At 43.7% G+C, this 55,000-nt stretch overlaps 1 protein-coding gene across 1 annotated transcript; it reads right to left on the bottom strand.

The window, feature by feature from the left end:
- Positions 1-13,945: 13,945 nt before the first annotated feature.
- LOC308148128 (mothers against decapentaplegic homolog 3-like) lies at positions 13,946-45,916 on the bottom strand. Its single transcript, XM_080521562.1, is given in 9 exon segments — positions 13,946-16,730; positions 18,039-18,183; positions 18,577-18,714; positions 18,909-18,999; positions 19,001-19,122; positions 21,900-22,025; positions 22,117-22,251; positions 23,024-23,217; positions 45,443-45,916. Coding segments are annotated over 9 exon segments (1,278 nt in total). The 5' UTR covers positions 45,646-45,916; the 3' UTR covers positions 13,946-16,606.
- Between the last annotated feature and the right edge of the window lie 9,084 nt (positions 45,917-55,000).

Raw genomic sequence — 55,000 nt, 5'->3', positions numbered from 1 at the left:
AGACTTTGCATTTGTCCATATCTGCAGTTTAATATGTCCCGTTTGACTTGTTCAGGCCCTCCAGAGGTCAGATCAGGTTGGATGTGGCCCCTCAGCTGAAATCAGTTTGACGCCCCTGCTGTAGCGCCTTCCTGAGGGCAGCAGGTCAAACAGGTCAGAGCCAGGGTGGGAGCTGTCCTTCATGATGTTCGTAGCTCTGCTGAGGCAGCGGGAGGTCAATCAGAAGCTCTTTTCACTTCTTACAATGTAAATCCAGAGTCCAGAGGAGTCGGTGCCTCGCCAGCCATGAAAACAGAGATACTGTTGACGTCATGGTGAAGCTTGTAACGAAGGCCGATAACGTCCAGGTGGGAAAAGGGTCAGGGTTCTAAAACAGGCCCCGGGACTGAACACCCCTGGCAATGAGCAGCTTTTACACCGTTAATCAGTTTCACCCGTTCACACACGGAGCCATGCGAGGCACTCGGTCCCCCCAACTGGGAGCAGTTCGGGCTTCAGCGTCTCGCTCAAGGACATTTCTACACGCGAACAGGTGGAGATGGGAAATCGAACTGGCGCTCGTCCAACTGGGAGACGTCCGCCCAACCAAACGAGCCGCGGCGGTTTAATCACCGCCAAACTGCCGTCGGGCCCGGGTTCACGCCACAATCTTTCCCAATTTTACTTCAGTGAGGTTTTCCTGAGCTGCACTCTCAGGGACCCTGAGCACCGTTGTCATAGAAACGGTCCAACAAAAGGCCCCGGAAGTTTTTTCCGTTTTGACATGAAAGCGTGTAAACGGGGCCTTATGAGTCTCCAGCCTGAAGGAGGAAAATTAATACATTAAACTACCGATTATTCAATGATTTTGACTGAAATGCACTGATCCCAGTATCAGGTCCGATACTGCACCCAGTACTCGTGGAAAAGTTGGTCGATACGACCCAGTGAGTATCACGGGACGTCGTATGTCAGCAACGTTGCCCGCAGCTACGCAAGAGAACACGAGCAATGTTCGCGATTTGGAGATCGCGAGAGAAAGACAAAAGTAAGACAGACTGTAAATTATGTTCCGGTAAAATATCAAGCGGAGCAGAAAGAAAGTTCGTACAACAGGAGCAGCAGATTTTAGCCTGATGTCACTCAGTAGGTTAACTCATTACTCTGGATTGTGCTGCATGCTAAACACACCAGCAATGCTGCATGCTAAACACATCAGCGATGCTATGTGCTAAACACACCAGCAATGCTACAGACTAAAAACATTAGTGATGCTCCATGCTAAATACATTAGTGATGCTACATGCAAAACACACCAGTAATGCTACATGCTAAACACATCAGCAATGCTATGTGCTAAACACACCAGCAATGCTACATGCTAAACACACTAGCGATGCTATGTGCTAAACACACCAGCAATGCTACAGACTAAAAACATTAGTGATGCTCCATGCTAAATACATTAGTGATGCTACATGCAAAACACACCAGTAATGCTACATGCTAAACACATCAGCAATGCTATGTGCTAAACACACCAGCAATGCTACATGCTAAACACACTAGCGATGCTACATGCTAAGCACACCAGCAATGCTACATGCTAAAGATGACTTTTCAGGTGACGACACCGCGCCTGTTAAAGAAAAGTGTTTCCAATGCGTTAATAGACACATCGACAGCGATGTAGTTACTATGTTGGGCCACAGGGGGGCGCTGTTGCTGTTTTTCTTCATGAAACCACACAGACAACTGTGCAGAGAATAATGACCTCTAAACGTGAACAAAAGTCGAGAAAACCTGTTATTCGTATCAATATATAATAGAAAACCAGAAGACAGACTGGGAATCACGCCACTATGAAGGCCGCCATGTTTTTTTTAATCATGCATGCGAAGAAGAGCTATTTGAGGTGCTGAATAAAAGAAAAGTTGCACCTTTTGTGCAGGTATGGAAAACGGACGTTTGCAGTATCGCTTGACAAGTCTTTGTTTTTTTTTTTACTCCAAAGTTTTGTCTCGAGCTTTGATTAGAAGATTAAACTATAGATTTGAAGCAGATTGATGAAGGAGACGCGTTTTCCTGAACGGCCGCATTCGATAAAACCGCAGAAATAAACCCGGCTTTGATCTCCAGACAAAGGGACTCCACCTTCCTCCTATTATCCCTCCATTACCATCAGCACTACCACTTCCCCGTGAAACTGAAACCCACTTTTTATTTATTTTTCTCATCCTTGCAATTATCGTCCCCTTCAGGAGGAGGAGGAGGAGGGGAGGGAGGAGGAGGATGGAGATGGGGGGGGGGTATTTATGTCCAGCAGTTAGCAATGCATTGATTTAATACGTTTGTAATCAGGACGTACAGCTTCGGGCCCTGAAATGTTAATTTTTCCTGCTGCTTACAAAGTAGCCTTTGATTTTCTGTCACGGCAGTAATTACAGTGTTTTGCCACTAGACAGGCAGCGAGCTTTGTCTCCTCTAATTATGAGGTGATCATCGCCGTGGATCCGGCGCGTCGGTCTCGGCCTTTTGTTCACACTACTTTCATTTTAGCATCACTGCTTATGGCTGTTGCCATAGTGTGTGTGTGTGTGTGTGTGTGTGTTAATTACTGGAGTAAACAGTTGAATCCTGTCCAGGCCTCTTTGTGGCTGCAAAGGAGAGAGAGACTGTTGGGGGGAGGGGGGGGGAGGGGGGGGGGTGTTGTTTTGGGTGGCGGGGGGTAAAATTGTTTTTACCATCTGGGGAGGGAGAAAGGGGGGGAGGAGAAGGGAGGTGTGGGGGGTTTGAGCTCACAGAAAGGCCCGGTTGGTGTCCAGAGCAGCCTCGGGGTTGGAGGGTCCATATGGAAGCAAACGCTTCACCGTGCGCTTTATTGCAAACCTCGCTGTTTTAATCAATGGAGAGACTGTTCACAGAGCCTGGAGCTCCTCTCTCTCTCTCTCTCTCTCTCTCTCTCTTTCGCTCTCTCTCCTCTCTCCTTAAATTGATAAAAGCTGCTCGTGGGACGTCCGTCTGATCCCCAGCATCTTTAACTTGTCCTCAATCGACTCCCTGGGAAAACCTCTGATAAGCAAACATCTGGATTTGTCGCCTCCACCTGGAATTCTGCTTCTGTCGGCCGAACCGAGGAGGAGGAGGAGGAGGAGGAAAGAGGCAGGCTGGAGAAGAGGAGGAAGAAGAGAGTCGAGGAGCTGGAAATTAAAGCTAAAAGACTTGAGTCTAGCCAGAAACGGACAGTCTTTTAATCGAGGCAGAAGGAATTAAAAAACACCTGCAACAGGTGCTGAGACAGCGACCAGCCAGAGGACTGGAAGAAACCCAAACATGCAAACCACACGCTGAAGCTCCAGCCGGGATTCGAACCCGCACTTCTTGCTGTGCGGCGAAAAAGGGGGCAAACCACTGCTCGTCGACGTGAGAAACAACCACCAGAATCAACCTGCCCTTGTTCAGCCTGTAAGAGGCGTCCCTGCTCACGCGACCCACAACAGCAGCGTCCAACGCCCTCTGCTGGCCGCAGACCGGAACTGCGCACACATTATTTGTTTCCTTCCACATTTCCTCATATTTTTGCTCCAAACCTGCACGAGTGCCAAGAAACACGATGAAACTGACGGATTTGCGTATGAATTAAATCCTTTTACATTAAAAACATGAAGTATTAGAGCCCGTAAAGATCATTTAGGATGTTTATTTCTTTCCCTCTCAGGTCTCGGTCCCTTAAAGTCTTGGTCTCAGGTTAGTCCGTCTTCACTACAAACACGACTGTAAACCAGTTTTCAAAGCAGTTTTGACTTCATATATGAGGTGAGCTCTCGTCTGTTTCAGGTCGTGGTGGATCAGGGAGTTGTTTTTTTGTTATTTTATTATAATAATTGTTCAACTTGAAGCTGTTTTTCCGTTAAATAATTTAAAAATAATTCTAAATATACAATATTTTATCGTCAGAAATGAGTCAATACACTCATTCGTCTGTTATATTGAATTATTTGGGATACATGTTGCATCAACCGTGTGTTAATCATCTTTTCCTCTTTGATTCTCGCCGTGTTTCACGTTTTGCTGCACTTTGTGAAACTTTATCAACAAACTTTCTCACTTTTTCACTGATCTGCGATGAAACATAAAGTGAAACGCTAGAAAAGCCAAAGACGCACCAATAACCAGCATTATTTATACACAACTATATTAAAGTGAAATGATAGAAACAAGCAAATTAAAAGAGAAAATCAAACATGTGGTCTGTATCGTCGCTCTTTAGTTTCCATCACATTTGTTTGTTTTTTAAATATTGTGGTTAAAATGATTGAGCTTCATCTCAAAAGAAAGAAAATATCAAAATCTGAGTTTGTTTGTCACACAATAAAACTTTTATAGCCACTCAGGTGATTTTTTTAAATACTGGGAAGCTGCGACGAGGATCTGTATGAACTTAATACAAAATATTTACTTTAAAAACGGGAACAATTGGAGATTGTATATTGTTTCAAGTTACAAGAGTGGAAAATCCATTTTATCAGGTCCTGTTTTGATGCACTTCTGGTTCTTCCTCAGCAGAGATAATTTAAAATGAGCTTATAAATAATCCACAGACATGTAAGGATGATAAATAAAAACAATAAACAAACAATAATTACTGGTTTCATTGATGAAATATGAGAAGGACAATCTGTCCTCTCCTTTTCTCTCCCTTTTCCCTCTGAACTCCAACCAGAACAGCGCAACGTCTCCACTTCCGGTTCAGCAAAGCCCCGCCCACCGTACGTTGTTAGACAAAACCATGCGCCCTGCTTTTGCTACCAAATAAGTTCAAGAGAAAGAAAAGTGAATTGAATCGGGACATAAAGCCTTTTGTGAAGCAAATATCTTTATCACACTTTCATCCACCGTTTAATAATCTACAAACAAAAACGCACTCACCTTTGTCTTTACTCTTGTTTTAACAGCCAGACACCAGGTGAGAGAGGTGGGCGGCCATCTTTCCTCTCACCTGTCAGCAGGTGTTGAAGCTCCGCCCACATCTGAGTTGGGCTTCCTGTTGGCCTGCCCTCCCCCCCGTGGCTGGTAAAAAATCTATAATTAAATGCAATTTCTTAACAATGCTTATGTGTTGTTCTTAATTTTATTAATTGGCTGATTTAAAATAAAAAAACGTCTCATAGAAACGGTTGTTTTACAAGAAAACAAGCATTTCATTTCATATTTTATCTTTGCACCGTTTCTAAATCTTGTTAAAGCACTTTGTATTACTCCATTGTATAAAAAGTGCTCTATAAATAAAGTTGATTGAGTGACTGATTGATTTCCTCCAGTGGGAAGAGTGAAATATGGAAAATATGAAGTGGTGAAGGAGATGCAGACATCAGGTCTTCAGATAAAACCAGTGTTAGAAATAAGTTCAACCTCTTTGATTTCACAATGTGGAACTGTGTCATGCAGCACAAATATAATTTTTTTTCACTCTCAGCTACGATCACACTTATAAAAACTACAAAGTTTTCAGCATGTTAAAACAACCTCATCTTACTAACTAACATTTGGATTTTGTTGAATTACCAGCTAAACGTCTCATGGAAAGAACAACACAGACTTTAAATAAATTGAATTTGTGTGTCATGAATCTAAAATAAATCACGCTTAAAATACAGTGGAAAGTTTATTTCTTTTAACCGAAACAACAACAACAACAACAAAACATCCAACCAAATAACACACAGACCATCCATCCATCCATCCATCCAAACAACAAACTAACAAACCATATATATAGTTAATTTAAAACAAATGTACATCATAGTGTTGATTATTTAAACACAATACGTGTGTATGTGTGTGTGTGTGTGTGTGGGGGGGGGGGGCGAGGAAAAAAAAAACAGGACTTTAACTTCTTAATTATTCTTGTTCACACTGCATTTAGCGCACACAGTCGCCTTAAGTGCAGATAAAAGCTCCCATCTGTTTGTAATTACAACCACATAATTTGAGTCATTGTGGAGAATCTTTTTGACTGCACATTCGATTAAAAGCCCAAAACTTCCATCTTCTGTCCCGCACCTTTCGTGCAGATGTTATTCTGTTATACTGGAAATGTGTCGTGTGTGTGTGTGTGTGTGTGTGTGTGTGTGTGTGTGTGTGTGTGTGTGTGTGTGGCTCAGGATCAAATCCTTCACGAGCCAGAAAACGACTGTAACACACTTTTTCAATTCACCAAATCGCCCAAATTAAATGACGTTTGACGCGGGGGGGGGGGGTGTTGGATGTGTGATTTCCCGTGTGCGAGGGCTCCGAGCAGGCGGCCCGCGGGCTGCTCCAATAAAAAGCCATCGTGGAGCCGCACTTTACTGCCTCGCCATGGCGGCGTTATGAGGCCCGGGGCCGCGGTGTAAGCTAATGACGGGGGGTGGAGGGAGGATGGCGAACGCCGCGTTGCCATAGAAGCCGGGTTTCCAGTGGCTCGCCAGATGTTGAGCACCCCTGCTGTGCATTGATTGGTGACGGTGATGGTCCCCGGCGAGGCTTGTTCATCCGCGCCGAAACTAGAATCCGGTTCCACTTCCGGCCGTCCAACAGGAAGAGATCCCATTTCCATTCATTACAAAAAAAACCAAAACACATCAGCTAGTCTGCAACGCGACGAACGAACGAACAATCGGAGCATGTGATTAACAGGAACCTCATTAAAACGCTGCAGCTCCGGACTGGGACCAGCGTGGACTCGCCGTTGCCACCCGGTGCACAGAGGCGGTACTACGACCACGCCTCACACGGGGGGCACCTTTAAGATTCAGCCAAAGAAAAGTGATCACTGTCAGCTTGAGTTCTGCTGAATCTTCTCTGCGAAACGAGCCGACTCGGCAGTTTGCGATCTGCGCCGTGTCTCACACACACACGCACACACACACACACTCAAATTGACGTGGAGGACAATCTGAGCTGTCGTCCTGCTTCGGGGACTCAAAACAAGTCGTCTCTGTGTCATTTTGTTTCACCACCGAGAGACGGATCAGTGACATCACGTCCGTCTTCTCCAGTCCAGTGCAGAACTGCAGCTCCTGTCTCACTCACACACACCAACACACACACACACACACACACACACACACACACACACACACACACACACACACACACACGCACACACACACACACTCAAATTGACGTGGAGGACAATCTGAGCTGTCGTCCTGCTTCGGGGACTCAAAACAAGTCGTCTCTGTGTCATTTTGTTTCACCACCGAGAGACGGATCAGTGACATCACGTCCGTCTTCTCCAGTCCAGTGCAGAACTGCAGCTCCTGTCTCACTCACACACACCAACACACACACACACACACACACACACACACACACACACACACACACACACACACACACACACACACACACACACACACACACACAGAACAATTAACCCAGCTATCAGCCTCCAATCAGAGTGAAGCTCTCCAGCTTTTTGGAGGGGAAACAGGGAACATCTGGCGGAGGCAGACCGGGGCCGGCGCTACACGAGGGGAGAACAAGAGCCTGAAAGCTTCATTATGTCCCAGCTGTTGGGGTTCCTGTTGCCCTCAGCGAAAAACAGCCCCGGCAGGATGATGTTTCCTGGCAGAGAACGCTGCACACCATTTCGAGCAAGACCTCTTCATTTCATTCCGCTGGCTTTGTGGGAAAGTGGGAGCCGGGGGCGGACCGGGACGAGGGAATAAAAACTCTTTATTTAAAAAAAAAAAAAAAAAATCGATTTGGGCCAAATTCTGATTTGACGGGGATCCGGGGAGGTTTCAGGTGCCAGAAACATTTGTTCCGGTATCGGGTTTCACATGAGCTCGCTCGATTCCACCGACGCAGGAATCGAACCGTGGTTCTTTCCATGTGACGGGTGTGAGGGGGGGGCGGCGGGTCACACTGGGGGGGAAATGAATATTTCGTCTTATCTTGGTTTTAATTTAGTGAAATCAAGACAATCTTCATTAAAACTTTATTTATAAACACGTGCAACATAAATCTAATAAATTCATCAGTTTTGGTTCAGTGTCACAGGAAGAGATCGTTTTGAAAACGACGTCCGAAACACACTGAAGAAAGCAAAACGCTATGAACATCAACAACAGGAGGAGAATTCCAGTGGACAGACGATCAGCTTGGATTGTTATCACAGTGACTGTCAAAATAAAATTTCATTTCATTTTTCAAAATGTTACAACTCTGGGGCCGTTTTCAAAAAGCAGCATTTTCACTGTTTTAAGTTCTGTGTTGTTGTATAATCGCGGCTTTCCTCCAGGTTTTCGGGAGTCGCTCTGTGACGTCTCCAGGTCTCGCAAGTCAGTCTGGAATCGAGAAGATTTTTTTTTTTTGAATTTCCGATTCCACTTTTAATTCTCGGTAACGACTTGATTCCGCAGGTGATTCTGAATCAGGGGCGACTCGTTTCCCCAATGGGTGATAAATTAGCAATAAAAGACAAAAGTTGACTTGAGTATCCGTCAATAAGAATCATCTTTTAGTAAAAAGCTTTTTTTTTGTCCTTTTCTTTTTCAGTCTGGAAATCCTGATTATAGTTTTCTGCATTTCAAGTTCAGTCAATGATTAAATGACGACTCTATCTTTTAATTGATCCTCTTCTTTTTTTTCACTGTAAAACATTTTGTGAGGTAAAGTTCGTCCGTCGCGCCCGGTGATGTCATCACGTCCAAAAAGATGTGAAGAACGTGACCCCCCCCCAAAAAAACACAGCAAATTTCATTTGATTCAGGATTTTTTCTAGAAAAGACAATAATCGGACTCGAACTCGATTCCCTCTCGACGTGAGGCGACGGAACGAAGCGGTTCTGCGGGCGAAAAAGGGAGCGCCGGTGTTCGGTGTGGCGTCAGGCCCAGAGGCCGAGAGGTCAGAGGTCACGGTGTGAAGCCGCAGACTTTCTTAACTTCCCTGGTTCGGCGGCGCGGCGGTATGGCGGTATGGCGGCGGCAGGTTGGACAGCTTGTTGGAGTCCGAGGCCATTAGTCGTGGGTCGGCGCCTCTGCAGCCTCCATTAATCAGAGCGCTGACAGCCTGTTGACGTCAGTAAATACGTTTCCCTTCCTCCTCTTCTCTCTCCATTATTCTTTTCTTCTGCTCTTTTGTTTTTCTATTTTTTTTTTTTTTTTACCTCCAGTATAGATTTCCTATATAAACTCCTCTGGGGGGCGCCAGAGAGCTCTACAGGACTCGTTCAATGCCTTTGAGTTATTTTATTAAAACACACGTTTTAAAGCTGAATTAACCTTAATGATAAGAGTCACAGGCTGCAAAGATTTAGCAGCTTTCCTTTAACTAACGTAACGTCGACGGCACTTTAAGGGTTAGCGTCTCATCGTGAAAACAAAATCCTTTGTCGGGCGCACAGCGATTGGCTGATTGTCAAGACGAGTCTTGCAATCACTCTGCACCTTTTCAAGTGAAAATGCACCATTAATGCTTTTTAGTTTCAGAATAATTTGCGTGGAAATTTCCCCGAGGGGATTAATAAAGTATGATGATACCATTTTGAAAAGGATGCGTGTTTACGTGGCAACGGGGCCGCCGTCAATTAGCGTTTGCATCACTTAGCAACGTTAGAAGATAGTACGTAATGAGGGAAGTGAAATCTGGGCTGTGGACTTTTATTTTGACAGTCACCGTAATAACAATCCAATCCGGTCGTGTGTCCATACTTATGTCCTCGTTCTCCTGTCGTTAATCTTCATAGCAGGTTGTCCTCTGTGTGTGTGTGTGTGTGTGTGTGTATGTGTGTATGGTTTCAGTACAGAAATGACCAACAGCACCAACTAGTGGCCCGGCATGCCAACTACATCATTTTCAAAACGTTGCCACGTCAACGTGGAACTTCTCTGAAGTGAAACTACAAAAGCAGCCTTAGCCTGGTAGCATTAGCATCGGTTAGCGGTGAGACTCAGCTAGAGACACGTGGACACGAAAAAAATAGAGTGAATTATGACATGAGACGAAAGTCAGAGGAGCAACCGGACGTGGAGTCGGACAACGGGGTTATTGTGACGGTGTCAGGACGACGATGTATAAAGATAATCGCAAAAAACAAAAAAATTAAAACAAACAAACCAGAAGCTCATATGTTCAGGTTTAACCTGCATCCTTCTTTTATCTGGACAGACGAGTCGTCCTGAGCCAAGTCTCAACACAAGCTGTCCTCGGTGTGACAGGTGTGTGTGTGTGTGTGTGTGTGTGTGTGTGTGTGTGTGTGTGTGTGTGTGGGCACGGGGCCAGCAGGTCCCGGCTGGCAGGTGGGCCGGTACCTGCTGCCGTCCAGCAGGTGAAGCTCGCCTCTCCTCCGCCTCTCCTCAGCCTCTCCTCCACCTCTCCTCCTCTCCTCCTCCTCTCCTCTGCCTCTCCTCCTCCTCTCCTCCTCCTCTCTTCCACCTCTCCTCCTCCTCTCCTCCTCCTCTCCACCTCTCCTCCTCCTCTCCTCCACCTCTCCTCAGCCTCTCCTCTGCCTCTCCACCTCTCCTCAGCCTCTCCTCCTCCTCTCTTCCTCCTCTCCTCCTCCTCTCCACCTCTCCTCCTCCTCTCCTCCACCTCTCCTCAGCCTCTCCTCTGCCCCTCCACCTCTCCTCAGCCTCTCCTCCGCCTCTCGTCCTCCTCTCCTCTGCTGCTCCTCAGCCTCTCTTCCGCCGCTCCTCCGCATCTCCTCTGCCTCTCCTCCGCCTCTCCTCCTCCTCTCCACCTCTCCTCCTCCTCTCCCCAGTCTCTCCTCCACCTCTCCTCATCCTCCTCCTCCTCCTCTCCTCCACCTCTCCTCCTCCTCTCCTCTGCCTCTCCTCATCCTCCTCCTCCTCTCCTCTGCCTCTCCTCCACCTCTCCTCAGCCTCCCCTCAGTCTCTCCTCCACCTCTCCTCCGCCTCTCCTCATCCTCCTCCTCCTCCTCCTCTCTCCTCTGCCTCTCCTCCGCCCCTCCTCCACCTCTCCTCCTCCTCTGCCTCTCCTCTGCCTCTCCTCCACCTCTCCTCAGCCTCTCCTCAGTCTCTCCTCCACCTCTCCTCATCCTCTCCTCCTCTTCTCCTCCACCTCTCCTCAGCCTCTCATGTCGCACAAGCAAACTGCAATACTTGCACTGACCACTAGGAGGCCGGGAATCGCTGTTTTAAAGAGGAAGAGGTTGGAGGAAATAAAGCCGCTCCTCTTCTAGAATACTTGATTTTAAAGACAGAATGTTTTATTAAACCAGGACAGAAATCTCATACTCAAATAACTACAAATATCTAATTTACTCCCTATTGACAATGGAATTTATAAGTACTATTTATTTGAAGTAAATTAGGACAAACAAAAAATATCTCAGACCACTTAATTCAAATCACGTATTTTTCATGTGTAACAGTGAATTTAAAAAGTGTGGTAAACCTGAAATATCATCATAAATTCCACTATTTATGATTTTGAAAGCTGGCAAAGTAGATTACATCACAGTCATTTTGACTTGAGTCATAAACTAAAAAAATATCCAGTGTTGATATTCCAGGTCCATCAGCTGCTGCTCCAGAACCTTCTGACAATCGGTTCTCCAACTTTCACCAATTAGAACTTCTTTGTTTTCTTAATTTTTTTCTCCGGTCAATCACATGTTTCTTAATATATATTTCATATATTTATATTCTTTAAAGTGCACCGTGGACATTTTCCTTCTCCGTCAGTCAGATACAGTCATAAGAGAGGATTTTCTGTAGCAGCTTTCTGTTGTCACACAGTGACATCTAGTGGTCACAGATGTTATGTGCTGGTTTATCTTGATTGTATAAATCACATGAGCAGCAAAAAAAACAACAAATAAAATGTGTGATTTATAATTCGAAGAACTATGGTGATTGTGATCTAAAACTCTCATTTCTTGTGAAGTTACTTAAATAGTAACTGACAGCCGGTGACTTGAGGAGGAGGAGGAGGAGGAAGAGGAGGAAGAAGAGGAGGAGGAAGATGAAGAGATGAAGGGGAGGATGCGCCAAACAAATGGTGACCTTTTATACGGAGTGATTTGTTTACCTACAAATGTGTCTGTCAGCGTGACCTTCACACAGAGACCACCCTCATCTGTTCATCTTAGCTCCACCCATCAACACACACACACACACACACAGACACACACACACACACACACACACACACACACACACACACACACACACACACACGCACACACTGATCGTCGCTGAACGATCACAGACGACTCAAGATATAAGCTCGTCCTCAGCGTATCAGTTGGCGCTGAACACGTTGTTGCTGTGTCCCACTGTCAGCTTGTTGCCGTGACGACGCAGGGCGGCACTGAACCCACACTGAGAAGTTCCGGTCCGTCAGCCTGTAGTTTGGTTGATGGTTTGTGTTCTACGTACCTGGTCGTTCGTTTGTTCTCTTCCTGTGGAGAATCTCCCTCTTCCTGTCACCTTTGACCTCTACATTCATAACCTGGGTCTCATTACTGCCACCATGTGGCCAAATAAGGAAAAAAACAAATCTAAACAAACTAAATAACCTGAAAAAAAAAGAAAAGAAACAGAAAGAGTTAAAATATCTAAATAAAATGGCTTTGAATAACGGAAAGGAAAACTAGTGGAACAAGTAAAGAACAACAATAAACAGCCACAATAGATAGAATTGATTAATCGAATAATCGGGTTGGAACTGAAGTTAAAAAAAACTTTTAAAATGCAATTTAAGGTTTTGTTTCTATCGCAAAACTACTCGTACAAGTTATGTCTTTTTTCAAAATCTCTTTTGAAAATCTCTTTTCAATGAAAATCAGGTTAAAAATATTGTTTAACAAAACATGTTTTTCACACAATAGTTTTTTTGTTTTTTTTAAGTTATTTCTTTTAAAGGTTTAACACGCAGATTTCTTCACGTTAAAATGTAGGTTTATTTTTCTTCCCACCATGTGGAAGTGTTGGTTTTCATCTGTAAAAGTACCAGGACATGACGGTGTGGTAGTTAGTCCTTTACAAATAAAATGTAATTGAACGTTGTGTTGACTTCACCTGAAGGTTGTAGTTCTCTGTGCAGCCAGCAGGTGGTGCTGTGCATCCTGTTGTTGTTTTTTTAAACCCACACCAGAGTGACAGAAGTTCAACTCTCGTTCATTACATCCATGAACTGATTCGTCCGGAAATATAATTGAACTGTAACTCAAAGCTTCATGACTTTTAAAAAACAACAATTGATGTATAAGTAATAATCACCATATTGAAAAATCTACAAATAAAAAGCAAAACTTTGTGATGTTTAGTGTTTTTCATTGAGCTTGTGGTGCTGAAATGACGATTTTCCCTCGGATTTTTAATCTCCCTCATTAGTGTTTGGAATTAAAATCCACAGATTTAAAGCAAATTGATTAAAAGGTTCAAATAAATTAAGTCAAGATGCAAAGTCCACACAGAAACCGCCAAAGTAATAAGTGATGTAATCATTTGTCTGTCGTGGTGGTAAAACTATTAAAGTAGATTACATCATGTAAAGTGATACTGAGTGTAAGATTACACTACTGAAATGCTGTAATCTGAGTATTTTTAGTCTTTTATTTACAACCAATATTATTTTGAAAGTAGGGCTGTAGATTACATAAAGTAAATTGTTTTATTTTGAAAGTATTTTTAAGTATTTAATTCATGTTGTGCAACAAAACTGTATGAAAAGTGCTGTAAAAATAAAGTTTGAATTGATTTGGTGTTTAAAAAAAATACTAAACTAGCAGTAATCCATCACACAGACTGTGTTTGTAACTGAGTGTTCTACTCCTAAAATACAGTAATCTATTTGTAATCTGTTACTTATAATTTTTAAAAGTAGTGGAGTAGATTGCACCGAGTGAATTGTACTTAAGAGTTTAGTTACCTGAGAAATAGAAACTCAAAACCACTTAAAAAATACAAATGACCTAATTAATTAGTATTTGTAATAATCGAGCAATCATGAGGTTGATATTCATATATTTTTATTTTAAATGTAGATCGACAATAATACAGAAAACGTATAAAGCGTCACATCAACTTTTTTATAGGCAGAGAAAAATAAAGGTTATAATTTTATACAAGAAACCAAAAAAAAAAAAAAAAAAAAAAAGCCGATTGGAGGACAAAAGGTAAAACACAACTAACAAAGACGATTAAAACAAGGAGAAGGCAGAAGCACCGTAACTGTAAAAGTGTATAAAAATGGGGGGTAAATACATGGAGTGGTGGGGTTTATTAAACCCCCCCCCCCACCCCCCCCACCCCCAGTCAGGGCTGCTGAGCTGACGGCTGGTCTCAGATCAGTAGATGCTACCGTCTGAAACCAAATCAGCAGGTTTTAGAAAAAAAAAGACTTCAATACAGATCAAACTCTACAGAGTGAACGGTGAGAGCCACCGGGCCGCTGACGCTGAGAACCCAGGAACCAGTAGGAACCATCGGGAAGTAGGAGGAACCATTAGGAACCAAGAGGAACCAGTAGGAAGCATTAGGAACCAGTAGGAACCATTAGGAACCAGGAGGAAGCATTAGGAACCACGAGGAACCAGTAGGAACCATCAGGAGCTAGGAGGAACCAGTAGGAACCAGCAGGAAGTAGGAGGAAGCATTAGGAACCACGAGGAACCAGTAGGAACCAGCAGGAAGTAGGAGGAAGCATTAGGAACCACGAGGAACCAGTAGGAACCAGCAGGAACCATCAGGAAGTAGGAGGAACCATTAGGAACCAGGAGGAACCAGTAGGAGCCAGTAGGAACCAGATCCACCTGGATCTCAGTCACTAAAAGAAGCAAAGCCGCGACTCTTTTTAACCTCCAACAGGTTTCCAATAATAATAATAATAATAATAATAATACACAATTCACATGGAGCACCGTGTGTGTGTGTGTGCGTGTGTGTGTGATTAGCTCTGTTTGAAATGTGTGTTCACAGATTTTCATGTTTGCTCAGCTTTGTGTGTGTATTTACAAATCTTACAACAAACACAGAAATCTGCACACACACACGCACACAGTTTTCAGCTCCATAAATACGTCTCTTCCTCACGCGTCTCCTCCTGACTTCATAAAGGTCAAAGGTCACACGTGGGTTCGATATGTACAGGAATAAAAAAGAAAATAGGCAGCCTCTCTTATTTACACGCCTCTGTTCGTCCGCCTCAACGTTTCCCTTTGCAAAGCGCCGTGCTTCCATGTGAACCAGCTGGAGAACCGTGGAACCGACCGACGTTCTGATCCTGAGAGAGAAAAATCACTTCTGAAGTGGTTCTGATTCTGACGGGTTCTGAGACTCAGTCTGGGGTTTGTTGTTTTTTTTTGTTTGTTTGTTTTTTCTTCTTTTCTTTCTAAACCTGAGTGTGAATCATTCATCATCGGAATAGTGCCGATAACAACCTTTCAACATAAAGGCGGAAGATCAAAGTGTTTTTCCATCAAAGAAGCTCGACCGAGGCCCCCGTTGACACGACGACGTTTCACAGTTGCGACACCGAACCCGTTTAAAAAAAACAAACAAAGTGTTTTACACTGCAGCATGCGGACACATTGACAACGCAATGAGTCTGCCGGGCCACTCGGGGGCGCTGTTGCTTGATTTTGTAATGGAACGTGGGAACAGGCCTCGTGTTTGACGACTGGATTAATGGATGAAAGTGAACTGAAATAATCTGTGGATTCAAAATGAGTTGGAAACAAACCCGGGGACACGTTTAGTTTTAGAATATTGAACATCTTTTTAAAAGTTCATAATAATAGTGATGCATCAATACCACTTTTCTCTTTTTTTCTTTTTTTAAAAGTACGAGTACAAAGCTTTGGCTACTCGCCGATACCGAGTGCTTATTAAACGTCATTGAGTTTCGTTTATACTCAAAACGATACGTGAACCACTGCGCAGTGCGTACTGACATCAATCAATCCTTTTAGCATGTAGCATGTAGCATGTAGCATGGTTCAGAGTTAAGTGCTGAGCAGTTCGACGGTGATGAAGTTGCTGGTGTTGTACGGAGCATTTCTCTCCTCCTCCCGATGTTTTAAACAAAACCTAAGTTACAGTCTGTCCCACTTGTGTTTTTATCAATAATATCACAGAATCTCCAAACCGCTGACGTCGCCGGTTTGTGTCGGGGGACGCGTTATCGGACCCGAACTGGGAACTGGGAACTGGTATCGGCATCGGTGAATCGGTGATAAACGTCTTCATCGCCTGCTGAAAGTTGAAATATCCAGAAAACAAAGTCACGTAAAAAAAAACAAAAACAACAAAACTTTACAAAAAGTGAGAATAACGTTGAAATAAGCGCCATGTTGACCCCCTGTACAAAAAAAAAAAAAAAGTCGATTTTTTTTTTTTTTTTTCCTAAAACAGGAGGAAAGAAAGACATTTTTAAAAAAATATGAAGCTCCTGTGGCATGAAAAACATTTACAAAAATAAGATTTTGAAGACTTGTGGACACGACGTGGAGATCCTGACGTCTCATTCAGCCACCGAGAATCAAAGTGCTACAGCTGGAGGAGAGGAAGAGGAAGAGGAGGAAGAGGAGGAGGGTGTCTCTCAGTCTGTGTTGTCATGGGTGGGTGGGTGTGGGGTGGGGTGGGGGGGGGGGGGGGTGGGGGGGCTCCTCTAGGACACGCTGGAGCAGCGGATGCTGGGCGAGCCCATCTGGGTCAGCACCTTGTCCAGCCACTGCAGCGGACCGTTGAGGTGCAGCTCGATCCAGCAGGGGGTGCTGGTCACCGTCTGGCGCCTGGGGGACAAAGAGCAGGAGACGGAGGGTCAACTCATAAGATCTCCAAACCCCCCCACCCTCCACCCCTCCACCACCCCCCCCCTCCCTCCTCGAGAACCAGCGAGTGTGAAACACTTCAGACGCTCAGTGGAGGCAGAAAACACAGCAGGGGGGCAAAATATCTGAGCAGGGCCGGCCCGGGATTTGAACCCGCGACCTTCTCGCCATGAGGCGAAGAGCTGCGATGTCTCAGAGACACGTGAGAGTCGAGGAGAAACGAAGGCACACGAGCTAGAGCTTGGTGGATTTTGTGAATTAAAAAATTTTAAGTTTAAATTAGACGACACAGAGAGAGTGAAGGAGGAGGAAGAGGAAGAAGAGGAGGAGGAGGTAGAGGAGGAGGAGGAGGAGAAGGAGAGGAGGGGGAAGAGGAGAAGGAGGAGGGGGGAGGAAGAGGAGGAAGAGGAGGGGGAAGAGGAGAAGGAGGAGGGGGGAAGAGGAAGAGGAGAGGAGGAGGAGGGGAAGATGAGGAGGCAGAGGAGGAGAAGGAGAAGGAGGAAGAGGAGAAGGAGGAGGAAGAGGAAGAAGATGAAGAAGAGGAGGAGGTAGAGGAAGAGGAGGAAGAGGTAGAGGAAGAGGAGGAAGAGGTGGAGGAGGAGGAGGAAGAAGAGGAGGAGGAGGAGGAGGAGGAGGAGGAGGAGGAGGAGGAGGAGGAGGAGGAGGAGGAGGAGCTGCTCCAGTAACCTGAGCCCTGTTTCTAAAGTGTCTCCACATGTCAGTGTTGTTCCTGCTGGAGTTTCTTCTCTGTGCAAACCCTCCAGCCAACCATCTCCCCTCTTCCTCCTCCTCCTCCTCCTCTTCATCCTCCTCCCTCCTCCTCCTCCTCCTCCTCTTCCTCTCCCTCCTCCTCCTCCTCTCTTACTATCAGTGAGTCAGACGGTGGAAAACAGGGCGGGACAGAAGAGGGAAAGTCTGACATCTCTTTCTGACACAGCACATGTGTGTTTGCTTAAAAATAGTCTGCAGCGCCAGAAACACACACACACACACACACACACACACACACACACACACACACACACACACACACACACACACACACACACACACACACACACCCCCCCCCCGGCGGTTCTATTGTCTCAGACCTGATATCTGCTTTTTAAAAGCTGCTCTTCGTCACAGAAAGTCGCCACGACACTCGTTTTTTTCCCACAAGATAATCACAGAACTGCTTCCGTGTGTGTGTGTGTGTGTGTGTGTGTGTGTGTGTGTGTGCGTGTGTGTGTGTGTGTGTGTGTGTGTGTGTGTGTCTGCTCCCCCCACCTGTACTCGGCCCCCCAGCCCTTGACGAAGCTCATGCGGATGGTGCACATCCTGGTGAGCTGGTAAACGGCCTCGAAGCCCTGGTTGACGGACTGAGCCAGCAGGGCGGCGAACTCCTGGTTGTTGAAGATCTTCAGGTTGCAGCCTGGAGAACGTGAGGAACCGGAACCTTCCGTCAGAGAACCAACCTCACCTGGTCGCTGGAGCGACCTCTCTCTCTCTCTCTCTCTCTCTACAGACACGCACGCTCACTCACTCACAGACACACACACAGACTCACCGACACACAGACACACACACAGAGTCACCGACACACACACACGCACGCACGCACGCACGCACGCACGCACACACACACACACACACACACACACACACACACACACACACACACACACACACACACACACACACACACACACACACACACACACAGACTCACACCCACGCAGGCACGCACACACACACACACAGAGAGACTCACACACAGACTCACACACACACACACACACACACACACACACACACACACACACACCTGGGGGGATCTTGCAGACGGTGGCTGGGTGCCAGCCGTACCGCTGGTTGCAGTTCGGACTCTGGACAAAGATGGCGCTGTCGCTGAGACACTCGGCGAACACCTCGCCGCCGATGTAGTACAGCCGCACGCCACGGCCTGGAGGGACACCAGCCACAACATTAGGATTACTAGTTACTCCTTTAAAAGGTACATTAGTTACTTTACCGATTACTTGTTAGTAACCCCCTCCCCCACCGCCTCAACTTAAAAAGCGTTTTTTCCCCCTAAAAACTCTGAAAAAAGGGGGCGGAGCTTCCCGCCCATACACATGTTTGTTAACACGGCCGTACCGATGTGTCGGCGCGTCAGCTCCACGGCGGCGTTGCGGTTGACGTTGGACAGCAGGCCCAGGCAGAAGCGCTCGGAGTTGGACGGGTCGGTGGAAGCCGTCCACGGTGAGCGAGGGCTGCGAGGCGTGGAACGTCTCGCCGACGCGCTGGTTCAGCTCGTAGTACGAGATGGAGCACCAGAAGGCCGGCTCGCAGTACGTCACCGGCTGGAGGTCTGGACCAGGAGGAGTCAAACGGTAAGATGTGTGTATTTATGTTTTTAAACATAAAAAATTTACGATCTTTGTTTATTGAAAACACAACTTTTTTTTTTTTGGGGAAATCGGCTCTAAAGGAGGAACTTAAAAAAAAAAAAAAAAAAACGACTCCGACTCCATGGAAACGGAGGAATAGGCAGTTTTTAATGAAACGATGTGGTTTTTATTACAAATCCAACCAAAGGTGCCAACTTGTGGACTGGCATGTATTTTGTTTTTGATGTTTCTGCTGTCGGAATCAGACGTTTTCAAAAACATCCGCGGTGTGAATGCAAATCTCGTCAGAAATTAAAGTCAAAAAACGATGCATGTGTAAACAGGGCCTTTGTCTCACTGCTCTTTCAGATTTTTTTTGTCATTTTAAATTTGCGGAGTGTAAATACAACCGGTGGGGAAATAATAATAAGAATTATTATTAATAATAACAATAATAATAATAATAAAAAATAAAATAAAATAATATAATATAATAGTATAACAATAATAATAAAATATAATAATAAAAATAATAAAATATAAAATAATAAAAACAAACCTAAACAAAATGTAATTTAATTTAATAAAATTAAATACAATTAAATAAAATTAAATAAAATGACCTGCCTATTTTTAGGATGTCCTGACTGGTACACGGATTGTACCTTTGGAATACTCAGAATACGTGGACAGAGCACTTAGAGCGATCTTTTTTGACATAATAAAATAAATCCTCGTCACTGAGCCTCTGAAGGATGTTATTTTCTTCTTGTTCTCTCGGAGCAGAACACACACTACACTACATGTTCATCATTTACTGTACGATCTCTCTTTCCGAGCCGATCGGACCACAGGAAAATCAGACACGATATTTTTTTTGCAGAGCGTCCCGACCTTCAGTCACATTGATTTATCAGATGGTTTTCCACATGAGTCACACGACCAACCAAACCATGAAGTAAGTGTAACATGCAGTCCTGGGCATACGGTGAAAGAAAATTCAGTAAATAATTGATTCGCCGTCCACTTATTTCTCTTTTTTTCAGGATTTAAAGTGAAAAAGAGCCTGGATGTGAAGCTCAGGTCCGTCTCGCACTTTAAAAACCATCCATCCATCTTCCACACTGCTTGGTTTAAAAACCACCGCTATGAATTATGAAACATGTCTCACATGTTAAATCTACTTTTAAGTGGACAAAAGTGAAAATACTACAACTAGTTGAGCTTTTAACAGATCGTAGGGAAATAATGTTTTTTTTTTGTTTTTTATTTTATTAATGAAAAAGGACATAATAGATGAGAAAAGGGTGTAATTGCAAAACCATGAGAGACGATGACAGAGGCGGCTGAAATGATGACATGTGGGGGAGAAAAGAGGGGGGTGAGGGGAAGGAAAACATTCGGGAGGAGCTGACGTCACAAAATGTCAAAGCCATGCGCCGTTTCCCAGAAACTTTTACCAGAGGAAATGTGGAAACTCGATCCTCGGTGGAGGCTCAACGCACACACACACACACACACACACACACACACACACACACACACACACACACACACACACACACACACACACACACACACACACACACACACACACACACACACTCCTGACCCACTAAACACGCTCAAATGCTCAAAATCAGCATTTTCACAGCAAAGAATATTTGATTTTCTTTATATTTTATTATTTATGCAAACGTGTGTCAACATTTTGGAAATTAAATAATTGGATGGATCACAGGTCCATAGCATTAGTCCCACCTTAGGATTCTTCAACATCAGCGTTTGAACGTGTCGACACGAGTCGGAGAATCACGGACCAATCAGAGGCCGCCTTTCAAAACGTATCGACCACATGGTATCGATTGACCAATCACGTTGCTCCTCACTGGGCGTAATACAAACTGGAAGTCAGTTGCGAGTCGTGTTGTTGAGACCATCATTTCTTTTTTAGCAAACTTCTTTTGCCCAATTGATCTCGTTTTTGGGGTTACGCTACTAAAATAAAAACATTTTTTAAAAACCTTTCCCTGAACATACTCTTGAAGTCAGCCCGACCTAAAAAGCGCAATTTATAATAAAAATGACAATAACATTTCTGATGGAAACTCAAATTTTCAGGGAAAGCTTTCTTTAACCACTACTTCCTTAACACCAACCTTAGTATAACCGAAAAAGCTCAAAATGAGCCTTTTGTTTTTCAAATATACCTCAATATGTGTCTCAACCATGACCAGTTCTTTATCGTTTATTTTCAAAGTAGATATTAAATTCCTTGGGGAGATAAATATTCATAAATATGCCAGATTTGATCCCTCCAGGGGTAAATGCAAAATATTTAAATGTGTTTAAATAACCTACAATGCATTTTTTCACCCTAATCATATTGTTTAGTTTTTTTCTGGTGTGCATATATATATAAATATGTTTTTCTAACAATGAATTTTCAAAAACAACCCCAAAAAACATATTCCATTAATAAAATTTAGATAATTCACAAACTGCTGTACCAGGGCTGGCCTCCAGGGGCGCTGTGTGACCCACACAAAGTCTTAAATTATTGTTGCTGCATAAAGAATTGTGCACCAGAGACACCAGGACGACGTTCTCCGTCGATTTTGACGCCACTTTTTCCTGTGCGGGCCCACGTTCAAGTCCCCACGAGAGAATTTGTCCCCGGAGCATTGAGGCACGTCTGAGGTCGTTGGTCGCCATGACGACGGGCGAACAGCAAAAACACACAAGCAGCACTTCTTACCGAGGTTACTGTGGGTGGGCGAGACGGGGTTTGGGGACAGGTTAGGGGAGCTGGTGTCCATGCTGTGTGTCATCTGGTGGTCGCTGGTCTCGCCATCCTCGCTGAGGTAGCCCGGCGGCGGCGTTTCTGAGCGGCACACACACACCACAGGTTATCATCCATTCATCACACACACACACACACACACACACACAGTAAAGTGCGTCTCAGCTGGTACCTGGTATGTAGTTGCTCTGAGGCTCGATGCCAGCGGGGAAGTTGGTGTTTTCGGGGATTGAATGGCTGTAGTCATCCAGGGGAGGGAACTCACTGGGGATTTCTATGTGTCTGGGCACCAGCACTGGTGGGAGCACTGTGGGGGGGGGGGGCAAGAAAAGACATAAACACACCGAGCAAACGATTCCTAAGAACAGCTAAAAGTACATCTAACCAGTGAAACGAAAGAAATGTAACCTACAAAGTTAGGCAACTGTTGGGTGAAGCAGATCTCAGGTCTGTGTCGCGTTTCAGGATCGTTTCATGTAAAAAGGCATTTTTTTGGTGCATTTTCGCTCCAGAAAAGTTTTGTACTTACACAACAGCGTTTTTTTAAAAAAATTTTGTTTTTACACGTAAAAACGATGTTTTTACAGACGCCCAAAACATAAGCAAAGTTTTCCACTTTCGCTTGAAATTGTCACGTTAAATGAGGCCTAAAACGCAACATTTCTCATTTTATTAAACTAAAATTAGAATTTTTTTTTGTGGCTCCATAAAGTCATTCCTCGGGCCCCTTTGGGTCTGCAAGCCGTGAGTTTGACTCTCCCGACGAACAATCTCGCCTCAGAAATCCACTTCACACGTGAAGGAAATAAACACATGTGGTGCAGCTCTTTCATAATAAGGAAGTAATTAGAAATTCGACAATAAAATGAAAATAAGCCATGTGCAATGACTTGTGAGGAAAAATATGCTGTAAAAAAAAACAAGGCTATAAAAAATGTACCTTGGAAAAAACCCTGAATTGAAATGGTTCATAATACATCTTTTAAACCTGTTCATCAAGTTAAAAAGATCAATTTCCATTAATCACAGAGTTAAACGTCCGGTTTGACCGGCTGGAGGTCGGGGGGTCGGTTCCATACCGGGGGTCTCCACTCTCTGGTAGTGGTACGGGTTGACGCACACCTCATCCTTCTTGGTGTGGAAGGCGTACTCGCACAGGTCCAGCGCTCGCAGCTCGTGGTGGGACTGGAGGTCCGGCCAGCGCCACAGGCGGCAGTAGATGACGTGCGGCAGCCCTTTTCTGTGGGAAACCTGCAGGCGGCCATCCAGAGACCTGAGGACGGGGGAGGGAGGGGGCGAGAAGCGCAAAGCAATCAGCATCGATCTGCAACTTTCTGCCTTAAAATCTCATGGATTTTAATCATTTTGAGCCTAAAAAATACACAAAATCCTCCTTTTATGCCTTCAGTTTATACATCACAATTCTTTTTTGTTGTTTTTATTTTATTTTGATAGCGAGAACTTCCACAGATTCGCTGCGTTTCCATCACGATTCCCTGAAGCCAAGATCCCGTTTCCATGGCAACGCTTGAAGTGGGGGAAAAAAAATCATGAATTTTGCGTTTTCGTTTCAGGAAAGTTTTGAGTTTAATCTGCAGAAACGTTGAAAAATCAATGTAGACAGCTTGCCAGGCCACAAGTTGGCGCTGTTGGTTGTTCGGTTAATTAAAACCACACGCGCACACAACAACAATACGCGAAATACATTAACAGTGAGAGAACGCTGACATTCGTATGGCGAGACGACCCAAGTTGGATTGTTATCACGGTGACTGTCAAAATAAAAGTACCAAGTCCGAGAGAAACATAGTTACTTGTTCATCGACTGAGCATGTGCAGGACAGCGTTTCAAAAAAATGGTTTCTTCTGTTTCCACAGAGTCGGTGCATTTTCAACGAGAGAAACTTTGAAAGTTTAAATTTGAAGGTTATTACAGGACTATTTTACCGACTCAGAACAACACTGAGGTGTTTTGGGGCCCTGAACTGAAATGAGCTTGACAGCTTTTCATCTAATGCTTTTAATTTCATAATAGAAATTTTGATTAAAAAATAAATAAAATACACGAGTCATTAACTAATTCAGAGAAATAACAATTTCCAGGATTAAAAAAAGTTTATTTTCTTTACACTTGAGCTTCTTTTGTCCATTTCACAGCGAAGAGTTCTGTCCGATATATATGGTTTGTGGAGCCTAAAGACTCTTTGTAATATCTGATCATGTGCAGAACATCATGAAGCCTGGCATTCTTTAAGAATAGTTTGAGAGATGTGGGTGACGATGGAGCACACACACACACACACACACACACACACACACACACACACACACACACACACACACACACACACACACACACACACACACACACACACTCTACACAAAGCCGTGACCTGAAAACCCTCCGTGTGGTGTTTACTCCTGGCGAGGGTCCCAGCTGTTCGACTATGAGCTCCCGTCTAATAATAGCTAAGCGGCAGTGGGATTAGCGTACGTGTAACAGCAGTTCATTGTGTTGTGTAACATCTGCACTCATCTGCCACACAATGCTGCCGGCGGGATGCTGCCGGAGGCCGTTGCCTGTAATCTGAGGGGACGATGACCCATGAAAAAAACAAACAAACAAACAAACCAAAAAAACACAAAGTCGTCATTTTCCACAAGTCGCAACGGCAGCCTCTGTATGCGCCTCCCTCCCACATTCACAGTGAGGGTCAGAGGCTTAAACGAAAGCCCCCCCCCCCCCCAGAAGGGCAAACTTCTATGTCTGAATTAAAAACAAGGTCGACCACGCCGCCGCATCTGGGTCGGCCATTATACGTCCATCAAGGAAAGGAGGCTGCTTCAATTTTTCATGGCGAAGCTTTCAATTCTCCGTCTCTGCGCTGTAAAAGCAGTCGGGGGTGGGGGGGGGTGGTGGTGGGGGGGGTATCAAACGGTACATAATGTACCAGCAACATTTCAGAGCCATCGGAGGACCAAAGACGGCGGCGGAGAGATGAAGGACGTCGTCCCAAGATTGCTCTGTTAAAGCAACTGCGCCGGTTTTTGGGGGTTTCTTTAGATTGGGTCATAAACGTGGTGACTCCGCCTCCTCCGACCGGATCGGGCCAATCGGACGCAGCAGAAATATTTACACGAGGTCGTCGTGATCAGTTTAATGTGATTCAGTTACGACGCACAACGGTTTCAACCGAATCATTACCAAGCAACTTCTGGAAACATCTGAATTACTGCAACTATTTACAATAAGACTTTTGTTTTTTGTTTATTTTAATGTATTTGCATATGCTCACACTTGGCTGAGTGTGTTCATGAAATTCAAATTATATGCAAAAAAATGTTAAAAGATATATAGATATATATATATGGAATAATCTGTCACTTTGTTGCTATGCAGCCGACTTTCAGCCTTTGATGTTCTCACAGTGCAGATACACAGTTTGTGTATCTTTGATCTTGAGAAGACAAAGCAAGGAGACAAAAGAATCACAGGTTTTTTTTAATCTCTACGTTAATGAATGTGTTTGAAAGAGAGGAATAAGATTTTCATTCATCCATATGAAGCAGGAGCGAGATAAATATTTGTTAGCCATTTGTTGCTTGTGACTGATTTAATTGATGAAAACTTAAAAGTTTAAGCTAATTTTGTCATCTCTTAAAAAAAAAAAATCTATGTTGTTTTGAATTTTGGACTTGGCAGGAAGAGTTTTATCAGGAAAAAAAATCCACTATGCACCTCATTTATGGTAAAATACTGGATTCTTATGAGTTCCTCATTGAATAAAGCAGCAGTTTTTCACGATGAGGACGGGACTCAGTGAAACGATGCGATGAAACGTCTTCAACGTGGACGTTTCCTCCCCGGCGGGGGCCGGAGCGCCTCCATCCAGCCACTAAAAGGCAGTTTCCATCCATGTTTCGGAGGTTAGTCATGGAAAAAGAGAAGCGTGTGAAAGTCTCCCTCAGCACGACGCTACATGTTCTGCAGAGGTGGAAAAAAAAAAAAAATGCACATTCGCAGTTTATGAGGAAACGTGATGAGTATCTGTGTAACGCGCATGATGTCAAACGGTGAAAAATTCCAAAGAAAGCAATTTTTTTTTTTTTATTCCTTAAGAGCAGTGGAAACAACACAACACCAAGACCACCAAGACGTCTTTGGAACATTTTACTGCACTTTTTTTTGCACCAGAAAGTTTCATTAAAATTGGCTTTATGTTGAGATTGTAGTCGATTCTGGTCGCAATTGTTTGGTTTTACAAACTAGGAATGAAGCCGACGGCTAAAATAAATAAATAAAAAAAAGAGTTGGCTCACGATGAACGATAACTTCAGAGAAACACATGGAAAGCAGATTTTTTTTTTAAACTGTGCACGAACATCTCCGGAGTGGAATGACTCACGCGCGGCGACGGGACAGAAGACGGTCATAGAGGACCGATGGGACGTCCCCGGTAGGAATGTGTGGGCAAGGACAGACTTCCACACACTGCAAGCGGCTTTTTCAGAGGTTTTCCAGACACAAACATGGCAAAATAAGACTTTCAGTAACTGTGAGTCACTAATAAGTTCAATATCTGACCGGCACATGTGCAACATGTGAAGGTCGACACGCAGAAAAACCAGAACTACGACGTCATTGAGCTGAAATCAGATTCAACCCCTGGGCTGAAACTGTAAATGTGTGCAGGTCGGTTGGTGTTGTAATAAAGCAAAGGAGGGGGGAGTACAAGATTAGCTCAGCATCATTTATGCGGAGATTTGTGCTGAAATCCTGCTTTGTTTCAAGGCTTCGTCTCCAAGATGATGTTTCCAGTGAAAACGCAGCGTTTTATATCGACATGCATTACAAATCGCCAAATACCAACTTGACGACACTGCGGATTCATACAAAATCAAAAGGAAAGGGCTTAGAATCATTCATTCAATTATTCAATATTAAATCCACTGGTACAGACTCAACTATTAATCATTAATTATTCATCTTTTTGGATATCTTAGGTCGTCGTTACTTTTTTTTGCGTAGTTTGCTTTGCTCTGTTATGTTTGTTGTTTGTTTCTGATAGTTTATCTTTGTTTTGTTTTGTTATGTACCCACATGCCCAAAATAAACTAAAATAAACAAAATTTCATACTATTTGGCCACATGTCGGGACGTTTTGTACACAAAAAATAAAGAAAAATCCCACAAACTGTCCAAAAACTGCTCAAGTTATCGAAACTGTGTAGGAATAATTATATGTTATAATATAATTATATGTTATAACATATTTATCTCGCTCATTGACAAAACAGGAACTGACAGATTAAACAGTTAACCTGGAAAAAGTCTGGGAATACTCAACAGTCACCAGAAAATCAATGAGAGTGTGTGTGCGTGTGTGTGTGTGTGTGTGTGTGTGTGTGTGTGTGTGTGTGTGTGTGTGTGTGTGTGTGTGTGTGTGTGTGTGTGTGTGTGTGTGTGTGTGTGTGTGTGTGTGTGTGCGTGTGTGTGTATAAAGGTTTCAGTTTCGGGTCATTGAGCACAATCGTTCTGACACAGATTCACTGGAAGAGAAAATCCATCCCAATCTGTCTCTTCTCACTTCAGACCATCACTTCCTGAACGACAGACGACGACAGGATGGAGAATCTTGACCTCCTCCATCCTGAGACGATCCGACCAACGAGACAACAGCACTGACGTCCAGTCTGGAGATTTGTGAGGTGGAATAAAGTTCTTTAAGTGATCAATAAAAAAAAAAAAATCCATTATTGTGTTTATAATAATAATATTACCATCATCATCATCACTATTATTAATATAATTAATAATAGTGTGAAGAAGAAGAAGAAGAAGAAACTTAATTGCTCTGACCCCTTAACTGAAAATACAAGAAGTAAAAATGATATTAATACTGATGTCGGTAGAGACAATATTGTGATCAATTTAAAAATCTATTATGTTTATAATCATAATTATAATAATATTATCATCACTATTATTAATATAATTAATAATAATAGTGTGAAGAAGAAGAAAAGGAAGAAGAAGAAGAGGAAGAAGAAGAAGAATTGGAAGAGCAAGAAGAGGAGGAAGAAGAAGAAGAAGAAGAAGAAGAAGAAGAAGAAGAAGAAGAAGAAGAAGAAGAAGAAGAGTAACCCTAACCCTGATGTTGGTACAGAAAATATTGCTAATCTATATTATAACACTGATGCTAATAATGATCTTGTACGTAGATGACATTGTTATTTATATTTAATACTTTAAAAACCAGATTTAGATCTTTTTGACAAAGATATAAGATCCAATAGGATTCCTGTGGAGCTTTTTATTCTCAGCCAGAGTGACGACGTCAAGATGAACTAACGGACACTCTGTGCTGAGGTGAGTGATTGTGCAGATTATTGTAGATTTGTGTGTTTTGGGCTGACTCACTGAACACACTCAGACAGCAGATTGAGCTACGCTAAGCCGGGGGTGGAGGAGGTGGGGGGGTGGAGGAGGTGGAGGGGGGGCAAAACAAACACTGTGGGGCATGTCCTGCTACGCTCACAGACACAAACATACACACTGTGCGTGTTTGTGTGTTAAGGCTGGAAGCACACACACACACACACACACACACACACACACACACACACACACACACACACACACACACACACACACACACACACACACACACACACACACACACACACACACACACACACACACACGGAGCTCCAGAAACTGACCTCCTTACATTTTTATTTCTTCCAAACTATTTCAGTTTAAAGTTCTGAGCAGTGACGGAACGAAGCGTCATGAACTCACACCACGACTACGATCTCCTACTAACTAGTAACTAGTCAGTATTATAAGGTCGCACACAGGAGTTTTCGTTGGTTTTTGTTACGTCTGTGGTTGCAGAGCCGCCGTCTCGCTCTGAGCTCGCCGTTAGCTTCCGGTTAAATAGAAGATGAAAGCCTCAGTATTTTTTTAAACTAAATTCTCACCCATGAAAGTTGCTACGTTGCAAGTTGCATTAGCCTGCATCCAGAGTAGCCGCGATTAGCATTAGCATGGTTAAAACAGCAGTGCGCTTCTCTCTCTGAGAGCGGTGGGTGTCGGTGGTTCATCTCGGTTGTTTCAGCTTATAGAGCATCTTCCTCCCGTTAACTGATGCAACTTTATTTACACGACAGCGTTTCGAGTGACAACACCTCGTTCATTAACGATAAAACTACCAATACTGACTATAAAAATACCAATATTGACTATAAAAATACCTATATAGACTATATAAAACTACCAATATTGACTATAAAACTACCAATATTAACTATAAAACTACCAATATTGACTATTAAACTACCAATATTAACAATAAAACTACCAATATTGACTATAAAACTACCAATATTACCTATAAAACTACCAATATTGACTATAAAACTACCAATATTGACTATAAAACTACCAATATTAACAATAAAACTACCAATATTGACTATAAAACTACCAATATTAACTATAAACCTACCAATATTGACTATAAAACTACCAATATTGACTATAAAACTACCAATATTAACTATAAAACTACCAATATTGACTATAAAACTATCAATATTGATGATAAAAATAACAATATTGACCATAAAACTACCAAAATTTACCATAAAACTACCAATATTAACTATAAAACTACCAAAATTGACTATAAAAATACCAATATTGACTATAAAACTACCAATATTGACTATAAAACTACAATACAGGCCTCCATTATGGAGGCCGCCATGTTTGTTACGCATTAGCAGAAATTTAGCACGGTGGTGGCGTGCATGCGCAGCCGGCGGAGGAATCGCAAGCGTCAAAGAAAAGTTCCACTTTGGGAGCTGGTATGAAAAACCGAGTGTCTCCGAGCAACGCTGTTGTGTAAACGGACCAACGAAATGCAACAACAGTTTTGCTGCTACGTTCCCTTTTTGTTGTCGCGTCGCTGGGGCGTTAATTATTAAATCGTTATACTTAATTCGCACACTGCTAACAGCCCAGCTAACGCTACTATAGCACAGTTATGTGACCGTAATTAACAAATCCCAGCAAGACAATGAGAACTGAAAGGCACCGGCAAGAAACAGGTTTTTCCAGTTACCAGTAACTGCGATCAAGCGCTAACATCTAATTTCTAAAACAGGTTTAACCACATATCGGAACGATTTTGATGCCGTAGCTTCTCGTTTTAACAAAACTACATTATTTATCAATTAATCAAGAACAAATTTTACAAGTGTTAATTGTCTTATTTCCTGAACAAGTGCCCGTTGCCATGGCAACCATTTGAAAAAAAAAAGCTAAACTTGAATCACTTCAACGTGAATTGCAATGTGAGCATAATAATGAAAAGAGTTTACAGGTTTAACCACATATTGGAACGATTTTGATGCCGCAGCTTCTCGTTTTAACAAAACTACATTATTTATCAATTAATCAAGAACAAATTTTACAAGCGGTAATTGTCTTATTTCCTGAATAAGTGCCCGTTGCCAGGGCAACCATTTGGAAAAAAGAAAAAAAAAAAGCTAAACTTGAATCACTTCAATGTGAATTGCAATCGGAGCCTAATAATGAAAAGAGTTTTTTTCTGTGTGGTATTTTGCAAATAAGTTAAAAAGCACCAAATTTGTCAGTTTTGATTGGGGGGGGTGTGTTGATAAAACAGAAGGCCGTCCCTGTGAAAGCATGTAAACAGGAGACGCTCCCCGCAGCAATCTGTCCTCCGAGGGCACAGCAGGCGAGGACAAAGTGGCTGACGGATAAAGAAAGGAGGGTGCCGCTGGACAAAAGGACCGGCAGCCTGTCTGCACAGCTCAGAGCGGCTCACAGTGTCTGTGACCGACCGAGCCCCTCCTCCGTCTGCCCCACAATCCCCACACCACACCGAGTGGGGGGGGGGGGGGCGTAGGGACGGTAGGGAGGGCCTTTGGCTGAAATGGCCTTTGTGCCTTTCATAAAGTCTGCGGAGGCCTGACCCACAGGCCGGCTGCAGTGTGTGACACTCCAACAACAACAACACCGCAAGAGACAGGTCGTTCCAGAGGATCTGCAGGAAACTCACAGGAAACTCTTTCAATATTCAAGTTCTGTTGGGGAATTAATTTACTCTTGCCAGTAGTTTGCACTGAGCAACACGTTGGGAAAAAAATTGAATAACTTCTCTAAAATGATAGTAAACTACATTTTGGAGTTTCGCCACAGCAGAGCAAACAAGAGCGACATAATTCAAACCGCTTTAACACGTCTCAAGTGAAAATGCATCGTTTTTGCATTTTTGTTTCGGGAAAGCGTCGCCTTGGCACGCAACGTTTTGAAAAACGATGTCCATTTACACCACAATGTGTGGATGGGTGACTGTCAACTATAAGTCTACCAATATAAACTATAGAGCTAGAATGTAGACTGGGAGAGATGCCACTCTGGAGGCCGCCATGTTTGTTATTGTCCCATTAATTTACACATGAGCAGAACAACTATTTGCCACGGCGGCGTTGAACATGCGCGACTGCAGCGCTTCCGCCGTCTGTCTTCGTCCAGCAATATTCCAAAAGCTCCCCCCCGGGAGACATTTTGAAAAAAAGTTGCCTTTTTCAGTGGCTCCGAGCACCGTTCTCATTTTAAACACAGACGCTCAAAAACGTGACAAAACTTTTGCGTTTTCCTTTGAAAAAGTTGTATAAACGGGGCTTCAGGGTAATTCGGGATGGGATCATCTAAACACACACCCGTCTGGTTGCAGTAAATAGTTTTTGTGCTCGTGAGCGAGTAGAAAATGTCGGATTCAGTTTTTGTCGGAGAAACGTTGTAGGATTCAAAATAACGCAAACATTTACTACACCATCATCTGCATACGGGGAGAACGTCGCTTACGTTACTGAGATAACATGATGGGGGTTTTTTTACTACCACGGGAGTATGTAAGAGTACTCACTCAAGATACTTTATAAATAGATAGCTACTTAATAGACTCAATCACTGTTTGTGTAAATTTGAGGCTAAAGCTAGGTGGTAGATCGTGGTTAAAAACTAGTCTGTTAAGTCACTAGTAAATACAAGACGTGACTAATTCACCCTTAATGAAGAGAAACACTTTTGAGTAACATGTTAGTAACTGCACTACTTCTAAAAGTGTTAAATAGCCACTCAGTTTTTGTTCATAAACTAATGACAAACTGATGCTAACGGCGAACGGAGGGTTCAGACAGAGAAATAACCCATCTCTTCTGTACAGAAAGTAGTGAGAGACGGAGATACTTTTATAAGAAGCAACTAGTTACTTACTTAGTTATTCTATTTTAAAAATTAGTTTTTAAAGAAGTAACTAGTTACTTGACTCTATTACTTTCGGTTTTCATGAGGAACAGCAGTCATATACTAAAGCGAAAGCTAAAGTTAGCAGTGGGACTCAGTCAGAGAGAAGTAACTGCTCCGTAATGCCTTTAAAAATTAGGAGGCAGTTGAGGCAATTGAGGCAGTTTTACATTACGGTGGAGATTTTCCTGAAAGTAAAACCAGTTTCCAGTCATGTTTTTTTTTCCTGTTTACTCGTCTTCTCTCATCACAGAAAGTACAGAAAGGAGAGAGAGAGAGAGAGAGAGACAGAGACAGAGACAGAGACAGAGAGAGAGAGAGAGAGCGAGAGAGAGAGAGAAGGGGTCCAAACGCTGGCCTGCGTCTGCATTCCTGCAGTGGTTGAGGCTCATGTGGCGAAACATGTTCCACCGCTCGCCTCCCACTCGCTCTGGAAAAGCCATCAGACGTCTCCAACAAAGGTGGTGGAGGGAACAGAGAGGGGCGGCCCGCCGTGGACTTCAGTGATATCATCCGGGATGAAGAGGAGGAGGAGGAGGAGGAGGAGGAGGAGGAGGAGGAGGAGGAGGAGGAGGAGGAGGAGGAGGAGGAGGAGGAGGAGGAGGAGGAGGAGGAGGAGGGTGAAATAGGAAACCAGCAGACGGACGAGCCAGACGACAAGCAGCCGAGGCAGCGGAGGACTGGGAACCATTTAGCTTCTTACTGCTAATGCTCCCATTCTCTCCATCCAAATGATGAACGAGTGAAAGTGTTCCACATGCAAGTCGTCAACACAAACACCCACACACACACACACACACACACACACACACACACACACACACACACACACTGTTTGCATCTAGCTGAATTTCAATCACTTCATTTCCTGAAAGAAAGAAACAGTCCATCCAACATCTATTCATCCTTCGTCTCTCTACCTGTACATCCATCATCTATCAGTTTGTCCATCCATCCCTCATTCGTCTACTGTATCTGTCCCCTATCCACCATTATTCTATCCATCATCCATCCATCCAACGTCTGCCCATCATTCCCTTTATCCATCATCCATCCACACATCCAGTTTCTTCATGTCTTTGATTAGTTGACATCACCGGTGAGCACTTTCTCAAAAATGCCTCCTGAACTCTGAAACTCTTAATCCTCATTCTTCTTCTTCTTCTTCCTTCTTGTCGTCTGTAAAACGATCCGTCGTCGTCTCTTTTTAAAGCCACATGGACTCGTTTCTGCTCACATCCAGCTGTAGTCCAGCAGGGTCGGACCAGCAGAGCACAAAGGCCCAGTGTTGTCTGCCGAGCGTGTGTGTGTGTGTGTGTGTGTGTGTGTGTGTGTGCAGATAGTGAGGCGGCCCAGGCCAAGTCGAGGCAGAGCCGTCTCCAACTAACCCTCCACCCGCGGAGCAGCCGCAGACCAAACAGCAGCCCACACCCTGCTGGAAGGGAGCATTCCTCTGAGCTGAGTACACACACACACACGCACACGCACACACACACACACACACACACACGCGCACACACACACACACGCACGCGCGCACACACACACAAACAGAAGCTCATCAGGTTATACGACAGGAGGTGTTTTCATGCCTCCTCAATAAAATGTAAAAAAAAAAGCTTAATTTTTTTTGGTTTCAGAAAAGTTTCACGTTTCCACGGCAACAGTTTGAGGAGGATGTTTCCATTACGAAGACGAAGGTGCTGAAAAAGATGCACGTTGGTTTGTTTTTTTTTGTAATGAAACCACAACATGCAGGCAACAATACAGTATAAACATTAACCCGGAGTGAATAATGGCAGAACGTTCATACGGACAGACGACCAAGTTGGATTATCGCTACGGCGACTGTCAACGACCAAACTACAAGTCCCAGGAGAGTCTGGACGGTGAGTCACGACACTCTGGAGGAAAACGCTGGACGGATGGACGGACGATCGTGAAGCAAATTCAAACTGTCGGGGGCTCAACAGATAAAATAAAACGAGGACCCTCATCCCGCCAAAATAAATATTTAGCTCACACATGAAAATAAGATGAAGTACTGTGATTACGCTCATTCATATATACGAGTACCTGAAATGTCACCGTACTGTGATGTCATCACTGTGTGACATCCTGAGCTGCCAGGTGAGACAGGCTCTTAAGGTCAAAGCTCTTTTGTTTCAACAAAGTGCACACACACACACACACACACACACTGAGCTTGTTACCAGCCACACGCAGACAGACAACACATAAACCGTGTGACCTGTCCTCGACCCCGAGCCGTCTCCGATGACTCAGGTGTGAGACTTCACCTGTGAGCTGACTGAAGAAATGACAAAGAGAGAGAGTGTGTGTGTGTGTGTGTGTGTGTGTGTGTGTGTGTGTGTAGCTGATAAAACACTGGCACATGACACACTCACCACTGTCAGGAATTCCCCCCCCCCCGTCGGATTAACAAAGTATTTCCTCTCCTATAGGGACTGAAACTGACGTAACTGAATATGTTAGGTGAAGTGGAGGTTAGATCATGCGTCATGTCCATTACACTTTCAACTATTCGTGTGTTTTAATCAAATAACTAATGGTTTATTCTTTTACTTCAGGAAAAATAATTCCGGCTCAGGCCCACCTCACAATTTAAACTGGTTTAGACCCTGTTAAGTCTCACTGGCAGGACACTTCCTCCCGTTTGATCCTGTGGTGCGTCTCTGAAAATGATGATTCTCGTGTTTCCCTCGAGGAGAAAACAAGAAAAAAAAAAAAAACCTAGCTGTCGTGTCGAAATGCAGCCAAGGCGACTGAAGTCTAGTAGGAGAAACATGCCGACACCCGGTGGAGCTTTGTTGGCCGTGACATGCAGAAGAAATATCATCGGCAAAGATTTGTTTAAAAAAAATAACAAACAACCAAATCGACGTGGGCGAAATGTGAAAAAACTCAATTATAAAGGTTTTTTGCTTTGGTGGCTTTCAGTCAACTGGTTATTGTTCTAATATAAAAAAAAAAAAACAGATAAAGACCAAACAACTGCTTCATCACGTCAGAAAATAACCTGCAAATTAACAACAAAACTCATCAACTGCCGCATAATAATGATATGAGAGCTTTAGTTACAATTCTGTCTTTGATAATAGATTCACATCAAGAGGGTTTATATGATCTCCTCTTTCAAAAGCAGAAAGAATCTTTGTTCTCGATTTGACCAGCAGCAGAAACATCTGGCCTCAAAAAGCACAAACTGAAAACGTATGATAATAAATAATTAAAAAATAAATAAAACAGGAGGCACAAACAATTATTTCCTCATGCAGGCCGGATGTACACACCTCCAGATGGCAGGATGTGTGTGTGTGTGTGTGTGTGTGTGTGTGCGTGTGCGTGTGCGTGTGCGTGTGCGTGTGCGTGTGCGTGTGCGTGTGTCTGTGAGAACCACAGTCTGCCTCTGATAAAACTGCAGAATCCAAACAGTCGTTCTCTTGCTTCATCTCTGGGTTTCCTCTTCGGGCTCCAGTTCAAATCCTCTGCTCGTCTCTTCGCTTTTTCACTTTTTCATTTCCCTCCGGTTCACCGAGTTCGCCGGCGCATTCGTCAGACACCTGAAGCGCCACATCCGAGATAGAGCGCGATACCCTTCTACATTTTTCATGAGCTCAACACACACACACACACACACACACACACACACACACACACACACACACACACACACACACACACACACACACACACACACACACACACACACACAGAGTAAACGTTGCCGTGCGACGGATTTCACAAACAGATTTTGTGTGGGGAATATGAAAACTTCCACCTTGGAATTTGCTCAAGAATATTCAGAACGCTGACAAATCAAAAAAATAAAGAAGTGTTTCCTCATGTGGAACTCTCACGTCTTCTAGAACTCTGACACAATGTAAACCTGGCAACTTCAAGAGCCACTAAAAAAATTCTCCAACTCTTAAATACTGCGGAACTTTCACACCTTTGAGAACTTGGGAGAAAATGCAAAATTTGACCAATTGTAGAGACATTTGCCGATTTTAGAACTCTCATATACTGTAGAAACTTCACATCGTCCAAGGGTTCGTTCACGTTCCTCTGTTCGGTCCAGAGTTCTCTGAACCGGATCTAACAAGTCATCTATGGTCTCGGTTCGTTTAAAAAGAATCTTTCTAGCAGGTGGGGTGAGAGGACGTGACGTAGAGCACAGTGCATTCTGGGTAATAACGAACAAAGCTCAACGCGAGAATCAGAGGAAGCAGAAAAAGTTGGAAAATATCTGGTGGGCAGACGTGGAGTCGTGAGGAAGAAATAGCGATGAAGAGTCATTGCTATCTGGTCTGAAGGCTTTATATCGCGGGTATTTGTGGCTACCCATTAGCCACGAGCTAACTAGCCTAGCCACCACGGGTTAAAGCAGCGGGACTTCCGCTTTCGGTTCCGGACCAATCAATGAGCCGTGTTTCTTCTTCTTTGCTTCCTCTCTGGTGTTTGTTTTTGAGCCACGGCGCCCCCAAGCCAGCAGCTGGTGTAACTGCATGACGTTTTCCAGGCAGTTTGATCCAAACGAAGCGAACCGAGTCCCGGGCGGTGCCAATGTGAAAGGCCTTTTAAATTCTGACAAAGGCGAGAACTTTGAGAGATTTTATGACTCATATCTTCAAGAAAAATTTATGTCTGACAAGTTCCAGAGCCATTTACATGTTCTTGAACCCTCATGTACTGCAGAGCTTTCTAATTTTTCGAGAACTCTGGCAAAGTCTGGTACTTTCAAAAACCCTCACATGTTCCAGAAGTCTAGGAGGTTGAACAGCTCTCGCATACTAAAGAACTCTGACACAGACACACCGTACAGCTCTCACACATTGTGGTACTCAAAAAAAAAAAAAAAAAGCTTCTAGAACCTTTAACAAGTTCTGAAAATCTCTACAACCCGTGAATTTGACAAACTTTTGACAAATTCTCAAATCATTAAACTGTCACACATTGTGGATTTCAAAAAAAAAAAAAGGGTTTGACACATTATGCAAAACTCACACATTCTAGAACTCAGAACAATAACAGAACCTTCCACAGACTCTGGAAGCATCAGATATTTTTGAATTCCGACACATTTGAGAAGCTATGAAAACTTCAAGAACCCTCAAACATTCCGAAACCCCCTGCAGGAGAATTCCACTGAAAATCCTCATGCCTTCCCTCTCTTCCCTCCAGATTTCCCCGACCGCCATTTACTTATCCGACTGACTTTTAAAGGAACCCAATGTGGTCGGGCGCCTGATGAACGGCTGAACGTGTCGGATCCATCAATGTGGAAAGATGTTAAATGTGGTTTTTTTGTTTCGATTAAAGCGCCAGCTCCGTCGTTTCATCCTCATCCTCTCATTAAAGTACATTTTGTCGTTCTAATGTCAGGTTGTTCCTTCCAGCTCCGCCACACATCTCCGGGAATCCCCGCCGTTCCGCCTCCGGCGCTTTCAATTACTTTTTTTTTTTAATCTGTCAGTTTACCTTTCAAGCTCCTGAACATGAAGGCCCAGGTGGATGAAAGCTCCGTTTCTTCATATAAAACTCACCACATTTTGAACAAAACCTTACAAGATCTAGAAAGAAGAACAACCTTCTGAACATGCTCAAGTATTTGTTTAGACACTTTCGCTCAAACGCAAAGTACGGAAGTCTCTGGTGAGTGAAACGTCACGCGACTAAACCAAAAAAAAAAAAAAAAAAACGTCAATATGAACGGCTGGATTATAAAGAATGGAAAATACTAAGAAAACAGTCAGATTTCACCACCTGAAGCCTTTAAGCCTTCCACTAAGTGGAAGCAGATCTTGTGAGGTCACTGTTGTAATGAGGCGTTATCCCCTCAGACCGGGCAGGATTACAGCGTCTCTGGGTAAACGATGTCTGGCCTCGTACACGTGACGTCTTCCAAGTGAAAACGGCAAACCTCCTATGCGTTTTGCTGCTTGGAGTCACAGGAAAAACATGAAAACTACACTGCTGTGGCGTAAAACGCACATCGTTTTCAGAAAGTTGCCTGGTAAAACTGAAACTTTACTTAAAACGTTACACGAAACACAGACGCGTCTTGACTGCCGATGCGACCCACGCCGTCTTTCTCACTCTTTCCACTCGTCTGATTCGACGTCTTTCTCATGCAATCCCTCTTTTATCGCTTTTACACCTTCACCTCGGTCCTGCCTGAACACGCAGCCCCCCCGTGAGTCAGACTGTCGGGGAGGAGGGAAGTCAGGGAGAGCGAGAGAGAGAGAGAGAGAGAGAGAGAGTGAGTGGCGGGAGGTGAACGTGAGGAATCCTCTGGCCCCTCGGGGCTCCGTTCAAAAGACACTCACATACCACATACGTGCATCACGCGCCTTCGTTAAATTCAAATACCATCACAGTTCCCACAGTTACAGGAGCTCCATATTGTCCCGCTCACCCCGTTAGCCCTCTTAAAAGCTGCGTTGCAGGACGCGTTGAATCGTGACGCTTCCAGAAATAGTTTCCCCACTCAAAAAGTTGTGAGGCGTGACAAAGTGTGTGACTTAATTACCGTCTTGACATGCAAGTCCTGGACGATATTTCCTCGTTGAAACACTAATATCCACACAAGCTGTGCAGAAACACCCGCTTTCCTGCTCACGACAGTGCAGGTGACTTTTGGTGCTATTCAGAGAGAACATGCAATAAATAAATGTAAATAAAATGTGAGAAGTGTCCTGTTATCTAAGAGCTGGTGAGCAGAAGCTGCAGCCAGAGTGGCTCTGCGGTGACTAATTAGCTGGTTATCTGAGCTTTTTAACACATAAACTGCAGACGCTCATTACATAATCACTTCACATGTTCATAATCGACTGTTATTCTATCGTTCGAACTGAAGCCACGACGCGACATGACGGTGCGGAAAGCGTGCACGTGAGGGGAGGCGAGATCCCGCGGTCGTTAACGACCCGTCAATCAGCCGGCTTCAACTTCATTCCCCCACGACGCCGCGTTGGACAAAGTCGAACGCTGTGCGCCACGTGCGTGAAGCAAGTCCACCGGTTTCCAACAGCCTGCGGAGGTTGAGCGTGACTAAGTGACAAACAAATGGCTCCTGTTTAGAAATGAGTCGTACTCCAAAAAGAAAAAAAAAAGAAAAGGCTGCAGTTCTCGTCACATGCCCCCGCAGGATCCCACACTTCACATTAAAACCTGCACGACGTGACGGTTTTACCATAAGAGAAGCGCGAGTGCAGCGATAAAGGTCTGAGAAACCGCGGTGGTTTGGGTTTGACAGGACTCCTTTCATGAGGTTAAAAGGCTTCGAAAAGGCTTTGCTGAGGTTAAGAAACGACTCTGACTGATGCACCGACTGATCCAGAACCGCGACTTTATTACGACCATGTATTGTTTGAATGGACACTTGATTTGGACGGAAATAAAAGAAGAATATTGTGCGATTCGTGAAGTGTGACATCGCCTCCACGTAGCCGTCGTCTTGGACTCCAGCTTTTACGTTCATGAACAATAATATTGAGCGTTTCAATCGATGTTTGCCGATCCGCCAACAACCCTGACCTCCTCTCACGTCCCGTTTACGTGACATTTCAAGGAAAAAAAAAATTTTTTTTTTTTGCATTTTTGTTTCAGAAAAGTTTTGTGTTTACAGTGCAACATTTCGAAAACAATTTTTGTTCATATGGAAAGAGCAGACATTCGCATGTCCATATGAGAACTGCCATTGTTAATGTTGCTGTGTGTGTGTGTGTGTGTGTGTGTGTGTGTGTGTGTGTGTGTGTGTGTGTGTGTGTGTGTGTGTGTGTGTGTGTGTGTGTGTGGTTTCATTACAAAAACAAACAACAGCACCAACTCGTGGTCCAACATGTAAACAACATCAAGTGTTTCTACCGTCTTTTTGCAAAAACGTTGCCGCGTAAACACGAAATATTCCCGTACGGAAAAGGCGAAAACAAAGTATTTTCATTTGAAACCGTTTTCGTAGATTTCACCATTAAAAAACAAATCGGTTTGATGGTGGGTTGAAAGAAGATGAATAAATGTCACGTGGTCAGATTCCAATATCCTCCTTGAAATCACAGAAGTTTCAAAAAAGTCTTGGAAGAGTTTGAGTAACAACCTGGACCGAAGCGAAATGATGCTGTTGGCCGTTAGCCGTTAGCCTCTCGCATCGGTATGTGTTGTTGACAAACCAAACCTCATTCTGTCTCATTTTCCGTGCCCATTTTCTGTTTGGCTGGAGCTTTACGGAAGTTTATCAAAAAAAAAAACAAGCTTGGCTTGTGTTTACACAGAGTCTAATTCTTAAAATAACACGACGTGAAAGAGATCGCTGAGTCACCCTGAAGCCCTGCAGGCGACTGCACCTCACAGCATCCAGAAAGTGGTGGCCTGCCATTGGTTGACGCACTCCTCGCACAAATGTTTGTGACTAACCAAAGTTTACGGCTCACAGGAAGGGAAGCTTTAAAAAGGAGGAACGGGGAAGAGGGGAGGGAGGGGAGGTCAGGACCACAATGCCACAATTGCTCCCTGTTGAGTGACTAAGACCTGACTTGTATGTGAGTTTCAGCTTTCACTGTTTAGCCTAAAAAAAAGAAAAAAGAAGAGTAAAACCGCTCATTGTCAAAACCACAGTGACTTGAAGGGCAGAGAGAAGCAGTGAGGCCGAGCCGACAGGCAACTGACGCCCGGTACACTTTGTTTGGGAGTGTGAGTCAAAGTGATACAACTGTTTATCACCTGTGTGAACCTGCTGAGGCGTGTGCGCACACTGAGGCTAACACCCCTCCACACACACACACACACACACATACACCCATCGACCAACGAGTCCCACCCAAACCCTCCAGCTCTACATGTGGTTTACAACTCTTCAGGGGTGGACCAGACATCTGAGTGGGTGGGTGGGGGGGGCGGCTATATATTTAGCATGTAGCATTGCTGGTGTGTGAGACTCGAAGCTCTTTAGCATGTAGCGTGTAGCGTGTAGCGTGTAGCAAGGCTCGGAGTAAAATCCTCCTGGATCCACTGAGCAGTGAAACTAATGAGCCAACTCAGCAAAAAACAATAACGACATTGTTGTCAACAGCAGAAATCCAACAACACTGTGTTGTGGCTTTTTGTTGTTGTGTTGGAGGTTTTTGTTGTTGTGTTGGAGCTTTTTGTTAAGTTGTAGCTTTTTGTTGTTGTGTTGCGGCTTTTTGTTGTTGTGTTGCAGCTTTTTGTTAAGTTGTAGCTTTTTGTTGTTGTGTTGCGGCTTTTCGTTGTTGTGTTACGGTTTTTTGTTGTTGTGTTGCGGCTTTTTGTTATTGTGTTGTGGCTTTTTGTTGTTGTGTTGTGGCTTTTTGTTGTTGTGTTGCAGCCTTTTGTTGAGTTGTAGCTTTATGTTGTTGTGTTATAGCTTTTTTTGTGGTGTTGCGGCCTTTTGTTGAGCTGTAGCTTTTTGTTGTTGAGTTGTAGCTTTTTGTTGTTGAGTTGCAGCTTTTTGTTGTTTTTTTTTTTTTTTTTTTTTTTTTTTTTTTTTTTAATTATTTTTAAATACTTTACAGTCATTCCAATTTGCTGTTATAGAGAAAATAGAAAAGCCCAACATATCCACATGAGCAAGCAGGTGTGTTTGCGACTGTGGAAAGGAAAAACTCCCTCAACAAGGAGAAACCTTTGCAGAAACCAGACTCAGAGGTGGCGGCATTCTGCGGACCAGTTGGGGTGAGAGGATAGAGGAGAGGAGAGGAGAGGAGAGGAGAGACAGAGAAAGGCTTGGTGAAACAAAATAAATACAAAAAATACAAAATACAAAATACATACAATACCCTTGTTAGTGCTACATACAATTGTTTTTTTTTTTTTTTTTTGATAATACATTAACCACAGTGATCTAAATATTTTCCAACTGCCATGAGATTAAGACCAGCCTGAGCAACAACAGAGCAAAAGACCTAAATAATGACAACAATTATAACAAAAGCAAAAAGCAAAAGGACATAGAACAAAAATAAATAAATAAATAAATAAAACAAACAAACAAACACAACAACAACAAAAGCAGACAACAACTTGGTTTTGATAGTTAACAGAACAATCTCGTCAATGAGGAGTGGGAGTGTGTGTGTGTGTGTGTGTGTGTGTGTGTGTGTGTGTGTGGTTTGTCCTCTGGATGTGAATGAAACTGTTAGCTTTTTGTTGTTGTGTTGTAGCTTTTTGTTGTTGAGTTGTAGCTTGTTGTTGTTGTGTTGTGGCCCTTCAGGGCCACCGTAGTTTTCCGTGTTTCCGCCATTTCCATGGAAACGGACTTAAGCTTTCAGAATGTTGCCGCGCAAATGCGAAAAAGCAAAAACAATGCGCATTGACCTGAAACGTCGTGGTGTAAACGAGACCCAAACCTCTATACAACTTCCACGAACTGCGCGTCGGCGTGCGGCGCGGCGTCCCACAGGGCTGTACCGCCTGCCGATGTGGTCGTACAGTGGCGATTAAAGGAAGGGACAACATCGTTTTCATGTTAAAGACCATGAAAGACAAAGAGAGAGATGTTGTGACGAGTGTTTTCACTCTAAACGTCAGGCGAGCGGTATCTTATGATGCCGTTTGGCGCCACGTGGCAGCCTCGGGTGTCCAGTTTCCATCATTTGGGACGTTGTCCCTCTTCAGACAAGTCTCGTTTCCCTCCCGTCCAACAACCCGACCACCAAACCACTCCCTTGGACACGCGATACGTTAGTCCTGCTCCCCCCCCCCCCCCCCCCCCCCCAGCCGTCAGACACGAGTATCGACTCGGTCGATGGACACCGGCTGCTTCGCCGCCGCCGCCGCAGCAACAGACCGCGGTTTTTTACGGACGGGCGGCAAGCGAGAGGAGTTCACGTGTCGCGGAGGCGAGGAGGAGCTGACCTCCCGGTGGACGGGCCCGAACACGCCGGCCGGCAGCTGCTGTCAGCCGGCCAGAACGTAAAGGGAATTAATAGAAACAGCAGCTCTCCAGGGACACGGTCCACCCACACTGACAGGCGGGGGGTGGTGGGGGGGTCTTAATGCACTCTGCCTCTTCCCCTCCGCATTAGTGGTGAGAAACATGAGACCTGGATCATGACAAACATTATTTAACTTTCCGGGTAGGCTTAGCAGCGAGCGCCGGGCCGGGCCCGTGCACGCCGTGATATGCACACTTGCGGCAGTCAAGAATGTGGGAGTGCCGCGCGCCAGGTTCAATTTTCATCCCACACACTGTGCCATTACAGCCGGGGGGGGGGGGGATAACGCAGGCAGGTGGGATTCCGTGCAGCCAAGCAACATTTTAGGGATTTAAAAAACAAACCAAAAATGTTTTTGAAGGTGGTAAGGCAATCCCACCTTAAAAAATTTTAAGGCCTTAATTTTTTTCTTTTTTTAAGGCCGTAATTTTAAGGCCTTCCCACCTTAAAACATTTTTTTTGTTGTTTTTTAAAGTTGCACTTTCAGTGTCTTCCAACACCATTGCCTTGGTGTTGGAAGACACTGAAAGTGCAACTTAAAAAATGTTTTTTTTTAAAACAGCTCCCAAGGTGGAACTTCGTTAAAAAGTCTCCGACTCCGTTGCCATGCCAACAAGCGAAAACGCAGCTGAAATCTCTTCAATCGAATTGACAGCAGATCGTTAGCAGCCACGAGTGTATATATATATATATATTATATATATCAAATATATATATATATATATATATATCAAATATTTGAACCCGGACCTTCTCGCCGCGGTGAAGCGAGGAACCGCACCGTCCTCGTGCTCTTGGGGGGAAAACGGCTGCCAAGGTGGAACTTTTCGAAACCCTCCATCCGGGGCCTCGTTCGCACTGACAGAGCGAGTTTGGGAATCAAACTGGCAACGTTACAACAACTGCCCGGCCAAGTCAGAGAGGGGGGGGGGGGAGAGTGACAGAGAGAGAGAGAGAGAGAGAGAGAGAGAGAGAGAGAGAGAGAGAGAGAGAGAGAGACAGAGCACAGTGGCTCATGACGATTATCTAACTGGCACTACCGTGGTCTCATTGATACGCAGCAGAACGTGGAGGACAAAATGTACCGACGTCGACTCAAACCTGCTTCTGAGGGGAAACGCGAAGGTTTTGAACCCTTCGTGTCACTTTACGACAAACCCAATGACGCCGCCTGGTTTCAGAGGCTCAAGAGTTCCACAGAGATCCGCCCCCCCAGAGAGAAACTGATGCTGGAGACAGTGACAGGGAGCGATGACACTATGCAAATATAGATAGATAGATAGATAGATAGATAGATAGATAGATAGATAGATAGATAGATAGATAGATAGATAGATAGATAGATAGATAGATAGATAGATTCTATCTATCTATCTACCAAAAATTTTAAATAGGCACATTCAGATGTTAAAACTAAACAATATACAACTTTTACCCTCATATATATAGAGCAGGGGTCAATGTTGGAGATAAACAAACAAGTCATATAGTGTAAATACACAATATTTAGAAATAATTAGTAACAATCATAACTACAGGTGTCCCAGTAAGAGGCTGAATAAAGTGCTGACACACACACACACACACACACACACACACACACACACACACACAAAGACGGTGACAGAGAGCGATGACACTATGCAAATAGATAGATAGATAGAATCAATAAAAAATGTAAAATAAGCACATTCAGATGTAAAAACTAAGCAATATACAACTTTTACCCTCATATATACAAGTTATATAGTGCAAATACACAATATTTAAAAATAATTAGTAACAATCATAACTACAGGTGTCTCAGTAAGAGGCTGAATAAAGTGCTGACACACACACACACACGCACACTCTCGCCCACGCAGCAGCAGCACAACAACGCTAGAAAGCGTCCCAGATTAAGGCCAAGTTATATAACTTGGACTCCATTTGCGCTCGTGCGCCGCGGCTGCAACCTGTGCAGGAGGACGTCCAAACCACAAACCGCTGCAGAGTGGACTTTTAATTTAAAAAAACAAAACAACAACAAATAAATAAAGTGTGCACACGAGATCGAAACGTCCGTGCGTAAAGGCGCACGCACACGTGCGCGTAAAAAGCCCAAATTATAAATAAATAAATAAATAAATAAATAAAGCGTTTTAGGGCACGCGCCCGTTCTCGCTCTCTCTCCTCGCGCTCACCTCGGGATGGTGATGCATTTGGTGTTGGTGTTCTGGGTGGTGATGGCTTTCTCCAGCTCGTCCAGCTGGCCCGTCTTCTTCAGCTTCTTCACCAGACTCTTCACCGCCTTCTCGCACCATTTCTCCTCCTGGCCGTTCTGCTCGCCCTTCTTCCAGCCCAGCAGCCTCTTCACGATGGGGGGAGTGAACGGCAGAATGGACATCGCTCTCAAGTTTACAACAAGTCCAGTCTCGGGGCAGCGGCGGCAGGAGAGGAGGAGGAGAAGAAGAAGAAGAAGGAGAAGAAGGAGGAGGAGGAGGAGGACTAAAGTCCAAGTCCTTTCGGTTAAAGACGCACAAAGTGCTCCTGGAGGCGGAGGCGTTTCCGAGGATGACGGACGACTTCTTGTTTGACTTGTTGTCGTTTCAGTTGTTGTTGTTGTTGTTTATTGATCCCCCTTTCAGTCGCATCCCGGACTCCAGGCTGCAGTTTGAGCGGACAACTCACTCCGTCTGATCGCAGAGTGCCGGCGGAGCCCAAGAGCCGCGGAGTGGTGCTCCTCCGCCGCGCGATATAGTCCCTATGTGCCAAGGAGCGTTTGTGGGTTTAAAATAAAGAAATTTTAAAAAACCGTGAAAAGCACAAAAAATAAGCTTATCAACATTATAGCTCAGGTATTATTTTTGATTTAGTTTGATTTATTTTCAGAATCATGCCTTTTTCTCATGCGTCTGATTTTATTGTCACAATTTAGATTATTTTTTCTTCCAGAAATTTGACTTCATCCCTCGATTCATATTTTTCAAACTCAGTCTGACACTAACCTCAGATACTGATTAAAATTTTTGTTTTTATTACAGCAAGGGGGGGGGGGGGAGTAACAATATTTGGAAAAAAGGCTTTAAATTAAAAATAAAAAAATAAAAAAATTTAGTTAGGTTTTTAATTTAATCCAATTTTGGTTTATACTTTATTAGTGAAGGTTGTTTTGTTTTGGTCTATTTTTTAATCAATAAATAAATAAAAATTGAACCTTCTAAATATAAACATAAACTTAAAAATAAAAAAATATTTTCTTCTGTTGTTAACATTTTTTTAAATAAATAAAAAAAATATAAAACCAAGGTAATGTTTTGGGTTTTTTTTTCTTTTTGTGAGTGGTTGTTTTCTTTCTTTATTTTTAATGGACGCTCGTTGTTTTTCTATTAAAAAGAAAAAGAAATGAGTATTGTCCCTCACCAGTTTCCGTAGTTCGAGTTTGTGAAGTTCATCCGCCGCCGCGCTGAGTCCGACTGAAGTCTGCTGCAAATGCAAATGCAGGAGCTGCAGCTGAGCTGCGGCTGCAGAGCAGCTGCTGCTGCTGCTGCTGCTGCAGCAGCTCAGGCTGGACCGACCGCAACCTTTAACCATCAACTCACACTGGTCACTGTCACTTCACCGCATCATTCATGAATCACTTTCCCGCTGAAGTGTGAAGCAGTTTTAGTAAAAGTCTGCATTCAACTGAGACTTTCAGATCAACCAGAAAAAACTGACATTTTTCAACAAAAACTGACATTTTAAACTCTTTTACCATTTTTCCTGATGGAAAAAATAGTCAATAACTACTAAAACATAAACAAAAGTGTAACATCATAATTTACTTACAACTAAACAGTTCAAGTATTTCTAGGCAATCTGAACTCAATCAGAAGATAAAACCAATGTTATCCGGCAGGAATGTTTTTTTTTTGTTCGTTTTTTTTAGTTTGTTGTAGCTGAACAAGCTTTTAAAAAAGTTGTATGTATTGTTTTACCATGAGTTTGTTTTTGTAATGAAACCACACACAGACACACAACAATACAGGATAAACATTAACAATGGGAGAACACGGACATCCGTGAGGACAGACCAAGTTGGATTGTTATTACGGTGACTGTCAAAATAAAAGTCCCAGGAGTAGAATCCCACGGTTGTTGTTAAATGGAAACAGTGGAGCGCTGATACTGTGCGCTCCATCGGCGTTTCAGAAACATTCCGCTTTCCTCCGTTTCCATGGAGATGGAACTGGAGCGTTTCCGTCTCCTCCTCCTACACTTTGTAAACCTCCGGCCTCCAGTTTGGCATCTAAAAACGTTATATTGACTCTGAATCGCCGTGACAACTTCTCATCGCTGTCACATAATTACAGCCCGAAGCTCGTTTTCCATCCAGTTAGAAAGTTTAGTGTTTCCAGCCTCAGGGTCAAAGTGTTCTCTTCCATTGTTTCATTTCCATTTTATTTTGGGAAACCGGCAGAGAACCAACCACTCGATCGGCGGGAATGCTCCGATTTGGTTTGTGTGCATGAAAGATGCATGGTTTGACTTTCTCTCTCCAGTAATTACCTCCGGATTGTTTGTTTGTTGTGCGCACATGACTGAAGAACTGAGGAGCTGCAGCAGGAGGGACGACGCCACAGAGCACACACACACACACACGCACACGCACACGCACACACACACACACACACACACACACACACACACACACACACACACAAAACAACTGCAAAGAGACACTAAACAACCACAAAGAGACACTAAACAGTGAGTCACATAACAGCTACATAGACACATAAAACAACTACAGAGACAAAACACACAGCAACAAAGATACAAAAAACAGCTCCAAAGAGATACAAAATAACAACAAAGATACATAAACAGCAGCAAAGATACATAAAACAGCGACAAAGAGATGCAAAATAGCAACAAAGACACATAAAACAGCAACAAGGAGGCATAATAGCAACAAATATACATAAACAGCAACAAAGATACACAAACAGTGACAAAGAGACACAAAATAGAAACAAAGATACATAAAACAGCTCCAAAGAGATGCAAAATAACAACAAATATACATAAAACAGCGACAAAGAGACACAAAATAGAAACAAAGATACATAAAACACATTCAAAGAGATACAAAATAACAACAAATATACATAAACAGCAACAAAGATACATAAAACAGCTACAAAGAAATGCAAAATAGCAACAAAGACACATAAAACAGTGATAAAAGAGACAAAATAGCAACAACGATACAACAAACAGCTTCAAAGAGATGCAAAATAACAACAAATATACATAAACAGCAACAAAGACACATCAAACAGCGACAAAGAGATTCAAAACAATGTAGCTATAAGACATGTCAACATATAAAAGTGAGTCCTGCTGTGTTTGTGTTTCTTCACGGCAGCGCTCCGACTCCTGAAACTTGTCTCGGCTTGTCAGATGAAGAACTGCGACGCGCCTCAACGGGCCTTTGATTTGGAGCTTTTCTCTCATAATCTGAACTGCAGTTTAGCACACGCCACCAACGTGTATCTAACCCCCCCCCCCCCCCCATTAGAGTGACTCAGTGTCAAGGAATCAAGTGGCAGATGTCCAATAGAGCGTGCAGCAGTGCTGAGCTCATCACACACACACATTGTGGGGGGGGGGGGGGGGGGGGGGGGGGGGGGGGGGGGGGGTGAAACCGTCTTTGTTGTTGGAGCTTCAAAAGAAACACTTTCCTGCTCCGAACTCGTCCGTCTTGTTAGCGAGCGTCTGGAGGAGCTGTGAACGAGCGGAAACCAGCTGACTCGTCACTTTTCCAGTTTTCCCAGCAGAGGGATCCCTGAGAGCCGGATCAACAGATCTGGATCTGGATCTGGATCTGGATCTGGATCTGGATCTGGAGCTGGATCTGGAGCTGGAGCTGGTCGGACCTCCAGCCGGGCCTCCTCTGACACTTCGCAGCCGGACGAGAATAGTAGCACTGACCTGTGGTTTCCATTCTGGTATGCGTGTACAGGAGCCCTGACCCGGGTCCAGCAGACGCCCTCCAGACCCCCTCGCCCAGCACAGTGTGTAGTTTGTGCTAAAAATACCGCTGGCTTCAGCTCAGCAGGCCAGATCCCGTCACTTTCATCTATTCTGGTGAGAGCGGGATGTATTTTTACGCCGGCGATCTCCCGTTATACATTACGAGATCTGAGACGAAACACATGAATTATTCATCTGAGATTTATGGAGTTTGTGTTTTCTATATGCAGGAGGAGCACTCTGGAAGAAAGAGCGGGGGGGGGGGGGGGGGGGGATTACACAGGAGTATACAGGAGGAGCATACAGGAGGAGCATGCTGCCTTGCCTCCCTAGCAGGAATCTAGCATGCTGCCTTGCCTCCCTTGCAGGAGCAGCATGCTGCCTTGCTTCTCTTGCAGGAGGAGCATGCTGCCTTGCTTCTCTTGCAGGAGGAGCATGGAGAAGGATTACACAGGACTATATAGGAGGAGCATGCTGCCTTGCCTCCCTTGCAGGAATCTAGCATGCTGCCTTGCCTCCCTTGCAGGAGCAGCATGCTGCCTGGCCTCCATTGCAGGAATCTAGCATGCTGCCTTGCCTCCCTTGCAGGAGCAGCATGCTGCCTTGCTTCTCTTGCAGGAGGAGCATTCAGAAGGATTACACAGGAGTATACAGGAGGAGCATGCTGCCTTGCCTCCCTAGAATCTAGCATGCTGCCTTGCCTCCCTTGCAGGAATCTCGCATGCTGCCTTGCCTACCTTGCAGGACCAGCATGCTCACGGGGCCCCGGGCCCCTCCTGACACCCGTTTACGGCCCTGAGGCGACCCGGCAGGTCGGGACAGCTGGTGAGTTTTGCAGGAGTTTGGCACAAGACGGAGCGGATATCGGGGTGCCGGGTGGGGGATGGGGTCACAGATGGGCGGCAGTGGACGGGAGGGGCGGGACGTGGGGGTGCAGGGTGTGTGTGTGTGTGTGTGTGTGTGTGTGTGTGTGTGTGTGTGTGTGTGTGTGTGTGAGAAGAATTACGGAGCACAAAAGGAACGTCGGTGGCACTGAAAGGGCAGCGAGCGAGCCGATGGATGATAATGACATTGTGCTGGCTGCGACCTCAGGGGACTGAGACTGTGTGTGTGTGTGTGTGTGTGTGTGTGTGTGTGTGTGTGTGTGTGTGTGTGTGTGTGTGTGTGTGTGTGTGTGTGTGTGTGTGTGTGTGTGTGTGTGTGTGTGTGTGTGTGTGTGTGTGTGTGTGGTCAGCTGGTGTCCCAGAGGACCAGAAAGGTCACGGAGAAAAAGCCTCCCAGGAGAGAAGTGGTGGGGAAACAGACGACCGGCGTTTTAAGGCTGGAGAATCAGTGCGACACTGAAACATCTGAAACGTCAGCGATTTAGCAGAGACGGCGTTTGATTTGACTCGTGTCTCGTCTCAGGAATCCCTACTTGACTTTTTTTTTTTTTTATACGTACGAGTGTCGTTGATCTGTTGACTTTTCATTGTGATTCAGTTTGAAATCCTCCACAACAGAAACTTAAAAACAATCACACCAACAGTGTTTCTATTTATTTATTTATTTACTTACTGCCACATGTCTTTAAACTTTCACGTTAAAAAAAGTACAACTATGAAGTATTCGTTCCAAACACTACTCGATTACTTTTTCCAAGTGTTTGCTGCAGTCAAGATGACAACAAAAGACCCGAATGTAAAATCTGTTCAAAGTTTCTCCTCAAAACAAAACAAACAATAAAGTGTATAATGAGAACTGTTTGTGAGACGACGTCAACAAAAAGATGAATCTTCTGAGTTTTACGAGAAACACCAGATCAGAAAAGTGAAAATTATTGGAATTTGTGTTCATGCTGTTTACACACAAAGTTTACTCTATTAAAGTGCAGAGAGAGAAAGAATAAGTAAACAACTACCATGTTCTGTTGCATTTATGTTGTTCTGCTCGTGTTGTTGTTTTGTTCTGTTGTCATGCTGTGTTTATTCTGTTTTGTTGTTGCTTTATTCTGTTGTTTTGTTCTGTTGCTGTGTTGAGTTTATTCTGTTTTGTTGTTTTGTTTTGTTGTTGCTGTGTTGAGTTTATTCGGTTTTGTTGTTGTTTTGTTGTTGCTGTGTTGAGTTGATTCTGTTTTGTTGTTGTTTTGTTGAGTCGATTCTGTTTTGTTGTTGTTTTGTTTTGTTGTTGCTGTGTTGAGTTGATTCTGTTTTGTTGTTGTTTTGTTGCTGCTTTGATATGTTGTTTTGTTCTGTTGCTATGTTGAGTTTATTCTATTTTGTTGTTCTTCTGTTGTGTTGTTGCTTTGTTCTGTTGCTGTGTTGTGCGGTTTTTGCTTTGTTCTTGTTGTGTTTTGCTGTTTTTGTGTTTGTTCTTGTTCTGTCCTTGTGCAGTTGTGTTCAATTCAATTCAACTTTATTTATAAAGTACCAAACACAACTCACTCTTTTCTCGGTGCTTCTAACAGAGAAACACAACAAATCCGTCGTCGTGTTCCTTTAATGGTCCCGTCGTTCTGTTTGCTCTATTGCCGTGTTGTTTGTTCTTTCTGTTGTTGCCTTGTCTTGTTTGTCAGGCTGGCCTGCTTGTTTTATTGTTGTGTTGTTGTGTTGTTTACACTGTGACCACGTGTGAGTGTTTGACCTATACACCTGTTTATGAGTGAACTGATTCCCGAGGCCGAGCGCTGGAGAAAAGCGTCATCAGTGATCGCCATGGCAACGACACACACACACACACACACACACACACACACACACACACACACACACACACACACACACACACACACACACACACACACACACACACACACACACACACACACACACACACACACACACACACACACACACACACACACACACACACACCCCTCTCCAAATGAGTTTATTCTTCCTTTCTCACTCTTTCTCTTGTTTCCACTCCCTTTAAAGCCCCGCCCCCTCTCATACACATACAGATTTATTGGTGTGTGTGTGTGTGTGTGTGTGTGTGTGTGTGTGCGTGTGTGTGTGTGTCTTTTGAAACGCCGTTGCTCAACTCGCTGCATAACAGGAAGACGGCTATCCTTCCTCTCACTGTGATCACGCGTCACTCGGTGAAGTCGTCAGCGGCAGGAACGTACATCAGAACATTAAGACCACCTGACTGACACTGCCGGGCTCATCTACACCTCCCGAAGGGTTTTTTGTTTTTTCTGCACCAAGATATCAGAGGATGCTTCGAGCTGTTGGAACCAGCGAGGGTCAGAGCCTGCACATCCACCTGGTCATCCTCCACCTGGTCGATGTGTTCCTACAACTGGTCCTGAACCGGTGCCTCACAATTCGTCTCAAATCCACCTGAAATGGTTCAAAAAGTAGTTTAGAACGTGTTCAAAAAGTAGGTCAGAGGTCAAACCCCCCCCCATCTGCAGTACGGGAACCAGACCAAGGCTCATTTAAAATATCAACATGATAGTCAAAATTAGTCCAAAAGTAGCATGGAAATAAGATGACAGGTGTCAGAAACTAGTCTAAAATGAGTCTATGAACACTTGATTATCAATAAATCACTCAACAACTTGCATGCAATGTCTCCCGAAAGTAGCACGCCAGTCAAACAAAACAATTTTGTCAAAAGACGAGTCTAAAATGATGAATAATCTACACAAAAAAACTTGTATACGTTATCCTTCAAAAGTAGTCTGGAGTAGAAATATACCCCCTAAACTCATCAGGATTATGGCCAAGCCGGTTTAAAGTGGTGTGAAATGTCCTCAAAGCCAGTTTGACTCTCGTGTAAAATAAAAACCAGTCCTGATCTCGTCCACACGTACCTGTAAAGCTCAAGCTGTTTATAAGTCGTCGTTGTTTATTATTAGTGCGGGCGGGTCAGGGTGTGTGTGTGTGTGTGTGTGTGTGTGTGTGTGTGTGTGTGTGGGCCTGCTCTTCCCTCTGACTCACGTCTCTATAAACGGACTCTCGGTCCTCTCAGCAGATTTCCTGTTGTTAGAATCGGAGCGGATATCGAGTCGAGGGTTACTTCACTCCTGATCTGGTGATGTGTGCAGTCACCTGACTCACGTCGCCTACCAGCTCATTCACGTGTGTGCGTGTGTGTGTGTGTGTGTGTGTGTGTGTGTGTGTGTGCGCGTGTGTGTGCGCGTGTGTGTGTCTTCTTTCTCACAAGGAGTAGAAACGTTTGAATCTCCAGATGTTTTTCACGTCATATTATTGGTAACAGATGTTGGGATCCACAGGAAATAAAAGGCCCCTGGCTGTTAGAATAGAATAGAATACAATACAATACAATACAATAAAATAGAATAGAATTAGTTGATCAATTCTCTTTTTTCCGTTTTTTTTACTTTTTTTTTTTTTTTACTTAATGCAACAACCATCTTCAGGCAGGGAGCAGGAATAGTTTAGTTTATGCTGCAGCTTAAAATTAACTTTAAAAATATAACTTCATACATGAGGGACTGAAAATAAATCTAATATAATGTAAGATCATCATTATTCCAAACAAAAATAGACAAATCCCATCAAATTAGGAGGGCTTTAAATCTTTAAAGTTTCAAATGTGCTTGTATTCCTAATATGATGGGATGCAGTGGGAAATGGTTGTAATGAAGCAAAGTCAATCTAAGAGGGAAAAAAAAATCTAATCATCTGAATATTTACTGTTGAAGCTGCTTCACATATTTTTTTTTTTTTATTAAGAAACTTCATCATTTTAATCTGTGTCTCTGACAACAGTAATCCTGAGTTTTAATAAATATGGACGATAAATATGGACGTTTCCTCAAATTTAGAAGGAAACGAAATCATAAAGGGGACTAAAAGCTCTGAAGCTCTCTGGCGCCCCCCACAGGAGGCTGGATTACCTCAGCCTGAGTGGAGTCATTTCACCAGTTACTGCAAATACAGAGGAACTAGTTACTTGTGAAGGATTACTGAGTGATGTGTTTGATCAGTGTGTTTATTCAAAGTGTCATCTTCTCGACCATTAAATTTGTTCTAAATATGTGTTTTCACAATGATTAAAAGCTTCGTGGAATTTTTACACTCATTCAGAAAAACATGGGGAAAAGTCATTAAAAGCTAAATAGAATAAAAACCTGACTAAGTTCAAGAAAATGTTTTTGTTTTTTGTTTTTTTTTGTTTCCAGGATCGGTGATTTTAGATCAAGTAAAATAAATTCCCACCAGGATGTCAGTAAACTTAAATCTGACTCCTCTAGTCGAATTGTTAAATTCTGCCACCTTCAGGCCACTTTGCTTCATTACAACCATTTTCCACTGCATCCCATCAAACAAGCACATTTAAAACTTTAAAGATTTAAAGCCCTCCTAATTTGATGTTCTTTTTAATTTCTAATATTTCCTTTGTCTATTTCTGTTTGGAATAATGATGATCTGACATTATATTAGATTTTTTTTCCCAGTTCATCATATATCAAGTTATATTTTTAAAGTACATTTTAAGCTGCAGCAGTCAAATTAAACTATTCCTGCTCTCAGCCTGAAGATGGTTGTTGCATTAAGTAAAAAAGAAAAAGAGAGAGAAATTTACAAAGTGCATGATGCAAATAAGTAAAATGCGTTTGTGACTGAGTGAATGTGATGTTTGATATTTCAGAGCTTCCGTACGACCAACTAAGTCAATTATGAAAATAAATAGTGAGTGAATTCACATTAAATCACATTAAATCACATTTCAATGTTGTTTCTCTTCAGCAGCAAACGACGCGAAGACAGAAGCATTTGTTTTTGTTT

The sequence above is a fragment of the Blennius ocellaris genome (assembly GCF_963422515.1).
Source record: "Blennius ocellaris genome assembly, contig: SCAFFOLD_196, whole genome shotgun sequence".
NCBI classification, from domain to species: Eukaryota; Metazoa; Chordata; class Actinopteri; order Blenniiformes; family Blenniidae; genus Blennius; species Blennius ocellaris.
Note: the sequence above shows the minus strand (reverse complement) of the source record. Positions and strands in the feature narration are given on the sequence as shown.